The sequence below is a fragment of the Ananas comosus genome, linkage group 7, assembly GCF_001540865.1.
Source record: "Ananas comosus cultivar F153 linkage group 7, ASM154086v1, whole genome shotgun sequence".
NCBI lineage: Eukaryota > Viridiplantae > Streptophyta > Magnoliopsida > Poales > Bromeliaceae > Ananas > Ananas comosus.
Window position 1 is genome coordinate 302,252 of NC_033627.1, and position 67,548 is coordinate 369,799.

Sequence of the window (67,548 nt, forward strand, 5' to 3'; positions counted from 1 at the left end):
ATATAAATAAAAGAGTGGGAGAGAGTCCACGGGGTTCCCGTGGACTCTCTCTCACGCGGTCCACGAGGTGAGGATGCCTCGTGGACCGTGCATGCTCAAAGTCCTGAGTCGCGATTTGGAGCTTGCAGTTTTCGCTTTCCGCCGATGGCGAGCGAAAAACAAAAATATAATATTTTCCGAAAATCCGTAAAAAGATTTTTCTAAATTTTTTTTTTTTACAGCTAACCAAATATCGGAACAAGAGTTTTCAGCCGAAATTTTTTTTTCTGGAGCACTTTTAGGGGGAACCAAATACCCCCTAAGCTACGAGCGTGCTCTAGGTGTACCAGATGACAGCACGGCCGTAGCACAAGCTGCCGAGTTCTGTACAAGGGCAGCGTGGTCTTTTTCCTGACGGGTTGAGATAAGGTCACTGGGTAGTGTGAACGCATTTGTGCTATTTGAGCGGGATTCGGTTCGGTTACTTTGTAATTAGCCGAGCACTGCGGGAGGTGGACGCGGGTGAAGCGGAACCGACCCGACAACAGCGCGGCGCCAGCTAATCAGCCGTCGGCGGCAATCACAGTGGACGGGTGGGATGGGAACACGTGGCGAGATCCAATGGCTGGCAAAAGATTTGGCACGTGCGGTACAGTGGGGGCAGTTTGCGCTCCCCGAGGCCGAGAGTGCCCGCGGGCAGTTCCTGCGCCGCCCCCAGGCTGCCCGACACTTTCCCGCTTCCCGCCCCCCCCCCCCCCCCCCAACGATACTGCCCGAACACTCCACCACGTCATCTCGTGGGCCGCTCTTTAGCTACCCTTCCGTTTCACTATAACGCCGGCGAAAGTACTGTGAGCCAGGTCCAGGAGCTTCTCACGACAGAGTGTGCCCAATTTCCGAGACCTTTTAAGTGCGTAACGGTACGGATGGGAGTGAGTGACGGCTCGTCCGCTGGGGTAGGGTCGCGGGGGTGGGGCCCACATAGAGGAGGAGCGACGAGAACGCCGTACGATGCGGCGGCTTCTTTAATTATTCGGCCGTACCCGTCGCCTGTTTTGCGCCGTCAAAAGCAGCAGCAGTAGAGCACGCGGATCGTCGCCCGTTATTGTTCCGTTTACGGAGCGTGAAGAGATAACGGAGATTAACGGGACTAGTTGTAATTATGTAATCCACGTATTGATCAACATATATGTGTGCGTCAAGTATTAGAACTTAAGCTCTAAAATAAAATGATTTTAGGATGAAGAGTCTCTGGGCAACTCTAAATTAAAGAAAAGAAGATCAGCGTATACATACATACATACATACATACATACATTCACAAGGTACATACATACATATATACATACATACATTCACAAGGAATGCAGTGGACAAGATGCAAGCAATAAATTTTCCTTGAATTGCGAGGCCAAAGAACGTTGTCATGATGGTAGCGGTAGGATGGAGATGGCCAATTGTAAAGAATGGACCACGGACCACACCCTCATTTTCCCTTTCGTTTCTTTTTTCAAAAAAAAAAAAAATCTCTCTTTTTAGGGAATCCATTGGACCATATATATATTCATGGTCCAATTCAAACCGATGATATCAACAGTCGTCACTCAGGTTGGATCATCATGATGATCATATTTGCGGCCTTATATCAGAAAGTGATTGTGCAAACTTGTGCTGATTCTATGTAGTTTTCTTGTTCAAAATATGCTTTCATTTTTATTAGTTTGATCTATGCGCGCACTGGGTGTATAGATAATTACACTGGACCTAAAGTGGATTCTCATTAGTGGATCCTAATTTAAGTTGGAGTCCTAGTTGAACTAGGCTTGGTTTCTATACAAGACTCTATATTCAACGTTGATATTGAATTAGAGTAGGATTGGACTAATGCAACTTTATGTATGTATGTATGGGATTTGTAAAATTCTAAACCATAAACCCTAATGCAACTTTATATATGCATATGATGTGAACCGGGGGTTGCATAGAGACTTAATTAATTAGTATAAGCTGAGGCTAATTAATTAAGGTGGTAGGTCGTCTTCATATATGTCCCTATGGTAGCAAGAGAAGAAGTGACGGCTTCGCATGCGACGATGGGATAGGTGGGCAACGAAATGACGATTCTCAACCAATTATCTTAGTAGTTCAAATTCTTCGAAACAATAGCATAAAAAATTAAAATTATATATAGAGCCTGACTGGGAATACTATCGATAAGCATCAAGTCTTGTTGCTATCGATTTTTTGTCGCTAAATTTAACTCATTCAGTTATTTTTATCCGTTAGATTATACTATTCAAACCAATAACTCACTCAATCCTAAGAGCTCACATTATTCTAACCATATATATTTTTTATTCAAGAGTCGAAACCCTAAAACACCAAACGCTTCGGAACTATTGATAATATTTCAGCTACTTCATATATATATATATTATATAATAATACATATATATATATATATATATATAATATATATATAATATATATATATATATAATATATATAACATCGCCATGGCTACTTATACTATTATGAGTATTCGAGCTGTCGTATTCATAAGTTTTCGATCGATGAGCTTCCGAATCGATGATCACCCGGTTAAATATGATTTAAGTATTTTGAAACTTCTAAGAAAATAAATTTTGTAAATTTTCGAAATCATGAAAAAAGTCCATCAAGTGGGCAAAAATGAACGGTTAAAATCGAACGACGTTCTAAAAAAGGATGATCGGATCCTTCAATTCAAGATCGGAGTTATTGATATTTACTATATAGTGAATAGAATTCTATCAAAAATTCAACAAATTCCGATTCCTTTACACCGTTAAACTAGCAAGTATCCATACCGTCCTTAAAAATTGTCAATTTGTGACCTCTTGATCGTAAGGTAAATGAGTTGAAAAATTAATAAATTGATTTCTAGAAGTTTTAAATGCTGTAAAATAAGGTTTAACGGTGTGGATGTCGATTCAGAAGCTCTATACATCGAAAACACACTTATGATACGAGGCGATCGTACTCATAATAGTATAGTAGCCGGACCCATATATATATATATATATATAATAGAGTAGGGCTACTATACTCTTATGAGTAGTGACCCTTACTACTCATAAGTTGTTTTCGATAGATGGAGCTTCCGAATCGACGATCCACTCCGTAATATAATCTAGAGCATTTAAAACTTCTAGAAATTAAATTTCATAATTTTCAGACATCATTTACCTTATGATCAAAAGCTCACAAAATTGACAATTTTTAACGGTCGGTATGGGATACTTGCTAGTTTAACGGTTGAAAAGAATCGGAATAGGTTGAATTTTTGATACAAAATCTAATACATTACCTAGATAAAGATCAATAACTCCGATCTTAAATTGAGGATCCGATCATGCCATTTAGGACGTCGTTCGATTTTGACTCGTTCATTTTATGCCCGCTTGATGGACTTATATTATGATTTCGAAAAATTACGAATTATTTTCTAGAATTTCAAATCTCTAGATCATATTTAACGAGTGGATCGTTATCGAACTCTATCATCGAAAACAACTTATGAGTATAAGGTCCACTACTCATAAGATATAGTAGCCCTACTCTATATATATATATATATATATATATATATATATATAAATATAATAAAGGGATGGGGTTATGTATGGGACTCTTGAATGCGTGCAAACATAACAACCCTTTCCACGGGATTTTCTGAGTTTTGCTTCAATAGTTTGTAATCTGAATGGATTGAAAGTGTGGATGGATTCTAAATGCCAATGATGTCTTATGATGTTGTTAATGATTTTTATTTTTGAATCCATCTAGTTTCGGTTCTTTTTTTTTTTTTCTGATTTCTAATTCCTCGAAAGATTCTGTTACTCCACTGTATTTGATGGAAACAAAAGGTGCAGAAACTACAAAATGTAGTAAGCTGGTTTTCTACTTTTTCTTTCTTATGAATGCAAACTTGAATTAACGGGTTGGTGATATGCAGAAATTATTATCGACACAACTGGTGTATCAAACTAAAGATCTTGCATATATAGATTTGGTTAGATTTTAATGCATCTGCTTTGTGAATGCAGAGTATAAATAGAGGTGATACTAATATATCGAGCATCTTTGAGATTATTTGGCTCCGCTGTTTAGTAGAATGTTGTTTGATAAACTGCGCCTAATTATTATTAATATGAGCACCGCATTAAAATATAAGTAAATTAGAAGTAGCAAATTGAAGTTTCTGACTTTGAGACTCGAGATTTGCAGGAAGTTTCAGCCTTTCTTTTCTTTTCTTGCTCAAATGCTCTACAGGACGTTACAGCTGAAAATGAAAGCAAAAGTAGAGTCATTAAGGTCTCATTCAGAGCAAATGTTTACTCAGAAAAAATGACCTCACACCATGAACTATGAGGAGCATACATAAATTAACTCGTGTAGGAGACATGCAAGAAACTTACTTTAACCAACAAATTGAATTTTTATATATATATATATATATATATAGTGTGAGGCTATTATGCTTTTGGAAGCACAGAGCCTTCCGTGCTTCCACGTCGTTTTCGATGTTGCGATTTTCAAATCGTCGATCGGCTTCGTTAAACTTGATTTAGAGTATTTGAAGTACCTAGAAAATAAATTTTATGATTTTTCGATATCATTTGCCTAGTGATCGAAGGGGCTCAAAATCAATAATTTTAATGGCCGTAGTGAGCCGTTTGCAAGTTTAACGGTGTAAAAATATCCAAATGACGTAAAATTTTGATAGAAAATTTTTTATACTATATAAAACAAGAGCGATATCTTTGATCTAAAATTTTAATGTCATATTATCACGTTTTGTAAAATTTTTATTTTCAGGCGTTGATTTTGAACCCCTTCGTTCTTCGTTCACTAGGCAAATAATATCAAATAATCATATAATTTATTTTCTAGGTACTTCAAATACTCTAGATTAAGTTTAACGAAACCGATCGACGATTCGAAAGTCGCAACATGGAAAATGACCCGGAAGCATGGAAGGCTCCGTGCTTCCAGAAGCATAGTAGCCTCAATCTCTCTCTCTCTCTATATATATATATGGTATCAAAGGCATCTGATAAGGAGTTATTTGCTACTATATATCTCTTAAGTTACAATTAGTATCTTTCCTTAGCCAAGTTTAATTTATAATTGCTTAATTGCTTACATAGATAATTCTGTGTATCTTCTCTATGGGCTTGCTAAGTGTGCAGTTGATATATACAACCTGGCCTGCAACTTCTCTTTGTTGTTATGCAGCATGTGAACTTCCCCTCTATCTATTGCCATCCTGTAAATATAAATGCTATTTCTCTCCCTTTACCTTTTCTTGTCCTTATGAAAACACCCAATGCTTTTACCTCCTGCAATATGTTTTGGACCCATATGTTAACGTGATTTAACCCTGAAGCCCTATGAGCTATGTATATATAGCTTTACACAGGCCTAGCACTTAAGCCAACTTTGGCCTTGAGAAAGGACCTTCACGCTCCTCAGGCAAAATTGGATGCTAATGCTTTTCCGTCATGCTTTTGTTACCATCTTCATGGTTCCTTCCGGGGGCAATTCCTGCAATCCCTCGTGCGCAAGTGTCGCGTTGTAACCATGATGTGATCACACATCTCGAGCATTCTATATATGCGGTCAATGCGTGATCGTATATTGGCGCAGCAACAATTAAGGTTTGTCCAGTGAGCTTGTTTTCCTCTACCAGCTAACTCCTGCACGCTGGAATTTCAGACGACTACTTGATCAATCGATCATCAAACTTGCTCGATTGATTCAACTAATGAGCTCATTGAACTTACATGTTATATTATCTTATTCGTGTTTGACTTGATTAGGCTAGAAAATGCGCAAAATTAAGGAAGAATTATTTACATACAGTAAAAGTAAAATTTCCGCATGCACCGCAGTAAACTTCGAGTTGTAGATCATGACAAATTTGCCTAATAGTTGATTACTGTCTTGTGTTAATTACCTTAATTTCTACTGTAATGCGCCACCAGCTAGCTAGCTAGCTCTGATCAAATCTTTTTTTTTTCTTTTTCTTTTTTTTTTTTCTTTTTTTGGGAGAAGGAAAAGGAAAGTTATATTCTTAATTTGTCATCACAGTAGTCAACCTAAAGTGGGCGTCCATGATTGCAAGAATTTCGACCATACGCGTGGTTGCAGCCGTGGAGAATGTTGACAAATTAGAAGAACACGAAACATGCATGCTAACTTCTATATGTGGTATCAATTTGTACAGATTTTCTCTACCCAACTTATTTGGTCTTGTAGTTCAGTTTAGGCTTTATAGGAAAGTAGCTGCGTGCATGATAATTATTATTATTATATATCTTATTATGCATGCTTAGATGGCTTTCATGGCCTAATGGGGCCGCAATATTTTCTACAATTGGAACAGGATTCGATGATAATGGGCCAAAGGCCATGCGCCGAGACATGTTTGCTGTAATTAATAACTAATTGCTTGGTTTTTTTTATTTTCTTTTCTGGCAAAGAATGGTCAAAGTTGGAATATTATCCTTTTATGGAATATTCAAGGTCCCCTCTTTATGAACAAGGGCATGCAATGCGAACTAGTTTTAGCTTTGTTTATTTTGGTCAAAGAAGGGAATTATGTGAGGCCAATTAATTTGCTTCATTTTTTAGCTTTTTTTTTTCTTTTTTTTTAGAATAAGATAGTATGCTACTGCTTCATTCAAAAAGGAGATGAATTTAATTACAGAATGAGGTAGCCGGGCCTTGGGAAAAAAAAAAATGAAGCACTACTAAACATGGTAGGAGGCCCAAATGCTTTTGAGCTCGCGAATGTTGGCTAACAGTTGTCTTGTGGTGATTTTCTTTTTATCGAAAATACTCATGTTCCGCTCCAACCAAATGCTCCACCATGATGTAGCAGTGATGTTTTGTTTGATAACAAGTGCCCCAACAAAGTTCTGTTAGTTTCACAGCACACAAAAAGATGAACCATAGTCTTTTGTTTTCCAAGTTTTTTTTTTTTTTTTGTGAGAGAGAGATAAGTAGCACACTACCCACTTCGTTTATTTCATTAAAAAATAAACTTAGCTAGAAATGTGAATCAACTAAGATTCGAACTTGGGTCTCGGGTACCAACCACCAAACGCTTGGCCACTTGCTCTAGGAACGGTCAGTGTTTTCCAGGTTTCTCACTTGGTCTTTTGTTGACTTGTTATATATATAGAGGAAGAACTTGTTATTGATAGTAAGTAGTCTTCAATAGGTAATTGATCTGTGCTTAAATTTATTTCTTCTTTTTTTTTTTTTACTTATTTAGATGTGTGCTTCATCTTAGAGGACAGGATTCAAGGTCAAAAGGAACTCATTATACGACATAAACAATATTAGACTCATATCTAACAATTTTCAAGTATCACCGACTGTCCCTAGAGCAAAGCAAAGGACTTGATGGTTGGTACCCGAAACCCAAGTTCAAATTCTAGTTGATTCACATTTCGAGCTAAGTTTATTTCTAAATGAAATAAACGAAGCAGATAGCGTGCTACTATCTCCAAAAAAAAAAATAATTTTCAAGTATCATTGTGCTGCATGATAAACAGCTAATGGCAACAAGCATCTGCATAGGTTAAGAATTAGTATTTGTTGCAGAGCCACAACATTAACTGCTCGAATTAAAAAGGAAAATGAAAAAGAAAAATATATACTTTTTTTTTTCCTTTTCTTAATATATATTTTTTTGTGTAATCTATCGGGCTTCATAGCTGGTCCAAATGTCATAGCCCAACCCCAACATTGAGTGAATTGGGCTGATGAGCAATTTTAGCCCAATAAGGCCTAAAAAACAAAGCCCGCTATTTCCAACAAGAAATGGGCCGCATAAGGTGAAAACCAAATGGGCTTCCTAACACCGTACCATGGCCCAACCTGGGCCCTTACTTATAGGCCCGGGCCTATTATTGTTGTCGTCGCGCGTTACTATTATTATTATTATTATTATTATTATTATTATTATTATTTTTTATAATAGGGCCTGTGACTAAAATGGAAAGAGAAAAGAAAGATGCATTTGCATTTTACTCCCTTGTGCTTTCATTTATTTGCAAATAAGTTTTTATTTAGTGTTAATGAGAGGTCCTTATGGCATACTGAACCGGCTAGTAACAATTGTTAAAGTGTGGAAAATTAAATCATATGATAAGAGAACGTAATTAAATGTGCAAGACACGTGATGGGTATTTGAAGTTAAAGAAAATGAAATGAGCTGGAAGACCATTATCTTAAGGCAAGTGATGCTAGTAAATGTTGACTAATTAAATTTGCCACTTGGTAGGCCAAGAGGGGATCCATACAAGGGGGTAAAAAACATGTTGAATCAGTGTATCTGCTACATACTGTTAACAAGTCTCAATCCCTTCCAACCAGATCACATGAGATATCTCCTATTCTCTCTCTCTCTCTCCAATTTGGCCCCCACACCAAAAAAAAAAAAAAAAAAACAAAAACAGAAAAAGAGAAGAAAGAAAAACACATAATTCTCTATATATATTTCAGCATCAAACAGATCATAAACTATTGTTTGCTCTTGAACATCAGGATTTTATTATGAATACCATTTGGTTACCTCTCACTATATAAACTGAAGTTGAAATTCTTTTTGCCTGCTTTCTCTTCTTTAGACTAGTGTTTCAAAAGTAAACTTGTTCTTTTCATAATTCTTACACAAAAATCAAAGTTCTATCATAAAAGAAAGAACATAGATACTTGAATTCCCACCTGTAAATTTGCAACATCTACAACATTCCGAGTATGAAAAAAAAAATTTCTATAAAAATTGTTGCCCCCCACAAAAAGAAAGCCAAAAAAAATATTTAAAAAAAATCCATTTTATCGACATAGTATCGACGTGGTACGGCACGGAGCGGCACGCGCAATCCGTGCTACTAGGATTCCTTGCAGTTATTGGGGGCAATGAAAGCTATCCAGTGAAAAATTAATTAAGTGAATGAATGATTGGGGGGTTGATAAATAGAAGTCACATGATTCTTGAGGAGGGGTGAGAGGCTTAATTTGTGAATTGTGATTGAGCAACCCAAATGCACAAATACTTATGGGCCCACCATCACATGAAGTGGAGCCATTATTAGTTGGCACCTCAGATACATCACCTTATGAATGTTACTTCCTTTGACATATGCAGCAGATGAGGACTAAGTTGGGGAGAGTGATATGTGCTCTCCTCTGAACCAGGGGCAGATGCATTTCTTCTCAAGTTGTTGTTGTTGTTGTTGTTGTTGTTGTTGTTGTTGTTGTATTGAGCATCTCACATTAATTGTTTGTGAGTGCTATTTTTTTCCTTTGTATTCCATCTCTTTCATATTGCAGGTTTTGTAACATCACCAAAATCTTCGGTTCTTTCGGCCGTAATAATTGACTATTGGAGAAAATTATTGGCTACCTCCATGCTATTATTAAATTAAGGGATAATTAGATGCATGATTAGTGAAAATATTTCTATTTAAATAGAGAGACCCCTTAATTGGCATATTTATATAGACTCCAATTCCATAGGTGTATATATATGGAGAGAGAGAGAGAGAGAGTGAGAGAGAGAGAGGTGGCTGATGTTGTAGCCCAAGTCTAGCTAGGCAACAAATTGTTACACTTTAGTTGCATTATATATTATGCATTTGGGGTGTTAGGAATATTTGACCTATATACTTCAAATTGAGCATGAAAAGGAGGGGGATTCTCATCCACTCACTAAGCAAACACAAGAAAATGGCAAATCCCTATTTCCTTGGTAAGCACTATCAATGGGCAATATATATATATATATATATATATATATATATATATATATATATATATATATATATATAGAAAAAGGTAGCGCGTTACCCGCTTCATTCATATAAAAAATAAATTCAGCTACAGAAGTTGAGACAACTCGGCCTCGAGTAAGATACAAGCCACTATACCGAAAAATAAAATAAAATAAATGATAAAAAAGAAAACTTTAAAAAATAAAATAAAATAAAGTAAATAAAATTAAAAAGTAAAACTAAAAAGAGTTCACTTAGGGGCCGTTTGGTTGCATATAATTGCAACTGCATTGCAGTTGTAACTGTATGTAAATACAAATTTCGTGTTTTGTTTGATGTATTTAACTCCAACTGCTGCAGTAGGAACTGCAGGAGGAGGCCCAACTGCAGCAGTTCGAACTACGCCCAAATTGGCCGTAGTTCCAACTACAGCAGTTGGAGAGAGCAACTTTAAATAAAAGGTGTACTTACCTCCTCAATTTTTTCAAACAAAAATTATTATTTTTTTTTACATTGGAGGTAATCTCACCATCATATATATAAAATAATAAAATTTTAAAAATTATTTCTCAACTGCATGCAACCAAACAAATTATTTATACTTGCAACGCTTTCTACTACAGCCAACCAAACAAGATTCATATAATTATAACTGCTGTATTTCCAAGTGCATGCATCTCTAACTACACTATATTTATAATTACATTTAACCAAACAACCCCTTAGAGCTGCAAATGAGTATAATATATGGTAAGAATCATTTTTTTGAGACTTCTGATGCCCAATCACTTACCATGCATGGACCTCATCCAGAGCACATCAAAGCTTGACCAACAGAATAAATAAAGAATGGACCACTGAGGATCATATAAGATTTTAATTTCATTACAAAAAATGAAAACTTTTGATTGTGATAAAAGATTAGGTCTAAAGAGCTAGATAGATCCATGTCTAATTGTGAGACTCTGTTGAAGGAGGAAAAAGAGAACCTTACCTTCACACATGATCAATTGCTTCATCAAGAAAGCTAGGTATCTTGAAGCAGGAAAAATTAGATGTAAGCTAACTAATTAAAGTATCTAGGTCACAGATTGGCAATGGTATAGCTTGCTATCGAATAGTTAGGATTTCGTGCCTTATTTTACGGGGGGAAAAAAAAAACTAGAGCTTTCTAAGAGCTGATGAGGCTCCATAGTCAACATGTTCAAATAGAGATCACATAAAAATTATGTCATTAGTACGAATCAAATCTCAAGTCTTGATGTGAAAGAAAAGATAGTTCTTACGAACTGTCCTAACAGTCTGGTTGGAAACAAAAGGACTTAATTTACTAGTCATTTTAGCGGTTGATGCCCAAGAACCCTGCTTCATAATCACAGCTAGTACATGTTGCACAATTTATAAGAGAAAGTCAAAATTAAGTAATCCTAGTTAATTAATAATCGACCCACTGACCTACCTCTACATTTCACTACTTTATGATATAGGCTTTTGACTGATCCAGATTGGTGATCCCAAGGCCCCTGCAACCAATCTGACAAAACCCTAGGGCACATGGAGGTTCTGATTGGGGGAAGCTTCTAAAGAGAGAAAAAGTTTAGGGCCATCATGTGCCTGTCCTAGTTGTGCAAGATGGTGGTTGTTTCTTGGAACATGCTCGGCATGATTGGGTCTTTGAGTTAGCTGTTAGTTGTTGTTGTTGTTGTTGGTCTTTGCCTTGGCCTCCGCTCCATGTGATATCCTCCCTTCCTACTTTATGCATGTGGATGTGGGGGTCCATATATACCCCATACGGCCATACCCCACCCACACCCAGGCCCCACTTCTGATCCCACCTTAACAGTCGACATCATCTTCTCATTCTCACTGGAGGGGGATTTCATTTTCACCTACCATCAATCCAACCACTTCAAACTGACTACTGCATTCTTCACCTCACAAAGATTTTGGGAAAAAAATGTTATTTGAGCGAGTCATTTGTCCAAGTACCAACAAAGCAAAGAAATATCTGTAATGTTTCTTTGTTGCAGCAGAATCAGAAAGTAGAACTCGATTATCAAGCTCCCGCAATAGCGAAAGCTCGAACAAAATTTAGCAATGTGTTTTTATTTTTCTCGGGGTAAAAATCCAACTGATGTAAGCCAATGGCCACATAGCATTGCATGCAAATATAAAAGAATAAAATAGAAGAAAGAAAAGTGGGAGGGCCTATTTTTCGCAAATAATTAAGAAGCCTACTGATAACCTAGGAATAGATAATACAGAATTAACCATATCATTCTCAACTCGAATTTAAAGGGCACAAACAAGAGCCAGCAGGTGAGACAAAAAGCAGATCTTCTCAGTTCTCACACAGAGGAGTTACTTTTTTTTTAGATGCTATTATCTTTTTTTTTTTTTTTAACCTGCAGATCTAGGCTGCTTTCAGTAGCCTACCAACCTTTATAATACAACACTTAATTTCATATAAAAGAAAGTTTTGATGTCATGAAATCTTTCACATATCCTTCTGAGAGTGAGCCTGAGGCTACATCAGCTGGAAGAGCATGTGACTGGTGTCAGAAGATGATATGGAAGAGTGGGTTTCTGTTCTCTTCTTTCTGAACTAGACTGCTGCTTCAATCCTTTTCCCACTGTCATTTTCCACACCCCATCCATAGCTTGCTGGCTCTTCACCAAAATAGCCCTACAAAATAAAACAGTGACCATTAATTTTGTAGAGCTCTTCCTTTCATTGCTGCAAGGTTCCTCATTGAGTCTGTCTGGTACCCTGATGAATAATAGATTGCCAACTTGGTATTGTATTACTGACACCAACTCCTGCAGAATACCAACTAGTATTATTATTATTATTATTTCAATTGCCATCATTGTACAAAGGAAATCAATGCACCATCTCTGTAACCACCCATAATTGCGCAATGCAATCATTGTGAGTCGGATCAATTTCAACTCGATCAATAGCAAGCTTCGTAATTAAGACGTTAGTTAGTTAGACAAGAACATCATTCCTTACTTAAAAATAGAGGTCGGCAACTGGAGGATGGAAGTCGAGAGAGAAGCTATCAGATTCGAACCTGAATCGCAAGTCGACAAGAGTGGTGAGACATAAACTCGATTGGGTTCATATTTTGGATTAATCGGAAGCACGAACAAACGAACAAGCTCCACGTATTCTGAATTTGGATTTTACTCCCGAGGTAACTCTGATGTATAGATGAATTTTGATCGACTCAAGTTAGCTTAAAATAGCCAGAAAACTGGATCTATGTCAGTAGATGTGGCCCATAGCATAGAGTCCAACCCTCCATGTTAGCCTTGATCTAGTGGTTGGACAAGAGGACCTTCCCTTCAATGTGGTCCAACGAAGAAACATTGTGCAGAGTGTAACAACGCACATTCCCCATGATCCATCCTAATTGTCAGAAAACGAAATTAAGTACTTATTTCCTCTCAACAAAAATGCTAAAACTAGTACCGACAAAATGCTAAAACTAGGACCAAGCAATGAACAGTGCTTCATTCATCGTGCGTGGGGAACACGAAGGACTACATTCATACAGTGCTCCTCCGCATGCAATAACATTTAAGCATGTCCAATGCCTTGAGCATTTCTGAATTTGTCAGGAAAGGAATTCATGCTCTCCAGAATAGTTCTTTCATGCAAGCTTGCGCTCTCCGGATACGGTTGAAGAACACAGACATAACAGTATCGTTAATTCATAGGATAATTCATATCAACAAAATAAGAATTGCCACATTAATTCTAGTAAAATAGTGATTCTTACTGAAGCCAGGAGATAGAAATTGAGAAACCACAATAGAGGACCTATCTGTAATAGAAGCGTATTTTGGTCATTTCAGTAAGGCCAATTTCTTCTCACACTTCTTTTGCTATAAAAATAACAGGTTGTTGTTTTTGCACAGTGATATGGGTGAGGTTGTGAGAATCCTCTGCCGATATATGCCCAACAGTGCTGGCTTCTACAGGTCATTAGTCACACTGTACGCTCTGGTCGCACTGCTCTCTTCTTATTCTTCTAATTCTTCTTAAACACTGATTCTGCTGGCATTGTCAAAATTGGTTTATTGCCTATATTAACTCTTTCATGTTTTCTAGTAAAAAAATGAGAAGATGGTAACTTAAGAACTCTTTTTTTCTTTTTTTTTTTTTCTTTTTTAATTTCGGTGTGAAAACTCTTAAAAAGGAATATATAGCAAAACAATATTATTTGAGTAGAACTCCCTTAGTCAGAATGACATTTCAATTGAAGTGCGCTAAAACATTCAAAAATAGAGATCCGACCATCTCTTTTTCACTGACGGAGAGATTTCCGAATTAGTAGCGACGGTTAAGTGTTTGGCAAATAAAGAAACTGTTACTTGGGTTTTGGCCAGAGCAAAAGTACTGTTTTAAAGTTTTTGATGCGCGACCCCAAAAGCCATGCAGGAAATAAACAAACAGTGATAGAGAATAGATTTATCCGCGTCATTGTGAACTGTGAACTGAATACCATAATAATGTATATATGGTTATCAAAAGTATAATCAGATGTCCTGTGGACGAAGAAATCAGGAATTAATGAAGGGCTAACTTATTAACAATCAGGCACATGGCATGGCGTGTGAAAGACACCAAATCACTGCAGACCAACTCATATTCTCTTATTATTTTTTATCCTGAAAAAATCCACTTCCCATTGGCTCCTATCACCATCTTTGGGATCATGAAACACCTTTTTTCACCTTTCAACTCTATAATAATATAATAGTACTTTATAGGAAGCATTAAATTCATCAGAAGGATCTTACTCCCCTCTAACAAAAAAGAAAAGAAAAGAAAAGGAGGAACAGAGATTAGGGGGCAACAAAAAACAGAGAGGAAGAACAACATCCCCTCACCCTTTAGAAACATAAAGGTTGTTGGGTCTCTTTCCTTTTCCTCAGATGTCTATGCATTTTTGTGTGGTCACTGTACATCTCCTAACCGATGCATAATTCACCTCTCCTGCGCGCATAATGGGAGCTCTCGGTGGGGTTGCAGTAATGTGGTTTGGTTTTGGTAGCATATGAGTTGGAATAAGTCTGAAGTGGGCTGTCCCCTGGAGCTACAGGAGAGATGCTCTCTACGCATCTACTAGAGACATATGGCCCCAAACAGAGCTGTGCGATCCCTTTGTTTTCGCCAATAATAAGAGATTATACGTTGCTGGGTGGAGGTTTCTGGGGCAAGTGTTGGAAGGATGTCCCATTCATCATCACCCAAGGAGGCACTTCCGATGCTTGTTTTGAGCCTCAGCAGAGCTTGCGTTGTGTAGAAATACACATAACACTTCAACACACCACCATTCAACCCCTGAACTAATTAATAAGCCTCGGCAGAGCTCTGTTTTCCAACACTCAGTAGCTGTAGGTGCTAGTCTGAGAGGGTGAGCAATGTCGGCCAAGTTTCTACACGCATTCGGCGATGAGAACCGAGACTTGCAGAGGCAGATTGGGTGCATGACCGGCATCTTTCAGCTGTTCGACCGCCAATCTCTCCTCGCCGGAGGACGCCTTAACGGAAATCCCCATCCCCATCCCCATAGAAGACTAACTTCAGGTACCCCCCACTATTTACCTCTCTCAACTCCATTTCCATTGTTCTCTTGATAATGTTTCTCAGTTAATTTCTCGTAGGATTATTACCTCCTTTTTCTGACTGATTCGATTGTTGCCATATATCTCCAGGACGAATTCTCTTAAACAGCGCGAGTGTAGGGGCGCAGCGAGCCGCATGTTCTCCACAAATGCCTTTCGTAAGTTCTGCTGCAAATTCACAGGTTTTTTGTTTAACTTGCAAGGCGGAAGTCGCGAGTGATATTAACAAATTGAAAAATGTTCCTCTCAGGAGAAAACCCTCTGCAAGAGCTGGAATGAGAATCAAAGAGTTTCACTGGAGTCATTACGAACGACGTCTTTCTCGTCGTCGTCTTCCTCATCATCCTCGTCGCTTGAATACAAGTCGCCACAACAAGAGCTTACCTCCGTCGACCGAATCGTATTCCCAGACAAGCCCATAAAGAGTCTGCCGAAAGAGAAGAATTCCGAACCGAGTGTTGGACCAGCTCAATCTGTTCGACAGCCCGTCGGCCGCCGAGACGTTGATGTTGTAAGGGATTCGATGTATAAAGACGCCGTCCGTAGCTTATCTATTAAAACTTCAACCAGGGAGGAAGTGAAGAGCCATCTAAAGAACTACAAGGACTCCCCGAGGCCGATGCAGCTTTCTACCATGTCAGCAAATGACTATCACAGCGGAAAATCCCCGGCGGGCACGGATCTTGACGAATCCCTGCGAGTGTTGGTCAGGCTCAAAGAAGCGCCTTGGAACAATTTCTCTGAAGCCAGCCAACCAGCCAGACTGTCTTACGACGCAAGAGATACTTCCTCCCTATTACCGCAGGACCGCCCTCGCTTCTCATGCGATGGGAGGGAGGCTTCATCGAGGCTAAGAGAGCTCGCAAGATTATCATTAGATGGCAGAGATGGTTGCTTAAGGAATGCAAACTTAGAATCGAAACATAACCCGGTTCTGACGGATTTAGAGAGAAGCGGCATGAATCTGCAACAAGAACTGCAGAGTAACAAGCGGCCTCCTAGCATTGTGGCAAAACTCATGGGTTTGGAAGGAATGCCAAACTCAAATTTGGTTCAAGTCGGTGCTGATGAAAGTTCCGAGACACAAAGGGGAGACCAAAATATTGATATGACGACGAATACATCTCAAGTGAGTCAAGAAAGAAAGCAACATCAGACAAAACAGTCGGAAAAGACCTTCCCCAACAGGCCTATGTCTAACTCTCAACTCCCAATTGAAACAGCTCCCTGGAAGCAGCAAGACCGGGCCCGTATTTCCCAGAAAACACCATTTCGGTTGCGAGAAGCTCACATAAAGCAGCAGCAGCATGTGTCGGTTTACTCTGACATAGAGAACAGGCTCAAAGAGCTAGAATTCCAGCAGTCCAATAGAGATCTCAGGGCTCTTAAGCAGATTTTGGACTCCATGCAAGCAAAAGGGCTTCTGGAAACCAATAGAAACAAAGCTCCAGCTGCGGATGAAGAGAAATTGAGATCGACGAATGCCCAAAGTGCGCAAATTTCTCATTCATCCCCTGCATTAACAAAAAAAAACATCAGTCCAAGAACTTTCAACTCTCCTATTGTAATCATGAAGCCTGCAAAGTCCATCAACCTATCAAGTGCTTTTGCTGCTTCAATTATTCCAGGAGAAGCCTTGCCAGGTCTTCCACAGCTACGAACAAGAGATCAAATCAATAAGAGTCAAACCTCTATCAATAAGAAGAAGGTAAAAGATCTTACCCCAAAGGTCAGCCCACGAGTTTTTCCTCCTCACCCTGCTTCGTCAACAGATAAGAAGTGCATTGGTAAAAATGAAGAAAATGGTTCACAAAATTACCGTCTAAAAAGGATGCCGACCTCGTCTAGGCAACAGCAGTCGCCAAGAGAAAATAATGGAAATTTGGAGAAATATCCAAGTTCGACAAGCCCAAGGTTACAGCAGAAGAAACTTGATGCCGGTAGGAGATCACGATCTCCTATTCCTTCTTCTGAATCAAACAAGTCACAAAAGCAATCTAGTAATAGAAACACTACGGATTCCGTTTCTCCAAGAAACAAACTAAGAAGAAGACCAGCTCAAGCACAAGAGTGCGACGATGACCAATTGAGTGAGACAAGTGGAACGAGGAGCCTGAGATCAGACAGTAACATTAGCTTAGCCTCGCAGGTGGATGTAGAGGTAACAAGTGCTGACAAGTCTAAAGAAATGAACATCTCTTTTGTTCAACAAGGAAGTCGCAGTCCATCAGGTAGGAAGGCACGGAAAGCAGCTGCAGTCTTAAAAAATAAGGTACGAGCATTCACCTTTAGCCATTTGTTCCATGAAAGCTCACTGCCTATTAGATGAAAAAAAACGAGAGCAACATATGTGGACATTCATTTCCAGCTACATCTAGATTAGTCCTTAATTGGTTTGTCGATTGCGGGAAGGGTTAAGTGGTTTCTTTTCCATTTTTTGTTGCAGAAAGAAATCCACAGTAAATTTCCTAGTCTTACTTTCTTATTGTATAACTGATTATTAAACAATATGCCACATTGCTAATTAAATTCTCCCGCTCACTCTTTTGCTCAGAAATCAATGAGTTGTTCGAATGAGGATGCGTTAACGATAGAGCTTGCAACTGTTCCTGTGGAACAGCCAAGTCCAGTCCCTGTCCTAGATGTCGCGCATAACCAGGAAGACTCGACGTTTCCTTCCGAAGACAACACAGCAAATGCCAATATAGGTGAGAAGATGGTACCTACACTACTTCTTTCCATAATATTCAGTTTAATTGCTCAATTCCTTCTTCTTCTCTGTCCAAATTAAGCTATATTACCCTGAGTCTAAGTGGCAATTCTATCACCAAGGACGATATGTGAGTTAATTCAAAAAATTCTTAATATTTGCAAGAATATCTCTGAAATTCCAAGGTTATACAGATGTACAATATGTCTGCCAAATTAAAGATGACTTCATTTTAGAATGGAACAAACTTTTATATGGGACCTCCGTATATGAGCTACTAATGTGTGGTCATAATTACACTAGAGTGTCTCCGTAGATCATAACATAGTATTATCTCTTGCAATTAAATGTCCTAGATATGAAATTTATAACATAGTATTATCTCTTGCAATGAATAGGCATGTTTTGGAACAGTTCCATATATAGGCAGCACACTGATAGAGTTTTTAGCTGAGAGGTGCTTTGTTTCAAAATTAACTCGATGGATGCATTTTAATGTTCTGCTGAATCAAAACAGAAGGATGAAAGGACGTTTTGTCAAGTTACATGAGATGTCAAGTAATTAGGAGGTCCCACATATAATAGCTGCCACCCAAACATAAAGTTTGAAACAAGCAGATTGCCTACTGTCTTAACTCAGACCAGCTTCCGGATATTCATGTGATATGCTTGTTGGAGGAGTGACATGTGATTTACACTTTTTAAATATAAATATTGAAACGCAGTTCTTTGGTAGTTCAAGCTTTTTAAGAATAACAGCTGTTTAACATGGTATCCGAACAGGAATTCTAAGTTCGAGCCCCGCCGGACGCCTAGCGTTATATAATTTCTTTCCATTTAATTAAGTTCATGTCTTGGATCTATCAAGTAGTTTCAAATCCAGATATAAGGGATATTAAAAAACACCCATTCTCTAATAGCTTAGACTTTCGGAGAATAACGGTTGTTTAACAACACTACTAAGTATTAACCGCATTAGTATGTTAGGGTAGTAGATGCTTGCGAGGTAGGAGGCCCAGTATGTTGGATGTACCATTAATAATGACTGCTTACTCAAAACAAAGAATAATTAACTGGAACTCTCCCCACATTTCCCGATCAATAATTCATGTCTCAAGGATTAGGCATGCCAATTAATGGCAGAATTACTGATTTGGTTGTCGGCTTACAAAGAAATATCATGGAAACATACTTGCTTACAAAGATTAGCTATTTCATTATCTATTGTTTAGTAACTGATCGTGTTAAAAAGATTCTCCTAATGAATGAAACAGATGACAAGGTCAAAACTTCAGACAACAGGAAACTGGAGGACAAACCCGAGACTCCACTACAGAAGTCCAGACCCAGTTCTGAATTCACTGACAGAAAGCTAAAGAACATTGAGAACTTACTTCAAAAGCTCACACAACTGAGCTCGACTGACAATAAAGACCCCGCCACCGATCACATAGCCTCATTGTGTGAAACACAGAGCCCAGACCACCGCTACGTGTCAGAGATACTAATAGCTTCAGGTCTTCTGATGAAAGACCTAAGCTCTGCCCCAATTCAGCTCCACCCCTCAGGCTACCCAATAAACCCTGATCTCTTCCTTGTCTTGGAGCAAACAAAGTCAAGCTCGCTTTTCAAACCTGATAACATCCGCGAGAGCAGGAAACAAAGAAAGACTGATCTAGATAAACTGCGAAGAAAGCTCGTGTTTGACTCGGTGAATGAGCTTTTGATTCAGAAGTTACAATTAACAAGCCCCAGCCCTCTACCTGAAATATTCTATCGCACTAAAAGGATTAGCAACAAGTTTCCTAATGGACAACGCCTACTAAAAGAATTGTGTTCCGAGATTGAAGGGATTAAGACAGATGGCGGCAGCTGCAATGATGACAGTAATTTGATAGCAAATGAGGCCGTAATGATGCAGTCAGAAGGATGGACAGATTTTAGTAAAGAGGTTCCATGGGTAGTACTGGAGATTGAGAGATCAATATTTAAGGAGCTAATTGATGAGGTTGTTTGCAAAGAGGCTGTGTATGGTTCGCAAGGTAAGACGACCAGATCAAAGAAGCAGCTTTTCACTTGAATCCAACTATCTTCTATCTTTAATGTTTTCTTTCACACAACATGTAAGAGTGTTTCAATCTAAGTTGGAATAATACCATATATTTTGTGCAGATTTGTCCAAGAATTATAGATAATTAAAGCACTAAATATCATATACTAACAAACTATTAACCTTGAATTCTACTAAAGTTCTATTATTTCTGCACTCATGTTGTTTTATTTCCATGTGCCGAGGACAATCACATTCACTGAAAAAGCTTTGTTAGGGACTCTATTGACCTGCAAGAAATTTCTGCAAGAAATTCCCAAGCCTCACATCATATGTTGGCTGGGCAAGAATTTGCTATGAAAGCATAAAAATATGATCTGATAGAACAGATACTGGTCCCCTAATAATTTTCAGATCCAGAGCAGCCTTTGTCGAGTAGAAATACAAAAAATCATCCAAGCACTTCGATTAAAGGGGATTAAAATCTTCCACCGAACAGCTTTATTGCGTGATCATCTTCTATTATCCACTTGTATTACAACAACTTGTATGTTATGATCCATTTTTCGGATGAATCCATGCAACTTCTTAGCTGCTACTTGCAGTTTCAATCCACTGGCATTCTGAGAAAACATAGGAATTAAATTTCCAACCATTATGCAATTGTGAAGCTAATTAGCCTCCGTAGTTGAACGCTTGATCATAAGCACAGAAACAACACTAAATTTAAGCACAGAAATGACACCAAGTATAAACAGTAGAAGGGGGAAAAAACTAACGTATAATTACACAAATGAAGACGAAATTATACAATAGACAGTCAGATACAGCATTGAGCTATGGAACCTATTACATGTGCAACCTCTTAAGCTTTTATCAGCTAGTTACACAATATTTCAGAACAAGTCTGAAAAACCACCTAAAACTAGAGATTATACAAAATGGAAGTTGTATACATTGCATAATAGGATTCATACAGCAGCGACTGACATTAATGTAATTAAATTCCAGAGGTCCAGAACCTCGAAGCAAATAATATTGATGGCTATATCACGAGAATCAACAAATTCAGTATGTTTGGTGCCTCTCCCCGAAAAATTCTTGTTAGGATATCATATTCATGAAAATATCCCTCGTACATTTCTCCCTGTATAAGAAGATACTACAAAAAGAATGATGAAGCACCAACTGAAAGAGACACTTCATAATATGCCAAAAGCTGCACCCCTACCAATGGCCTCTTTCTCACCATGATTGAACATTGAACTAAGTATGCAAGTAAAAAACTAAGAAGCGCCCTGCGCTGTCAACACATAGATAGTACGAGCTGGATAAAACCTGTCTGATGTCTCAATCAGGCAGAACAAATGGAAATTAAATACTTCCACAGCTAACATAAAAATTCAGCCCCACTGAAGAATGACAAGCTCCTTAGATGACTTTACGGGTTAAACTAAATATGCCACCTTGCTGTACCTAAGTAATAGAAGCCCTGGCAATTTGTAAATGTTTACATAGGGCTATGACAACAAACAATATGCAGTTAAATACCCATCATCAACTCGCAGCGGCAGCGCTGTGGGTGGAGAAATTGAACTATTCTCCATCGGAGTAATAAAAGACTGAAATGCCACACTCCTTCATGTCCATAAAAAACAACCCCTTTTTCTATGCATGCTATGAATTAATGAATCTTTCCATTCGAATGTTCTACCCAAGAGTTGTCAGCACCTTATTGTCTGTACAGCCAGATTATAAATGCCAATTATCAAGAGGCTGAAATTTCTGAGGATGAAAGAACTGTAGATGATTCAAAAAGGAAACCACTGATCTGACTGTGGTGAGAGAAGGTCCAATGCCAATTAGCCCATCAACATTTCAGTTGTAATATGCTGCGTCAGACATTCATGGTGTAACTGGTATGACCTATAGTCATCACAAGCAAGATGGAAAAATAATTTAGTAGCACAGAAATGGCTTCAAAAGAATTGTGTTATCAGGTTGAGAAATTTTCTTTGCTAGCAATCCTAAAAGTTAAACAAGACCTAAGTTTGTGCTAAGCATTGCTTATGTTACTTGTTTGTCTTTTGTCAAGTTCTATGTGATTGAAGAGATAGAGAGATGAATGTATCCGAATGTATCTATTCTTGTTGCTGCCGGTTATTATGCAAATACGTCTTTCAACAAAATAAGGCGGGTGAAAAAATATATATGTATGTTACTGCTGCAAATGACAATATAAGGACAAAAATCCTGGAGCCAATGTAAGCCATCTAAAAGACAAAAAACCAACCTATCATTTTGTGGCAGCCTTTCAGCCAAACCATCTATTCAGAAAGTTCAGCCTCCTCATTACAAAGGAGGGGGAGATGATAGCCAACATTATACTTAGGATCTTCCCAACAAATTGAAATAAGCTGGCTAAGGTTGTATGGAATAAGTGGCAAACTGAGTTTGAGCAAAGGAGGCTAAAGATAGCTTTTGACGTGGAGACTACTCTAAAAACATCAAAAAGTAGGCCAAGAAGGTTGGTAGAATTTCTGTCAAATCCATGTACCCATTTCATTTATACTCGTAGGACAAGACGTTTCTATTATCAAATAGGCACTTAATTTTCACAGACAGCCTAATCTTACTTGGGATCGCAAGAGTGCTATAGACCACAAAAGATCAGACAATGTGGAACTTTTGTGAGGACTGAAGCAAAACCTATAAGAGATCTACAACATGTTTCTCATCACCTATGCTTACAGTTTTACATGTTACAAAGGGAAAAGCATAGAGACTGAGACTTAATATTATGTTGATTGCCCTTTGCGTTTTTTTTTTTTCTCTCTCCCCTTCTCAGGCTAATAAGTTATAACATCTAGTTAGTTTACATCCAAACACCATTAGGTACAACTGCCCTTCTACATCAGTCTAATCTATAAGGTACACATTAGAGATGTCAAACATGTTGAACTCCTATTGTTTTTACAAAAAGAAACACGAAAGCATCGACAAGGCAAAGCAGTAAATGAACTAATTTTGACCAGTACAGCTCTCTACAAACTCTTAGCTGAAAACTAGCAAAAAACAAGTTTTTTTAATCACTGGCTAGTATAATCCATTATAATCCATATGATTTCAACCTAATATTTGATACTATTGACTTGCATATTGTCCAACAGTGGGATCTTGTGTTTACTTCTCACCAAAAAAACTATCAGCAAATAGACAAAATGCTGTTACTCTCAGCAAATTTCATGAATCTCTAACTAAATAAGGGACTTGCTTCATGATAAATATTAATTGCATCACCACAGTCAACTATAAAAAGATTCTTCACCCTCAAGACAAAGAAAATGAAACAAAACTAGACAGACATAATTGCATAATAAAAATGTTCTACATACCTGACGTTACTTACATGAATAAATCCAACAGGAAACTGAGGTCAGGAGTACAACCAGTCTTGATACACTTCCAACAACATTGTTACAACACATGAAAGAAAGCCCATCAACAAACTACTTCACAGCTGAGCTAGTTCTTGTGGGTTCTCCATGGCTTGCTTGAGAATCATCTCTGCTCTCCGCTTCTTGTCGTCCTTCTCATCATCCCTCAACCAGGAACCCTTCTTGCCATCAGAAATATCCAAAGACAATGACGCTGCCATAGATTTCTTGGCAATTCCAAACTTGAAGGTCACTACGGGCCTGTTGTTAGGAAGAGCTCTCCTTTCATCTCCTCCAGCATCAAGCATCCCACTTTTTGCAGCTTCAAATGCAGGCGCAAAAGTCCCAAGCACTGAAAACCTTTTAGTAGAGGCTGTTTCACTAGGAATAACAATCTCCGACACTTCTCTCTCTCCATTCAACAAAGGTGGAGCAAGAAATGGATTGCTCTCAACCACCTGCTTCCCTTTCTTAGAATCAACATCAACCGTCGGCAAAACCCCAGAAGTGCTATTGCAAGCAAGACGCTGCTGTAAATTCAACAATGACCTCTCAGCCTTCCTCCGCTGCCTCACTTGTTCGAGCTTATCTGCGCGAAGGTCGGTGCTTCTCTCATTCCATACTGGCGTGTAAATATATGTGTGCGTATCAGGAAAAGAAGGAAGCCATTCAGGTATGTGTTTTCCACCTGCGGCCCTCCCAACCTCAGCAAAGCTAGGCATCAGTTTCGGGCTTCGAGCAATTGGAAACCTAGGCAAGGATGCAGCAAAGGGTCTTTCTTCCTCCGTCTTCACAAAAGTAGCAATCTCTCGAACAACACCAGAACTCACTGCGCAACAGTGGAAATCCGATGCACCAGAAGACCCCTGCGACAAACCGAATTCCTCCAACCCCTGTAAGACATCAAACACATTGCAGCTCGTTCTACCCGATACATTAGCATGAAAAGTTGCAGCTCTCCCCAGATCAGCTATATATCGGATCAAGACCTCCACGAGAGCATCGGTAGACGAACGATGAGAGCTGTGGAAACCAGTGGACTCCAAAATCTGTGCAATAGCGATCGTCGCAATGGCACGGACAAACTCATCGCCACCGGAGGTGTTGCTTATCTTTTGTTCTTTATGATTGAGACCTCTACTTTCCCTACCACCATTGCTCATATCTAATTAATCATATTATTATTGGCCCTCAAATTCAGTATCTCCCCACCTTCAACCGCAGTATAACCATCCGAGAGATCTCGAACGAGGGTTTCGAACTAAGTTCGGTTGGAAAACCTTAGATTCAATAGCATTCGAAACAAGAACGAGAGAAGGAACCAAAGATGAGTTCGGAGATGCTCAAGAACTCACCGAATGATCCACTGGCCACAAATCCATCTCTCCGTGAACCTTGCTAGAGAGCGCCACGGATCACGACTGCGAGATCGATTGAGCTCTAGAAGATGAAAAATCTAGGGTTAATGAAACAGGGGAATTCACCGATCGAGTGGAGAAGGTGAGAAGGGAACTAGAATTCGGTCGACCGTTGAGGATTTGAAACGGGAGGAGCTAAAACCCGCCGTTAAATCCTAGAGAGAGAGAGAGAGAGAGAGAGAGAGAGAGAGAGAGAGAGAGGGAGCGACCGAGAGGAGAGAGAAGCGGATCGAGTCGGGATGGGAAGAGGTGGCGAGAGGACTTTTTATAAAGACCGAGTAGCGGATTGGGCGAGATGGGAATAGGATGGGAGCGAGGTTTGTTTTCTCGAATAGCATTACATATTAAATTGATGTCTACACGTGGCGCCATTTTATTGGTAGAAACACGTGTCGATCGATCTGGATTGCTCAGCCTAGTCGGCTTTGTCGAGCTCCGGCGGAACATCATACGCGGTCTGGCTTCCTTACGGTACACGGAGAGGGGACGGCTGACAGGTGGACACGTGTCAAGATGGTGAATTTGCAATTGTGCAGCAAAGCACAAAATATGATATCAAATGAATTGGTAGCCTTCAATCTTCACGAGGAGACCTAGTATATCAGATCCAGGCTCATTGTTTAGAGATGCAAATGGCCTTTCTTTCATTATTATTATTATTATTATATATTGATTAAATTTGTAGAATTATTTTTTGCCGCATGAATTAGATGGCATATGATTATATTAAAATAGGAGCTATTTGGTTAAAGATTTGAAATATTCAAAAAATATTATTATTCATTTTATATATGGTATGGCAAATTTGTTACTAATTTATCAAGTAACTTGGATCGGTAAGTTATTAAGAGCTAGTATATTTTTATTAACGGACTACTGGAAATTTTTATCAAGTATGAAAATAAAAATACCTACTAATTCATAATAATTTAGTATTTCTACCATCTAAAAATCTACAATAATTTCACTGTTTTACTAACATGTTTTATAATTATCCAATTTAAGTTGCTCAATAACGATTAAAATGTTTTCAATAAAAAAAAATATAGAGGCTTACCAAATATTGCAAAAAATGAACCAAACGGACTATATAAATATAATAATATGAATTGGGCTGAAATACTATTAATAGTGTTTCAGTATTTTGGCTATCAAGTTTTTAACTCTTCGATAAAAAATTGTGGGGTTATGATTATAGTGGTTTTCTAGGATTTAGTGGTAGTTCTTCAAGAGTTAAGTGGATGATTGGTTGAATAGTATGATCTAAAGGGTATAATTAACTAAAATAATAGATCTAACGGTAAATATTTGATAGCAAAACAGTTTAAATACTATTAATAATATTCCAGCTCAACTAATAATAATACAGCAAGTCAGATTGCATAACATTTTTTCTGGGCCGGGCCGGATCCGATCCGATCCGACTAATATTTGTGGGCTGAAATAATGTATGGTCCCGGGTTTGCCCAGGTTTAAGGGTGGTAGTACCAGAAAGTTGATATTTGTGATTAGTACTGTTTAAAACTTTGAGTTTAGTAGTCCAAAATGAATATATATAACTTTATTAGTGGAGTTTGGTATTGATCCGGTACATTAAGGCGTTCTCTATATGTACATATATATAAAAAAAACCCACACTACTTCCCTCCCTCCCTATGAACTGCCTCGCCCGCGCCCACCGCTCCCTCCTCCAAACCCACAACTTGGTCCGCTGCCGCCGCTTCCGCTTCGTCGGCGAGGTCCACTGGTGGTCGGCGACGCCCAGGCTCACGCCGTGGGGGCTCAGGGGAGACATGTGGAAGAAGGTGTTAAGGAGGTAGAGAGAGAGAGAGAGAGAGCAGAGGGAGAAGGAAGTCGTGGCGCTGGGAAGGTCTGTCTGGTAAAAAAAAAAAAAAAAGGAGAGAGAGAAAAAGCGGGCAAAAAAGAGAGAAACTTCCGCACCACCCCGTCCCCTGCCCCCCAAAGACCAGCCAGCCAACCCTAACTTTCATCGCTCCTTAAAGAACGCCTTCCCCATTCCCATGGGCCCTCTATATATATATATANGATTTGAGTTTCAAAATTTGTCATGATTAGTGTTTTATACGTATGAAACCAAAAAAAAAGAGTATATATATATATATATATATATATATACTATGCACAAACGTCCCTAGTAATTTCTTCATAAGCCATGTGGCTGAGCATAAAATAAAATAGAAAAAGTATATAGATAGATAACGGAATTCGATGCAATTCCAAAATCAATTCATGAAATCATAATTCACTTCAGTTCCATTCTATTGTGGTTTTGTATGTTAGGGTAGTCTGTTGCTTAACACCCTGCAACTTCACCGCTTGTCGATTACCCTCTCCGTCTTTCACGTTTATTACTTCTACTCCAGCCCCACATTTTACCAGTGTCTCAAACGCGCTAACAATTTACTAAACCTACTATAATTTGGCTGCAAAACTTCACAATAGCAAGCTGGCATATAATGTTGTTTCTATATTAGAACATTTACATAACTTGCAGTTCATGTAGTATTTTTAGAATGCGCATATTCTACATTCATATGCCCTACGAAGCATATATGCCTCCTGATCGATGGTTTTGTCGGAACACCATAACTTCTTTTTTTATTATATCTTTCTAAGAATCCATGAATTCTTTTAATTTACGGCGCTCGAAGCTAGCCATACATTTAATGTTGTTTATGCTCTGTAATGTGCTCTGTTGTCGCCAATTCCTATTGGTGTTCAAAGTTCAGCGTCCATTCACTTAGGATCAACCGACTTTCTGTTTCTTAATTAATTTTGTTTTCCAGAATTCAAGTGTGATAAATGCTTCTTTCATGTTGCTCGTGAAAGTAATTTTAGTTATCGGTGAGCATGCAGTAGATAGGGAAGTGCGAGTTTGGAGATTGTTTATCCTTCTGAAGATTTGGATTCTTGGCAAATTTTGTGTCCCGAGAAGACATAATGATGCTTTATTTAGATCAACAATGTCCTTTATGTGGGTACGCCAACCGTCCAACAGTCCCTCCCCAAAATACGTCTAAATTGTTGGGTCAGTGATAACGGTCGTACCAAGTACAGTTTTCTCAGAACTGAAAATTACGGTCGTTTCTTTGCCCGCCTTGTGAGACTCCGTGCTTGTAAGAACATGGTTCTGTTATTCGAAGTTATATTGGCCTTTCCTTGTTCCATGATTCCATCATCATGGCAAAAAAGTTTGTCCTGTTGTTAAATAGTAATACGAGTAGTATCATTACAAGTATTGAGAGGATGTTGTGACCTTTGCAGTGTGTCTATTGAATTATTCCAAGCAGGTAGATTTCACGCCTCTTCTCTATAGCGGAAAATCTTCGAGGGTGATATTTCAGCTGCATCAGAGTCATCCATTTTGTCTGCCAACTGCTGTCACCTGTTCTCTTGCACGTTACTTCCCCCGAAAAGGCTACCCTAGCCAGAAATTCGGTACCTATTGAAGCAATGTTCTATCATCTTTTCGCGTCTTCACTGGAATTTCTACTTGTTGGATGCATTAATTTGATACTGGAAGCTAATTTCTTGATTCCTGCCATTTTTCTTGCGTGACTTTGATGTTTTTTTTTTGCAGCAAGCTATAGTATTTCAGCTTTTTTTCTTTTATGGTTGCTTACATTTTTTTTTTTCAGCTTGCAAGACAAGGCTATGATGTTCGAGCACCAGCAATGGAAGAAATTATTGGAGAAGAAGAAAATATTGGAGAACAAGAAGTTGTATAAGAGTTTAAGGTCAGTTCTCGACCTGTGTCTTTGCTTGGTTTTGTACTTTCAGTGTACTTCGTCAAGCCACCGTTTACCTCGCTTAGCTCATTACTTTGTTTTAATTTTGTATTTGTTGCCACTTCTCACTTTGTTCTGATACACTTTGTTTTTCTTTTTTCTTTTTTCTTTTTTTTCAGTGAAAAGAGGGTGTGAGGAAGTTGTGTAGTGCCATTAGTCTATCAGTTGAAAGTTTTCTTGGAGTTTTGCCCATGTACCGGGGCAGTTATATTTTAGTTGGTACAAGGAAACTTGGGATGAAAATAGTTATGGGAATAGAGAATTTTTCTCTTCACTTCTTTCTTGTTTCTATACGTGGCTGCTATATCATCATCTAGATGTTATGAAATGCCCTGAAGAGATGATTATTTGTAACCAATTATGTAATTAATCGTGCTAGCTTTCTGTTATTTACTAGCTACTTTTTGTGCTCTTATCAACACACACACAACTCCTATTTATTGAGAAAGAGGAAGAATAGTCAAAGCATTTTTTCAGCAGAAATAACGTTATCTTCTTCTATATAATGAAGAGGAATACAATACCACTGCAAAGGATAGAACTTCCCTGTTAAGCTGCAATTATAGTGACAACAACAAGTAGCTCGATATTAACTCGATCTCTGCAATTTGGAGACAAAATTCGATGCGGCAAACGCCGCTGATCCGCCGACCACACTGATTAAAGCCACAAGAATCTGAAGGGCAATCTCCCAGGGGTATTGCTCAGGCACAATATATACACAAGCTGGGCCTAAGATTAGCAAGAAAAGGCTCAGAGTGGAGAGTGTTCCTGGGGTCCCAGGGTCTGTGGCTGCTGATAGAAGTCCGAGATCTTCTGCTTTCGAGAGAAGCCCCAACCTCTCCACCGTGGAGAGCGAGAATCCAAACTTCTCGGCTGCGGAAAGCAGTCCCGCCTTCTCTGCCTTGCTTAGGAGCCGAAGCTTCTCGACATTCGTTAAAAGTTTTATAGGCGGCTTACTGTTGTTGTTTATCTCTCGCGGACCTGGTTCACCGAGAGGAAAAACTGTTGTTCCCTGCTTCATATATACATATGTATAAAACTAGTATGCATGAGTCAATCAGTGGGCTTCTGCCCCACATCAAGAAAAGGAACTAATAATGTCATTTAAGTAAAACATGGAGTGACAGAGGAAAGAGTAATTGATTATTATTTCGCCACCGATTAAATCTACAAAGAAATTCAGGCCACATTTATAATCGACGTGAGCCCTGATACAGCATTACAGCCACCATGATGCCTGAGGTTTTAGCAAGATTACGGTGAATGCGTGTGAACTCAATAACATAATCCTTTTTTTTCTTTTTGTTAATGTCTGATAGTAGACCGACTTATTCGAACTAGTTACGAAATCGAAGGCATAGGTAACAATAAATTATTACTCAGAATTCAGGCTGAAAAGAAGCAATTTTGTCGAGCGCGTGGTTGTAAACAAGATTTTGGAAGGAACTATTTCACTGGAATCGAGATTGGTACTGAAATTTCTCACCTTCCTGATAGCACCAGCCCTGGCTCCAGGTTTTTGGGTGGCCATGGATTTGACAGGGAGAGGGCATGCGGCTCCTGGCCTAGAGAGAGAGGAAGGGAGTGAGAATATTACCCTGGCGCTGTGAACTCCCACACCCTCCATGAATAAACACAGCTACAAGTCCTGAAGTCCCTCCCTCTCTCTCTCTAACCCTCCTTTCTTTCTCCCCTCCTGCAGTCCTGCTCCACTGGTGAGTGGATTGATGGATTTGGGTGCCAAGTGTGGCTATTGGTCGGCAGATGATTACCACCAGATCATTGCGCGGACACGCGTCAGCTGATAAATGGGCAATCTACCACAGCGGATTTGGCTGAGCCTATATAAATAAATAACTTTTACATATTTAATTCAGCTGTACCTTGTCTAACGAAGACTCCATGGCCCAATGGATAAGGCGCTGGTCTACGGAACCAGAGATTCTGGGTTCGATCCCCAGTGGAGTCGTCGTGTTTCTTATTAGAAAACAAACACCCCTTTCTTTTTTAAAATTTTTTTTGTTTCTTAGATATGGGCTAGGCGGCCCGAGTGGGCCGATTGTGACCATTCCTACGCTTCTCTTCCTCGATCAGACGATCACCCGAGAGAAACGGTAAAGGCCGTGGATCTGGATACAAAAACCGTCGCCCCGGGCCTAAACCCTTCGGAGTGATCGCCATGGCGAATTCGCCGGTGGAGAAACTCGGGAAAGAAGTTTTGGATCTCCCAGATCAACGACGAGGTAAAGTGAATCTATTTGAATTGAATTTTTAGTTTAAATACTTATCGACGAAATATATGTGATTCCGAGGCTCTATTATCTGCGCACTCATGGATTGTTGTATATTGTTACCTACCTCGCTAGTTTTCTACATTAGGTATTTTGATGAATTCCTGAAGAGTATGATTAGCAGTGCTATGTTAGGCCTCTCCTTGTAGCTGTGATGATTTAAGCCTTTTGATTCAACTCACTCATAAAGAATGAATCTGGATATTGATGCGTAACAAGTATTAACCGTGTGATAAATATGGTAGAGGTGGGGAAAGTAGCTATAATGGGAAAGATGCTCTATGATTTTCCAGTATGCATGTACAAGGCATCTGTAGAGGTTCTGATATTTTCTGCTCAGGGAATATACAGTATTATAGGAAATGTGCTCTGAATAGCATCTCTAATATGCGAAAGGTGAGCTTTTGGTTTGATTGGGAGGATATTTGTGTACGATAGCTACATAAGCGATGCAATTCTCCATTCTCAGTAAAAACCACGGATATATATTTGTGGTTCAACTATTGCACTAAAGGTAAAAAAATTAATTCGTGAAAGTTCCCTATACTGTGTGTTGCTAGTTCTAGCTTTGCAAATTTGTTGGAGTCCATGTACTACTGCAAACAATTCTTCCACTGTACTTGCACAAACACCTGTCAGCTTATCGAAGAGCGCTACATCTTATTTTTCCTAATGTCTCCGCTGTAAGAAGTATGCGTAAGTAGGCAGCTAAGTTGCCCTATAGCTTGCACTAATTGAATAATGAGTTTGCGAGTATTTCGTTCACTTTTTTTTTTTTTTTCACTATATAATCTTCTTTTACCACTATATTATGCATTTGGTCGACAGGTATCATAAATGATATCCAATCTAATATGCGATTCTTTAAACCTTGTGTTACAGAAGCTGTCGCGTTCTCTTGGGCTCTTCGTGGTTCCATCTTTCTAATGCGTAACTTTGGCGAACTAATGGCCATCTGAAAGTGATGAGAAGCATTGTCAAATCATCGCTTTCCGTTGGTAACATGCAAGAAATGGCAATGCATCATATCAGTCTACAGTTCACTCTCTCTCTCTCTCCCGCCGCAAACCTTGATCAGGCTCTTTTTGCTAAGATATGCTCAAACTTTGTTCTGTTTCGAGCTACAATGTGATTGATGAACCTATTTTATTTTGTTTGTTTTGAAGTGAGGTATGCATATTTCATGTTTGGTTTGCTATCTGAGCCTAGTTAAACTGCTGTGACCGGTTCATATGAACTGCTTTGTTCACTACTGGTTCACTTGATTGGATTTTGATGAAATGTTCCGGGAGAGAGAGAGAGAGAGAGAGAGAGAGAGAGAGAGAGAGAGGAGGGGTTCCTGTTGAGTTTTTTGACCTGTGGTTGGTTCATTTAGTATCATCATACCACATGGTTTAAACATAACATAACATTCGATGTGTGGATCATTCTTGGACCTTTTTTTTTTTTTATTTCACAAGTCCTATTTATGCATACATCGTTTATTGTATATTTAGTCTGCATATTTCTAAACTATTCCTTCCATTTTCTAGGCTATCCTTCAAGTGTACTAAGAAATCCTTTGGTAGTATTGACTGATTGGCGGCATCCCACCAATGATGTGCCGGATAAATGCGGAGCTTAGGGCATGCTTGTTTTACTGGGGTCGCAAGAGGTGAGGGGTTTCAAGTTCTGGCTGTAGGGACGAAACCACGACTTGGCGCGCTACCCCAACTGTGGACTGGTTCTCACAGCTTGGGGAACTTGTTGGACAAATACGCCCCGTTGTTTGGTTTGGAGGGTTCGACAAAATTCAAGAACAATTTAAAGCTTCCAAGCTTAGACACACTGAAATGATGATAGGTATTTCATATTTTAGGAAAATGGATTTTTTGTTGAAACGCATGATCTTACATAAATAGGCCTTTAGGTGTAGTAAACAGGATTTGCGGGATTGAAATTTTAATTTCAAATATTCTGACGACCGAATATCTCTAAAATTAAAGTTTGATTTAGCCCGGCCCAGTGTTGGAGATCGTCTGAGAGGGGACTTGGGCGCGGACATAGTTAGCCGCTCTCGGTAAATTTTCAGTCTATACTTGGACCAACAAACTTGGCCCAATAACTCGTTGGCGAAAGCGCAGCGAGCGACCCAATCAGCTCCAATACGACCTGGGCATGGGCAAGGGAGCAGCATGGCCCAGTGGGCCTAGAAACATGTTTGGCGTGCTCCCCGAGCCCAGCTCTCCGGGTTGACAAGCCCATTCATCTGCCATGCATAACAGCTTTAAGATCCGTGCGTAGGTCTTTAGTTAGACGCATGAATATCTTACTTGGTACTTAAACAGTTTGTTCTATTTACTCAAATATATTGTTCTATTATTATTATTATTATTATTATTATTATTATTAAACTATTCATGTCAAGAAGATCCCATGCTAGAAATTAGAAGAAAAGAAAAAAATCCACAATTATTAATTTCAATCATAGAAGAAAATCGTCACCTGCTGTTCCCACCGAGATTTCCCTTCCCTCTCGAGAGGTGTGTTGAGCCGTCCTATGTTTTTGCCCCGTGGACACCTTACCTACCGCGCGTGTAGACAGTAGATAGTAGATACCCGCTTTAGTTTAGCCCACTCCCCGTCAGGGCCCCACGTCCGTCCGAGGGCCGACACGTGGCATAAAAAATTGGCCCTTTTTTCCCGCATCCCCAGGACCGGCTCGTGCTGAGGTGTTCCAAGGGCCAACCCTCCGTAGATCTTAGCGTGCTGCGATGACGTCACCTCCTTGGACGCGTCCCCACTCACCCACCTCGGTGGGCCCCAGCCCCCGGCCCGTCGCTGTCATCCCGCTACCCGTCCACCCCTCGCATCGCCCTCCACGTGGCGCGAGATGAGGGCGCTTTTAAATTTTAATCACCGAAGAGTAAAAGCCTGTGTTGTGGGCCCCATTCTTGTCGGGATTACGTGTCGCCCGTGAGAGCCGGCGTCTTCATTGGCTTCTTCGCTAGGCGTTGAACTCGGTCAAATATTACTTTAATAAAGAGAATTTTTTTGAGGGCATGCATCCACTTTATAAACAAAACACATTTCTCTCGTATACCCCAAAACATCCATACCGTATGCAAGTATACTAGAGACCATCTACTTTGTAGTTCTTGTGAATTCTTAAAATTTAGTGGCCATAGATAAAATAATTTTTCATCCAAAGCCTAATAAAGCTAATAGTAAATATTACTTATTTACTGTTGATAATAGCTCAGATAGAGTTTAGAATAATATTCGAAAAATATAACTATACATTAATTTAAGTATAATTACTATGTGACAAGTGTATTAAGTATAAAAAAAATTTATATAATATTTTTATTGTATTGATAAATATATATATATAATATTTTTAGCTACGTACATATCTCTATTAAAAATCTCTACTATTTATAACATGCAATGCTAATATATTAATAAAAAAATTTGTTACTCTGGGAGCCCTACAACAGTACTCTCTTAATTTGCTCCATAGATTCCTTTATAAAGCATACTAGATTTTTCCAAACCAGCTTTTAAAAAATGAAAACAAATTCTAACCCAATCATAGACCAACACCGATAAAATATTGTCTAGCGTTAAAGATGAAAATTACATTTGGGCCGATAGATAGATATATACCTATCGTATAGTAACTTTTGCAAACTTAATCTGAAAAAAAAATAGAGATAAAGATAATAAGGTAACCAAAAATTCAAACGCAAAAAAAAAAAAATCAATTTCCCCTGAAGAATTGAGGCTTATTTTGATATTAAGATCTATCTAATAATATTATTAGGTAAAATAGAGTTGAAAAAAAATATATAAAAATATATTTTTATATTTTTTGATGAAACGATAAAAAATATATACTAATCATAATATTACGTACGGAAATAAAGCAGCTTTTTTTTCATGATAGTTTCTCATCGTAGCAAAATATATATGGGATCACGTCATCGCCTCTGCCTTGATCCACTCATCATCGTGTGACACGTCGTCCAACAGCTTGTTGGCTTCGCTCGCCGTTTCAAATATTCTCGGTCGGAGTCGTCGCGGCGTCCGACGCGTGGAGAGAGGAGAACCGGCTCCAGCCCGTAGCTTCCGAGGGGATAGCTTGTAGCGCGCCCCGGTAAAACAGGTGCGTGTTCGCACCCCCTCGGCGGGGCCACCGACACGTGTCGCGAGCGGGCACGGAGTCTCATTCCTTGGACACGCGTCGTCGAAGGCCCAAGGAGGGTCAGAGCCAGCTACTCGCGATTTGAGGCGCAGACGCAAGTTTGGTTTCGGCTCCATGGTACGGAAACATGCCGCGTGTCTACACGTGGTGGACCAGCAGGGTTTTGGGAATTGCCAAAAATAAAAGAAAAAAAAAAACCACTATAAACAAAAAAAGAAGAAGAAGATGAAGGAAAACTGAGAAAAATGGAAGCGCCTCTTCCTCTCTCTCTCTTTCTCCCTCCATTCTTGTTCTCATCTCTAATGGCTTCTCCTCGCCTCTCTATTCCTCGTTATCAATCAAGCAACCTATATTTCTCTCTCTCCCTACTTTCTCAGAATTATTATAAGTAAGAATATATATGTTATGTTAAAATCGGTGCTTCAGTTTTTCGTTCCAGCTCTGTTCCAGGCGTTGCATGTTTCTGTGGAACTAGCCTCAGAACCTCAAACAATGCCCAATTTTCCGACGATAAATGGGGAAGAGGGAGTAAAAGGATTACATGTTTATGCTTAGTGCGCGTTCGGATGGAGGATCTCTCTGCGAGGATCGCGAGGAGGTACCCGCGGGATCTTTTGAGGGCCTTCGGCGGAGCCACGCACAGCAAGGAGCCGATTCCGATTCCGATTCCGATTCCGATTCTGGCTCCGGTGGGGGAGGGAGAAATGGGGGGGATCGAGCTCAATCTGGGGCTGTCCTTGGGCGGGTGCTTGGGAGTCGAGCCGGGTAGCGGCGGTGCGGACAAGCGGCTGGTCCGGTCGTCGTCGCTCGCGGCGTTCTCGATCTTCCCCTTGGGCGAGTGCGAGGTCCCGGCCGTCAACGGCGCGTTGTTGGCGAGAACGTGCTCGCTCCCGACGGAGGCCGGCGAGGAGCAGCGGAAGCGGAAGGCGATGCAGAGCCTGAAGAGGCTGGAGGCCAAAAGAAAGAGACTGGAGAGGAGGAATTCGAGAGTCGGCTCGGACGACGACGTGGTNCTCTCTCTTAATCCAATCTTATGATAATTATCGTGGTTCAGTAACCACGATAATTCAAAAGTTGGACACCTATTTCGCTACATGCCAATCCTAGTATTACCAGGGGATCCCAACTCACCCACCAAACAATTTATCATACTAAATTACCTATCTTTACTAGTCTCCCTATCTAGATTGCCATCTTTTAAACCATCGTGGTTCACGAATCACGATAGCTATTGTAACATCGGCCTGAGTATATATATATATATATATATATATATATTAAATTTTTATTTTTTAATTTTGTTTTTTATCACGTGGTACACGTGGTTTTTTTTAGGGGACCGAGGGACCACGGTGCGCCGCGGGTATCCCCGTAGGGGTTTAACAAAAGATTCCTGTGTCACTGGTATTTTAAAAACGGGGATGGTCTTCCATAGTTGAGGACTAAATAAATAAACTGTTCTGGTTCATGTTTAGGGTGGCTATTGGAAACTACACACAGAGGGGACAGGTATTTTCACACAAACAAACCGGTATTTTAGTGTAACTTTCTTGCCGCCTTTTCATTCTGAAGTTCCAAACGAATGTACATTTTTTAATAAAAATTTTTTAATGAAAATACTTAACACTCCTTTTACACACGAAAGCAAAAGGCAGGCTTTGGTCGTCTTTTGCTTTCTTTTTTAGTGTTGCAAACCCTCTTCTCCCCCGTCCTACGCACGTTAGATGCTCCACATGAGGTAGAGCAGTTGGCACTCTCTCTCCAGGTGCCAGGTGCAGGTGCCAGCTGGAGAGAGAGAGGATAAAAGAGAAAAGAAAATATATATACAATTTTTATCGTTAAATAAAATATCATATATTATGTATAATAATACACACACACACACACACATATATATATATATATATATATATATATATATATATATATATATATATATTTATATATAAAAGTTCAGTATGATTCTATTGAGTTTATTGATGGTTGGGTTAATTCAGATTTGGACGCCATGTTTCCGGATCTTCCAAATTCCAAATGTTGTCACAACACCAACTGCCATTTATTGTTAAATTTTCATTCGTAGAATTTCTGCAATTCTATGCCAGTTGGCTTTCTAACCTTTAGGTAGGTTTTTTTTTTTAAAAAAAAAAAAAAAACTTGTTGTTAATACTCTATTGTCATGTGTTTGATTGGATTTGGTAGGTACTAGGACAACTTGATTTCTTTCTTCTCCCTCAATATAATTTTTTTTAAAAAAATAATGTTAGTTGAAATATGCTGATATCTGCCCTTCCTTTTATTTATTTAATTTTTTTGTCTGATGTTATTTTTTTCTTGTCCTCTCTGTTCAGTGTATTAATGATTGTTCTGTGTTAACTGTCGAGATAATTGGAGAATATAATAGTAGATGAATGAACAGATAAACATGTTAGGAAATTCTGTTCCACAACATATATATGATTGCTGTCATCGTTATTGTGAAAATGCCCATGTCCTTCGCGAACACATACTTTCATCACCAGAAGTGTCGATATTGTTGCGATTGTTTACGTGAGAAGCCTGTATAGATTGTAACCATTCTTTTGCATGTGATAGAATTTTAGTTGCAATGTGTTTGTTATATAGCAGGATAGCACTATGACTTGCGAAAGAATTCAAAACGAATTATGCTGGGCAGGGAGATAGTAGATCAATACAACACTAACTTCACGATAGAAGAAGTTTAAATCAAAACATTCAGATCGACTAATTGAGCACTTGCTTATCTATAGGGTTTCTTCGTGCCGTGTTTGTTGGTTCTGTGCATTTCTTATGAGCTTTTGTGCAAGACTGCTGAATTATTTACGCACATTAAAATCTTATTTCGGTCGAACATGTTCTTCACCTTCATCACTTGTGCGCCCCATTTTATTGACTACAAGTTCAGTACCATAAATCCTTTACTGCCATAGAAGTTACTCAAACTAGTAGTAAAAAGAAAATTATCTGGCTCCAAAATTTCAGGGTTGAGAGTTTTTCTTTCATCTGATTTTCGATTCAAAATTTTCAGGGCTAACCATTACTACAGATTCCAAGGGACCCTCAATCAAACCGCCTTTGCCCGAACATGACAATCATAAAGCTGACACCAATCCCACCGCTGCGACGATGCCAAGAACTCTTAATTATGCTGCCGAAGAAAATGGCTTAACACTAAAGGCTGATCAGAAAGCCAACATGTTTGTGGGAGAAGCCGACCGGGATATGATGGAAGAGATGCCATCTGTGTCGACAAGGGGTGATGGCCCAAACGGCAAGAAGATTGAAGGGTTTCTTTACAAGTACAAGAAGGGGGAGGCGGTGAGGATTGTGTGTATATGCCATGGGAAGTTCCACACCCCGGCTGAGTTCGTTAAGCACGCCGGAGGCAGTGATGTGGCTCATCCTCTCAAACACATTGTCGTTAATCCCTTGCTGTCTCCTGGAAATCAGTGATGAGAATCTGTCAAGTTGTTTCAGATCAGGGGAAAAATCTGTTGGAGATGATCAAGAAAAAAATGTCAACTTTGAAAGCAAAAATGCTAGTACAGAAAAAAGAAAAAGGGGAAAAGTCTTCGTTCTCTTTACGTGTTTTTTTTTTAAAAAAAAGTTGAGCTTCTTCTACAATGTGTTACGTTATTGGGCTTCTGAAAGGTTTTTAATTGGGTTGCTCTCAGCCTTTTCGTTATCCTGAATTGGCAAGTTATTCTACAGAAAAAAGTTTTCGTAGAGTTAAGATCTTGGTTCTCTCTTGCGAAGCAACGTATTTGGTGTCTAAACCGTTCTCAACTTTTTTCCTGTGCTAACATTGGTTAATTATATATGCCTGTGAACTAAGTGGTGCGACTTGTTTTATGTGGTGCTGGAGATTATGATCGAATTGCAAATCTAATGCATCTACTGGTTGGAGCTGCACACGGCGGATGCCGCTCACCAGTAGGGTTCACCACGAGACTAATTAATGAGAGATTGTAAATGATATTATGTTTTGCAATCCATTTACGTCTCATTTCAGCTTTCTACTGATCTTGAATATATATAAAGCTATTCTTCAAGTTTGATGGCTTCTGATGAACTTTTGAATGGTTGGAACCAATGTGTTGATCAAATTCGTCAAATTTCAACAGGTCTGTGCTGCGACTATTATTCTTTTCCCTCTTCTTTCTTATGTAGTAGTTGTGTTTGATGGTGGTGTCTATTCTAACTTACTCTCGGAGATCAGGCCAATCCTAGTTCCTCTTCAGATCCCGTGTATTAACAGTTGATTACTCTGCCTTCTTCATTTAAGCACTGAGACAGTCGTATTGCTGGGGAGATTTGTGTTAGGAATGTTTGTATGTTTAGCCATTACTATATATTATATGCTTATAGGTTTAGTGCAGTGCAGTCTTAAGTGTAATTTATTTCAGTTGCTAGTGTTCTAGTAGTTTTTCCTTCTATGGAGGATAGTTAGTGGGGTATGGGTAGTTACTAGCAGTATGAAACTGTTTTTAAGTTGTATTTATTGGAACCTTATGATAGTAAAATATTATCTATGTTCTCTTATCCAACAAATACTATTGTATCTTGTTAACAATGGAGGAAGGTTCTCCCTCGAAGAAGACCATCAACTTGCAAGAGTTGATTAAAGCTTGAATCTCTCAACTTATCTTGCAATTCTTTCAAATAACAACCACGGGAAAGAACAAGAAGAAGTCGTCAGATTTTTGGCTAGTTAAGCCATCATCGGACTTGCCGGAGTCAATTCCATCAGAAGCTACTCGAAGGGTTACAAGATCCCAATCCGTTCGTAACAATTTGATATACCGTTAACCAATTTTCCACCTTAATTTTTGATGACTTAATTTGTAAATTATCGCTAAACGAACCGAATAATAATACTGAATTTGTCATGAATCTGTGTTTTTATTGCTTACTGTTATTCAGAACATGTACATTAAATGAATTATAAATAATTTAAAGCTCCTTAGCTTATTGATTGTCTGTGCCAAAGAATGGGCAATGTAAATAAAGTTTAAAACTGAAAATTGTTAACATATTTATGCCCCGAAAGTTTCACAGTTCCGTGACTATACGGACTAGTAATCAGGGGGTTTTGCATGAATCAAAACTGTATGCTCTTGTCATACATTTTCCAAAACTTAGATCCATTAATTGTGTACTTTGCAACACTGACAAATTATTGGCTGTGAATTTCAAAAGTATTACAAATAATAAAAATAAAAAATAATAATAATAATAATAATGCAATGAGTGTTGTTCAATCAATATATGAAGTTTTTTCTCAACTTTCTAATTGAATGTTGCCTCCTAAATTTCGACACTTACGTATATGTTGAGAACGAAGAATGTGTTGAAAGTTAACTTTATATTCACAGATTCTAAAAATGAGATATTGACCTCCAAAAACAGGCCTCTCCGAAGGGAAAAAAAATAAAAAAAAAAATCAAAAAGAAGGAAGAGTTGATAAGAAAAATAAGGTATTATTATAAGTCTGGAGGATGGTAGCTTTTTATATTTAAGTATGAGCATATGCTAAAGTTCCCTAACTTATAAACTCCTAATTAATATGCTCTGTGCTTTTGGTTTAATTCCCATGCGTATTCTTCTATAAAAATATTATAATGCATGCTTCAAGTCAACTGAAAGGGTTCAAAGTGAAGAAAAAGAAAATGTATAGTAAGAGGAAATGAAATTGACTTATGAGGGATTGGCATTACATAAGGCAGTACTATCTATAATCGATTAATAAAAATGATAAATAATTCATTATCTATATTTTCTGAATGTTCTTAGCATATGCTAAAATTGATGTAAGTACTTCCCCAACTATCCTGGATTCCTTTTGATCAATCCCCAGATAACTTATATAAAATCTTTCATTTAAATTTCAAAAATTAAAAAAGAAAGAAACATTTGGAATATTCAGTAGGTATTGTTTCATATGTTGCGTATGATCACGTACGACTCAATATTTTCAAATCGAAGCTGATTAGAATCACGACTAAATCGTCGAAATAATTTGAATCAACACGCTAAAGTGGAGACCACTCAAAGTCGACGACGATACCTTGGGAGCAAACAAAGGTAAAAAAGAAAAAAAGAAAAAAAGAAAGAAAGAAGAGGTGCACTCTTCTTTCTTGAGGCCTCTTTGTCCGGCGTTGACTTTGGCACAAATAAAGATCTCTAGCTCTCAGTCGATTCCCTGCCCAACTCTCCTTACGTGTGCTCTCAAATGCTATATATATATATATATATATATATATATATATATATATTCCCATTCTTCACGGCAATGATGTGATCGGACGGCTGGAGATCGTTCTCCCGTACAATCAGAATGGGCCCGCCATGTTGACCACAGCCCACGGCCGTGACTCTGACGCCACAGCATTATTGAGAGCCCAACTTGGCGTGCCAACTCCTCCTTTTCCCCTTCTCTTTCAAGTATTATATATATAAATATATGCAGTTAAATTTGTTAAATTGATTTTAAGCTCTTACTCTGATTTCCTATAGAATAAAACTATTTTTGTTTTCTAAATTTTGGGTCAAAACAAACACACTCTAATCTTTTAATAAGTAGTAGATGAGAGCGTTATGTATGGTAAATCTATTGGTTCCATTGGCCTGAGTGCAGAACTGTCATTCTTCCATTTAAGTAAATTTTTTCGGTTCAGATGTTGCTGTCACCATTTTTTTTTTTTTTTTTTCTGCACGTGAATACAACAAGCAATACTATTTGTTGAACTGCGATCTAATTAAAATTTCAGTGAGATCACAATTATGGCGTGACTTATTCCGATGACTTTATCCTGGCTTATCATTATTCTCGATCTCAGCCAACAGCAAAATTTATACAAGTTTTGTAGGTGTGAGTAGCGGCATCGGTGACTCAATGCCGCCGCCTCCGTATGATGCTGTGCCACCGTGTTTGAATGATCTGCTGCAGGATATTTCGTTCTCACATGGCTCATTTAACTTTTTTTATGATGTGTTCGTACAATTTATTTGCACGAACAATACAATCTGACACACCTATAATAACGTAAATGTATTAAAACTCATTCACTAATCTTATCAATAATATTTTTTATTTTTTATTTTTTTTTTTTGTTTACGTGCACAACAAATTTGTGGCCAGTGAAATTGATCACGATGGGTTCAACTCTACCGTGTCAATTAATCATAAATTCTTTCTTTTTGAATAGGATTTTACCCAAACATTTTTTGAAAAGATATTCATATTGTACAGGAAAATTGTATAATAATAATGTGCTAATTGTCACTAAGGGGGAATAAGTAACCAATGGGAACAAATATTTAGAATAGCTCGTTATTCCCGCCGAATATTCCAATCCGAGACACCCTTTCTCTCTCTCTCTATACATATTAACAAACACCATTATAAATAGTGAATAATCAAAGCGGGAGATCGAAACAGACCCTTTTAGGGGCGAAGAGAGATCGCGCGGAATAGGAGCGAATTTGGTGAGAAAAGGAGAGCGAGGAGGCTCGGGCAATGGCTTCTCCCTGTAAGCATTAGTCCCTTTCCCTTCTCAAAATTCTCCAATTCGATCTACGTTTTGAGGGTTTGATGTCTTATTTCGACGCATTAGCTCAATTCTTATGTTGGGGTTTTTTCTCCCACTCTTTTTTGGGGTAAATTTGAGATGGCCATTGGGTTTTATATATGAATCGTTGCATTTACCTGGAAGAAAACAAAGATTTGATTTTTATGAGATTCTCACTGTTTTTTTTCTTCTAACATGCTTATGAATCACTAAAGCCTGCTTATAAATTTGATTAGATTCACTATATTATTCTTAGGGAATAGGGAAAAAAGGCAACTTTGTGGGTTTGGTTGAGTAATTTAATTCGTTGTTCTTCCTATAGTTTTAGTATCGGGTGATTTATGTGGATTTTGGTATCTTGGGCAGGGTATATACCTATGATTCTTCTGTTACTGTGTGATGGAATAAGAGGGAGAACATTGTACCCACTTCCGAGTAAGCTGGAGAATAAAGAGAAGAGGCCCTTGCAAACATACAGGCCATACAACATTGCTCACAGGGGTTCAAATGGAGAAATCCCTGAAGAAACTGCTGCCGCTTACTTGGTAAATTGAGCCCTTTTCTTTTTTCACTGCCTTATTATGTATATATCATCTATAATTTGGAGATATGTTGAGTTTGTCATAAAGCCGAAGGATGTTGGTTTGATGTACTCGATCCTTTTTTGTTCAAAATAATCTTTTCTTCTTCTTCTTCTTTTTGAGAAAGGCAATAAGCTGGCTTTGCTGTTATCTAAGAAAGTAAACTTTTGAAAGTACAAACCGGATTGTCGATCTCCACCAATGCTTTATTGAGTTGAACTATAGCTGAAGAGAGAATTCATAAACTCAGAAGCTGATAGTTTGTTGAGTAGATCATGCTTTGAGTGGATACAGAACCCACGTAAACGTAACAAGCTCTCTCGGTTTGCTTTCTTCTTTTACTTAGTCTGAGCTTTTCAAAGACTCTTAAGTGTCGCAACATGAAAATTTACTGTTGCAACTCATCAATGGGTGGCTGCGCTGCTAGGATTATTTGTCCACATTGAAACCAAATTCATCTTGCAACATTTCACTATCTTGTGGTATTTCATCTCGCATTAAGTTTTGGCAAATTTTAAATTCAAGTAATACTTTATTTTGGCTCTTGCAGAGGGCTATTAAAGAAGGTGCCGACTTTATAGAAACTGATATCCTTGCGACCAAGGATGGTAAATTGATATGCTTTCATGATGTAACACTTGATGATACAACAGACATTGCTAATCATACTGAGTTTGCTGATCGTAAAAGAACCTACGAAGTCCAAGGGGAAAATATTACTGGATGGTTTGTAGGTGTGAACACCCTCATTTTGTCTTTCTTGTCAGAATATGCATGCTACCTCAGTTAATAATGTAAAAGGTTAACCCAGTAAGTTGTTCTGCAGATTATTTATGTTTTACATTCTAGGTCAGATGATTTCTATTATTTTTAGTTCAGAATATGAGTGATGTGGCTTAGTAGCAAGCTTGGATATTGGTTTTTAGTGAGGTAGCTTTTTATTTTTATTTTTTTTATTTAACTTAGAAGTGCCAATTCAAAGTACTATAGTTTGTTAATCATTTAAGGAAGCATGAGAGTCCACTCCAGTATGCATGGCAGCTGATACTTCGTCATAAATCATTCCAGAAGTTGCTGATAATTACATTGTTATATAGCTATGTTGGTCTTATTTCAAATTTTGCTCTACCAATTATAGGAGCTTATTGTGAATTACTTGTCAATATCATGATTCCGAGCTTTGGAAGGAGAAGAAGCATTAAGTGTTGAAGCCTTTTCCCTTGATTATACAAAATAGTGATATTCTGAATTTTATTTGTGTACAGTGGACTTCACTCTTAAAGAACTTCTGACATTGAGGGTGAAGCAACGATATAGCTTCAGAGATCAACAGTACAATTGTATGTTTCTTGTTTTGGTGAATTTTGAACCTATTTGATTCTTTCATAATTATTTTTCATATAATTTAGTGAAATTCTTTATTTTCCTAAGATTTATTGGTGTTATTTTAACACGATGTATGTATATGTTGAAGGCTCTCGTTTTTTGTGTAAAAGATAACTTATTTGATGTATCAGCCATGTAATGGCTTAAAGTTTGTGGTTGTCTTCCCGATGGAAGTTGCCTTTTATTTTATTGTTGTGCTAGAAGCATAAACTTTTGCTATTGACAAACATATAACTCAATTTTGTTTTTGTTACATGAGCTAAAATATGACAACATTCTAACCTGCAGGGAAGTTCACAATTATCACATTTGAGGAGTATATTTCAATTGCCCTAGATGCGGACAGAATTGTTGGAATATACCCTGAGATAAAAAATCCAGTTTTTATCAATCAGCATGTAAGTCTTTTTGTCTGAGTATGAGTCCATCATTCTGAATACTTATCTAAGATACAATCTGGATTATTCTATTGCAATGGGGCTATAGGTAAATAAGGAGATATGTTGCCATATCTTGATTTGATTAAGTAATCATTCTTTTATGAATTATGCTGGCACTTGTAAGAAAGTAATTCAACTTTGGTGCCCTTGTCTTGTAACTATAATTTTCAGTTCCTTTTTTCTCTTTTCAGTTCAGTATCATATACAATTTTCTTTCATTCCTCAAATTCTGAGGATGAATATTCTACTTGTGGCAGGTCAAGTGGGCTGATGGAAAGAAGTTTGAGGACAAGTTTGTGGCGATGTTGCTGAAATACGGGTATAAAGGTGAATATTTGTCAAAGGATTGGTTAAAGCAACCAGTATTCATACAGTCCTTTGCTCCAACTTCCCTGATATATGCATCGAACATGACAAATTCCCCAAAGATTTTTCTGATTGATGATGTCACAATTCCAACTCAAGACACCAATCAGGTCCAGCTTTTTTTCTTTCTTCCTTTCTTACTCATAATATAAGTCTGATATCCGTTTCTTTTCTTCTGTATGAATAGCCATTGAATGTACTATCCTTGTTGTAAGAGAATCTGTTCACTAAAATGCACTTATGGTTCATTTGTTTGATGTGCAGTCATACTGGGAAATTACTTCAAATAGTTATCTTCAATATATAAGAAACTATGTGCTTGGAATTGGACCATGGAAGGACACCATTGTTCCGCCGGTGAACAATTACTTGACTACTCCCACTGATCTTGTTGCAAAAGCACATGCTCATGATCTTCAGGTGTGCTCATCTTGAGCATAAACTCGGTCGATACTTGTAATTCTCAAGGGTTGATACTCACCTTATCATAAAATGGTGATCGCAGGTACATCCATATACATACAGGAACGAGAACCAATTCTTGCACTTCAACTTTAGTCAGGACCCGTATGCTGAATATGACTACTGGATAACCAAGATGGGGGTTGATGGCTTATTCACCGATTTCACTGGGAGCCTGCATCATTATCAGGAGTGGACAGATGCTACAAAGAACCAAAAACGCGCAGAGGGAGTATTGCGTAAGATCGCCCACTTGGTCTCCTCTTATGAGAGAGACTTGAGTTTTTTTTAGTTGATTGAATTGTCTGTGCTCCTCAATTGCATAATGACATTGTATAAACTTCCAATAAAGTTATATGCTGCTGAGTCATTAGTTTGTCGTGTCTATGTGTATGTGCTATTTTCACTTCAATATAATAAATTTTGTGGTTGTGGTGTTCTTAGTTTCTTCATCATCTTTCGTTGTACGAGGCTGGCATTGATTGGTTTGGTTTAGTTGTGTGTTCGAAGGGCTTGCTGCACATGCAGTTGGAGAACAACGAGTACAAGGATTAGAGGGCCGTAAATATTGGGCAGGCTTAGCTTTTGGAAGGGCATATTGAGAGAAGGAATGCATTTGTTGGGTTCTTTACAAAACATTCGACCTTGGTACCTTTATGGTTGCTTATTTTTTCACTTACATGAGAGAGAACAGTAGAATTATATGTAGAACATGAGCTCCAGACCTGAGGATGTCCCCTTCAAATTCTCTACTAAAAGTGTATGTAGAATAGATTCTATACAAAGGCCTGTGCGTATTCAACAGCTTGCTTTTGTGGGACCAGCAAACCTTTTCTTGAAGAATTTAAGAAAATATACTTCTGCATTCTCCAATCTCCATTCACAAACCAAAAATTTGACTTGTCAAACACATTGATGCGAACAGAGACAAACCTACAATGAACCCAGCACACGATCTACCCTTGCACGACACGAGCAGTTCTCTCCCCGCCAACAGTGGGGGGATAGGATGAAGGCGTGGAGCTCAGCCATGAGGAAAGAGAAACAGGTATACCTCGAGTTACTAGCCATAACAGATAGAAATGGCCATTTAGATGCTTCAATGATAGATTGGAGTGATGGTGAACATGGTTGCATGGTATTTTGAATTGAGCAAAACTACTATTGGTGGTACTATCAACTTACTAATCCTTAGATCAAAACTAAAACATCCACCAAATAGTAAAACCTAAGCCTCTGAGGGATAAAAAAATAGATAGTAAATATTTTTCCTCAACTACAAGTAGTATTCTCGCCCCACCAGTATTTATGCATACTCAAGTTTCTTGATTGTGCACGACAACACGGCAAGCAGAGTTGGCATGAGCCGCTCAGGAACAAGAGGGTCTAAATCTTACATTTCAACACATGGGAATAGGGAATTGACAAAATACATTTTTATCTTTTTTTCTCTAGGTGATTCAAACTGGATGAACAGCTGATGGTATCAGGTAACAGCCACAGCACGAATTGCGTGCAACAAATGTCCATCTCTAACCGTGAAATGGCTGTTATGAAGAGATGTGGGTCGACATTGGGTTATTTTGCTGAGATTTGTTATTATTCAGAGTTTCCGACTCCATAGCAGCAACACAGATCAACCGCCAGTAAATGGTTGATGAATTTTACCCTTAAATATTCCACGTTCGCCAAGGAAGAGGATAGAAATCCATATATTCCTTAGAGCAATCTTCTGCTCGTCCCATCACACCATCAATTTGTCAACAAAAACAGCACCTCCAACACATAAATCTCTTGACTCCCAGTGCTAATCTTCTGCCCGTTCCATGCACTCCATGGTGATCTAAGACCAGCCTGAAAGAGAAGGAAAACAGCTATTAATCAAAAATAAACCCAGCACAATATTCCTGTGATTGCTAAAATAGGAAAAATCATACTTACTATTGTCCATGGCAGCTCCCAATTTCCTTGGATAAACTTTCCCTGCTTTCTCAAGCCGCAGATGCTTACTTTGTAATTAAAACTAATCGAGCAAGTTTCAAACCCCAAATCTAGCAAGGAATATGGGCAGCGCATCAGTGAAAAATTGGAGATTGCCAGCTGTAGAGATCTCTGTTCCTTTCTCAATGAAAAGAGAAATCCTCCAATAAAAAAGGGAAAGCTTGCGCTCTATCTTCAGCAGATATTCCTGCCACCCTTTCTAGAGACGGTATTTCATGTCGATTGTTTTAACATTGTCAAGAAGATTCTGTAGCTTACCTACGGTAGACAAACAAAGTTCTCAGAACATTATAGCCATAGAGATTTATGCATATGCAGAATGTCAACAAGCAAACAGAGCAGGTATTCCCAAGGTGTTCATTTAGTACTCATGACATCTTTATGCAATGATTGATGGGGTCCGCAATACAGTTTCAGAAGCATAGAGACATGCAAGAATGAGGCAACATACAGAAATAATATGAGAAAAAAAACTGAACTCAAGCCTGACTTGAGAAACTGATCGACAATACATCATATTAAACTCATTTTCCTAACCTTCTTGAATTAAGAAATGTTCAAGGAATGCTCACATTGCTGGTTCTAATAAGGTGGAGGTTGAAGTTCCTTTAGCCGCCGGACAACCTGCTTCATTGTGGGCCTAATAGCAAGCGAATCAACAGTACACTTGACCCCCAAATGTAAGGTCTCTACCAAGTCATCATGTGGGGCCACATCCCACAGCCCCTCTGTGAAGAACTCACGAGCCCGGCCTTTCTGCAGCAGCATACAGGCCCAAGTTACAATATTAAAACCATTTCCATATGGAGAGAAAGAGGGATCCAAGGCTTTCTTGTCTGAAAGCAATTCTAATAATACCACACCATAGCTATATACATCTGCTTTATCAGAAACACGGCATGTCATTGCATATTCTGGGGCTACATACCCAAAAGTCCCAGCAACACCAGTGGTTGCATGAGTTTCAGAATTTCCAAGAAGTCTTGCTAATCCAAAATCAGAGAGAAAAGCGTTGCATTCATTGTCCAACAAAATATTACTTGGCTTAACGTCACGATGAAGAATGCGGGGTACGCATTGGTCGTGCAAATAGGCGAGTGCGCATGCAATGTCTAATGCTATTTTATGAAGCATCCTCCAATCAACAGGCCTCTTCGACCTTTCTTGTATAAACCTTTCCAAATTACCCCCGGAAAGATAATTGTATATGAGAAACATCTCCGAATCACTCACATGATATCCTATTAGGGTCACTAGATTGGGATGCCGCCACCTTCCAAGAGTCTTGATCTCAGCATGGAACTGCTGAACACCTTGGAATCTTCCAACAGCAAGTCTCTTGATAGCGACTAGGACACCTGGCGAAATCTCAGCCTTGTATGTTGCTCCAAAGCCCCCACTTCCGATGCAATTACTCGCATTAAAATTGCCTGTGGCATGAACAACACTCTCGTAAGTCAGTGGGACCCCTATATCATGAAAGACTATGACTTCCCTCCTTCCTGAAGGACGATTTGAAGACCTTGGCGCACATTTTTTTGTGTAAATGTAGAGACAAATAAGTGCTAAGAGGACTGAGACAATGGCTGATGCCGAAGTAATGGAGGCAATTTCAATAGAACTAAAACCACCGCCGCTGCTGTTGCTAGGTGAATTTTCGGGTGGTGGTGAATCAGTGTATCCTTGTGAATTTGCAGTACGACCTTGCAGGTCTGTTGGTGGAATAGTAAGAGAAAAGGCCTGACAAGACTGGAGAAAAGGATTTCCAAGAACACTATCACATGTCATCGTGCCGGAATTCAATGGCAACGACCCAGATAAGTTATTGAAGGACACATTAAACACAGAAAGTGAAGTTGCATTAGCAAAAGCGGAAGGAATCTTTCCAGAGAGCATATTGTTGTTAAGTAGGAGGACAGCGAGGCTTCTTAATTTAACAAGATCGCTGGGAATCTCACCTGAGAGAGAATTTGATGAAAGATCTAAAACCTCTAGTGACCTCAACCGGTCAAATCCAGAAGGAATGGGACCAGTAAGATTATTTCTGGCCAACGAGAGAAACTTTAAACTCTTTAACTGGTTAAAACTCTCAGGTATGTGATCGCGAAGATGGTTCCTACTAAAATCCAGAATAACAAGACTGTCCAACAAACCAACACTCGAAGGAATCAATCCCGAAATTTGATTGCCAGCTATATCCAGAACTCTGAGGGATCTGCAATTAACACCAATTTCCGCCATAATTTCACCGGATATCTTATTGCTACTGAAGTTAGCAATCAACTTCTTCAATTTGCTGCATTTTTCTGAGAGAATAGCATCTAAGGAACCCATAAGATTATTTCCATCGACTAAAAATGCATAAACGGTCTGGTTCCCATATCTGTCAATAGCAACCGGTAAAGATGACAACAAACCTGTAAACTTATTCTTTCCAAAATTATGGTACACGACAAAATCATCTCCAGAATCAAAAGAAGTTAAGGGTAGCGCTGTAATAGTCCTGTATGCAAAGAATGAAGAATAAGCCAATGAGAAGCGATCAGAGGGGAGCAGAGATGAATAGCACTGCTTGTAACTAAACCTAGGAATGGAACCAAATAACTGATTCCCACTGACATCAAACACATTCATACAAGGCACAGCAAGCTCTGCAGTGAGCTGACCAGACAACTTATTAGAGCTGAGATTTAGAAATTTAAGGTTCTTGCACCGTGAAAACCCTCTTGGAATTTCTCCAGTAAAAAGATTGTTGCCAAAATTAACAATTTCCAAGCTCTCACAAGTACCCCAGTTGCTAGGGATCTCTCCTTCCAATGTTGCCCTTGGGGCCCAAAGAACCCTAAGCTTCGGCAGAGCTGTGATATTCTCTGAAATCCCCCCTTGAAAAGCATTGAATTCATCACCATTGACATAGCCTGAAGGTTCTTTGCCAGAAATAGGATCAAACTCATTCACGAGAACGACAACAGACAAATCTACGCAGTCTCCAAGCTCCGAAGGTACAGGGCCACTCAAGCTATTTCTCGAAACATCTAAAACTTGAAGCTTTCTCAACCGTCCGAGGTCAGAGGGAATGAAGCCATCCAAAAGATTCGAAAACAGCAGGAGAGAACGGAGCTCACTACAATTCCCCAAATTAGAAGGAATGCTACCGACCAATTGATTTCCCGACATGTCCATATGCTCGAGACTGTGGCAACCAGCTCCAATCTCGTCGGGGATCGGCCTCTCGAAGTGATTGAAGGAGAGGTACAACTCCTTCAGCTTAGGAAGGCTACCAAGAAACCCCGGAACGGAGCCGTTGAGCTGGTTTCCGGCAAAGTCTAGGGTTTCTAAATCGGTACAGCTCGAGAGGGAGGACGGGATCTCACCTTTGATCAGATTCGATGCAAGGTTCAGAACTCGCAGCCCACGTGGAAATCGAGACGGAAGGGTCCCCCACAGCGAGCTACCCTCGAGATCGAGCACCTCCAGCTTCTCCAACCTCCAGATCTTAGCGGGGATCTCTCCATGGAAGCTATGGAATGGTAAGAAGAGGACTCTGAGCTCGGAGAGGTCCCCAATGGCGGCGTTGAGCTTTCCGGCGAGCCGTCGACTAGGATCGGGGCATCGCCGGCCAAAAGGACCGGATCTGGAGCAGGAAAACGGCGGCGAGGGGAGCCCCTGTGCGGATATATTGAGGGCGACGACCCTGGATCTCGAGTCGCAGGCGACGCCGGGCCACGCGCAGTGGTCGCCGCCGGGGGCGTCGGACCACCGGCGGAGGAGCCCGGCGGGGTCGGAGACGGAGCTCTTGAACTGGACGAGAGCCGATCTCTCCACCGCGGGGCCGGGCCCCAGTTCCGCCGAGGTAGACGAGATCAAGAGGAGGAGCAACGGGAAGGAGACCACCAAGGCTAGGGTTCCGGCGTCGAATCTCCGGCGAGCCGCCATTGACGACGGCCCCGGATGGATGAAGAAGCCCTAACCCTAAGGGAGAGCTGAGGACAACGATGAAGGTCGCGGAAGGGGAAACCCAAATCCTTCCTCAAAATCAACAAGCATGGAGAAGAAGAAACGAGAAGTATGAGGAGACCTGGAGATCAATTTTTGAGAAATAACAGGTGGCAAAGACAAAAAAAAGAAGAAGAAGAAGGGTTGGCGCTAATTTGAGCTCTTTCGCTTCTGCTGCTTCTCTCTCTCCGTTTCTTCGTCGTCGTCCTCGTCGTCGTTCCTATTCTTCTTCTCCTTCTGATACTTTTCTTTTCTAATTTTTTAGATTTTTAAAATCTGAGAAAACTTAATTTTAAGTTCGATTAATTTCTACTGCCACCGCTCGTGCTTCTTCCACCATCTTTCGCTTGGCGCACCGACTGTGGGCCCCACTGTAGACCGCGTGACTGGATCAGCTGTTTCCTACGTAACAACAATTCACGAAAGCTGGCGAATAAAATGCTTGCACGTGTAAAACGGTGGACCCGCATACGTGGAGGGGGAGTGACAAGGGTATCGAACGGTGTTTGGCGTTTGAAGTGGCGCATCGGGGGTGGAGATCGGGAAAATTATGGGGCGGGTGGTGGGCCCGACCTGGGTCAACCGTGCGTCGGATGAGTCAAGAGAGAGAGCCCTTCGATGTAACCGTGATATGCGAGCACGAAAAGCTGAGGGCCCCGCACGTGAGACATGTACACGTGGATACGGACGAGTGGGACCACGTGGGTGCACTCGACGCTACGTGTTTCCTGAACATCTTCTTCCACGTCACAGTGGAACGAATCAGTTAGGACGCAACACGTGTCCTTCAGTCCAAATGGTGTTTTTTTTTTTAAGATTTTTTGTGAGAGATTAAACCGGAAAATTTACGTATTAGTTGTGAGAAACCATTAATACAATATGCAATCTGTGTGCGCATGCATTTGAATGTATGCTTGCATGGTGCTCAAATTAGTAAGTTTTTGACAAGTTTTACATTCAAACCCAACAAATAATTAATTAGAGCAGTTATGTTAATCTCTATATTTGGGAGAACTAATTTGATGTGATATGATTCTCAGTCTGAAAAATTAAGACCGTTACTTTTTCAACTGGAATGCTTTTTAGCTACATGCAACAAATAACAAATTTTTGGTTAAATAATTGAATAAATAAAGATTGAAGAGAGAGCCTGGAATGCGCTACTCATCAACCAAAAAGTACGGCATCTATAAGAGGTGGTTGGATAGGGTTAATTGCAGTGGAAGATAGATAGATATTAAGCTTTAGCAGGTCTAATAAATTAAAGATACCAAATAAGAAGATGGATTTTGTCAACATGGTCCCCCCTGTAGAATTCCAGTGCTCATTATTTACACAAAATAATAATACTAATGGTGCATTAATGTACCAACCATGGAATCATTAGGTAGATTGCAAAGATTTCTTTTATTATTAAATTACTTTTTAATTTTAAAGAGATGACTTTACTGTTATTCAATCATTCAACTATTAGGATGATGCATCTAATCGTCATCCTAAACTTCTCTGCATCATGTGAGACACTTCTTTGATAGTCCACTTGTGAGATTCATGACCACTTCTTATGAGGGGAGTGCTCTCACTTACTAATTACTATGCAGAGAAAGTGATGAAGGAGAAACTCATGCCTGCACCCGATGCATCTGTGCATCCATGGACCGCCCCTTCACCTCAAAATTTCATCTCGGTTTTAAACCAAACCATCTATCTTTCAAATAGAGATTAGAACGATGACGTTGATTGAAATGTAAAGCATAATATGCTTTTGATAGGTGAGTTGTGCACAGATAAAAGGATGCACTGGGTGAGGGCTGTAGTTTCGCGCGAGTAGGGAAATGGAGTGATGAACTGGGGGCTGTTGGTGGAAGGATTCATCCCAAAGAATGCAAGCTGAATGAGACTTTGGAGGCATCTCTACAGATCGGATTCTCGTCGACATGAAGAATTCTATGATCACACAGATGTTGGGGCTTTAGGGTTAGCTGTGCCTACTGCCTAGCTTGGACGTCGGTTTAGGACCGACGAGTTTACCATCGTAACATGCCTAAAGATTTTGCTACAGCAGAAAACTAAAATAAACTTCTTGACTTCAAATATAAACATTCTATTTCAGATTCTAACTTTGCAATACTCCCTATATAAGAACCTGCCGATCTTAATAGTGGTAGCAGTTAGACATCACCTGCATTAAATTACAGAGAGCAATTGAACTTTGTGCTGGAAATAAGCTAGAAACGGATGAGACATTGTTGAACCGAAAGATCAAGTTCCAGTAGCTTATGAAAATTACTGCTCACAACATGTAGTTAGAATTCCTCTAGTTTGAGAACAATTGCATGCTGACGAATTGTCAACCACTTCCACAGACAAATTTTGCAGTAGTTCATAAGAGCTGCAGAACAAACAGTTACTCTCTTTAAATACAAAGATATCATATATTACAACTAGCAAAACAATGCAGTTACCATCAAAATGAAATTATTTACAGCTTACTCTCTCCACTAATGAAAAATGAATAGCTAATCAGCTATTTAACACCTGTAAGTATTTTCCTCAAAAAACTGATCGCTTTATAAAAACTGATCGCTTTACAGACAATTCGAAAGCCCTGCTTGATAAGAAAGGGTCGGTTGTTCCGAGATAACAACAACAAAGAAAACAGTCTGCTTCAAGTGGCATCAAACAGGAAAAAGGAGGTCAATGTTTCGAAGCTTCTAACGTCCCACATGTTCTTCTATTATGCCCAATTTGGTTACACTGTGTACAGTGCAGCGGCCTTACTTCCTTGGATCGACACTGCCCATAATCCTGCTTCTTTCTTGGGGGATCATCTATCTCACCCCATGCGTGAACATCCTCATCATGGCTATCAACATTGCACTCATAACCATCATCATCAGCAATTACATCCTTCTCTGGCTGAGCTCGTAGCTCTTCCAATGCCTTCTCCCTCCCAAGGAAAGCCCTTTTGTATGTAATAAGCACCCCATACTCTTGATGAATGTCATTGACGATCTCTCTTGGCTTGTAATTCCAGTTATGCCGAAGCTTGTCTTTTATGCAATTGGCTATCCACTTTGCCGTTGCTTGGCGATGGCCAGCTTCCTCTGTCCTAACACAAGTGTGTTCTGGTGTTAGGGTTCGTATTCTAAAAGTAGTGACTTGTGGGAGTTTCGATGCGTGTACTCGCCATGTGCAGTCTTCTGCAGCACATCTGCAATTCATAATCTCAAAAAATGTAAGATTAGGCAACATAACAGATATCGTGACCTATTAGGCATGTCTGGAGTTTCTACATAACTATTGTCTAAGCAGAGCTGTTCAAATAAGGGCTGATAGCCTTCTCATCCAAATCTTTTCAGCAGCTTTCCGCAGCAGCAGAAGTAGAAGCATGAAATTGGAGATTTTGTTATGGTGCAAAAGCTCAATTTAGATTCCTATCACAGCAAAAGCTCCACAATTTTTTGTTTACCAAAGACTAGTTTCTAGAAGACATNTATATATATATATATATATATATATATATATATATATATATATATATATATATATATATATATATATCAATTTCAAACGTCAAAGATTGTTATTTAGAAAAATAAAGAATTAATCAATGACCTGGCTGTGACGCGGCGCTGATCCGATCTGATCATATGGAGCTCAAAATTCGCAGCGATGGCGGCGCTTGTTAGCGCATTGCGGAACGCCTGTACATCCTCATATTCCTGACCGACAACTAGCGACTGAGAGTCTCTTCGGAATGTTTCCCCTGACATGCCTGGGCCTACCTTTTGATGCCTTACATAGCCTCTTTTCAAGGATGATGCTGAAGTGCTTGGATAGATTTGGCTATTGAGTGGCTCTTCTGCTGTCACTATTTCCATCTCTCTGCAATTTTCCATCCTCATTCTAAGTTCTTAATTTGCAACACAAACCCAGTTCGTGGAACATAAGGCACAATAGTATGACATTCCAAATGCAACTCAAGGAAGACAACAGTGAGTACTCTGAAAGTTGAGTCAAGTTCACTCTGTTTGATACCAAATTGTACAGAGAATGAATTAATTTGTAATTTCACGAAATTCAAATGAATCGCATTTGGGGTTTACCAAAGTACTATTGGATTAATTTCCATTATCCACGGTCTTGTTCTACCATGTGTAATTCAAATTTTCTAAACTAAAATCACGGCAAATCAGACCTTAAATCAATCAACTTGCTAATACACATTGTAATCGACCGAAATCAATGGAAACCAGTGCAAATCATAATAAATAACAATCCAGAAAAGGGAATTAAGCAATTAACTATCCAGAATTAACTTATCCAATTATTACTGTAAGAAAACAATTAATGATTGTGGATTCAGAAATTTTAGTTTTGACCAATACCTCACCGTTTCCACAGCAGTGGCAGCTCCAAAGGCGGCACCTTCGTCTGCGGCAATCTCATCATCGGTATTTTGAGCATTGGCGGTGAAGAGAAAGATTGGGATCTTCTGACCCGAATCAAACTCCTCCATCATGCTCCTAACATCATCGTCGCTCTCGACGGAGACGAGGGGGGTATCGACGCCGATGGTGACGTCAGGAAGCCGGAACCTGACGTCGAGCGAGCTCGGCTCGGCGCCGCAGAGCTCCGACATTTTGGCGAGGAGCGATCGGAAGCTCGCCGCGATCGAGACCAGGCGCGTCTTCCCCCCTACGTACGACGCCCTCCCCTGCTCTCTCACCAACTCACCCCCGAAGCTGCAGAGGAGCTTCGCCTTCGTCCCCCCCGCCATTTCCACACAAAGCCCTAACCCTAACCCTAACCCTAACCCTTACCCTAGCTTATCCCGAAGCCTAATCCCTAGGATTGTGATCCGCCATCGCGATCAAGCACAAAATAACCAAAAATTCCACAAAAATTGAAGGAAAAAAAAAACCCCCTGACCCTGACCCTAGATATCAAAGCCTGAACCATAAAATTGTGATCGACCATCGAAATCGAGTAAAACAAATACCGGAAATTCTATAAATAAAAATCGAAGAAAAATTACGGAAATTACATCATTTCGACGGCGATTTATTGGAGATGAGATCGGTGGTCGCCATGGATGAACGGAGGTAGCCGGAGAGAAGGGTAGAAAGGGAAAGGGGCATTTGGGGAAAGGGCATCATGCGGAGAGGGGAGGAGGAGCACAAGGGGAGCATAGTTTGGAAACTTTACGGGGGCATTTTGGTAACTTGGACACGTGGAGGGTTAGAATGGGGATAGGGTATTCGGGGCCTTCGTTTCGTCCGTTCGATCCCCAGCGTCAGAGATGATAAGATAAGGCTGTAAAATGGAAGAGATAGAGAGAGAAAGAGAGAGAGCATCAATGGAGGGATTTGTGAGCAAGGGTTATTCCTGTGCGGGAGTTCCATGCTTCGATGGTAAGTAGAGTTCCTCATTTTCCCGATGAAAACATTTATTACTTAAAAAAGAGTATTTTGTGCTAAAGCTTCATGAAGTGGTGGTGCTGCTGCTTATCTTGTAGATCATGAAAATAGTAATCACAGGAATATAAGAGCTTGAATGCATTAGTATTTGTATGGTGCTGCGTTAAATGGGCTAATGCTAGAAGCTTATGAACTATGTTATGCAATTGAAGTGGCTCTTGAGCCATTTTTGTGAGAAAATTGAGCTTAGTCTCTGTAGCATACTGGCTTGTATTGATTTCAGAAAAAACAATATCAGAAAGGTACAAAACATATTAATTTCAGAAAAAGATAGGTATGAAACATATTAATTCGACGGCGCGTGTAGCCAAACAGGGTGTGAGCGTACGAACTGGCGTGTTTGAATGCATGTTGAATTCTACATACAAGACATTCTAGGTAGATTGGTTGAACTTCTGCTTACCGAGACTCGGGAAGCGAAGCTAAATTTCAGTTAGTGAATCTGCATGAATATCAAACCATGACTAGGCTGGACAGCACAGACAAGAACCAAAAACAAGTTCTCATATATCAGTAGGCTTGGGAGAATTCAACTAATAAGTTCACATATAGATGGGAAGATCAGAAGATGAGAATAGATAGTTTCAAGAATATGTAGTTTACATACCCATTCTTGTCCTTGATAATAGCACAATAATTCTCTCTCTCAAAAAAAAGAGAAGATAATAGCACAATAACCCTTTTTTTCTGTAGGTAAACAGTTTCCAAAAATATGTTGGCCAACTTCATATTTCATGCGGAAACCGTTATCCACTGCTAGTATCGCATGGTCAAATGCATTTTTGGAACCGCAATCGGTGCTGAACAAGCACCATGCGAAGGTATGATTGTATGAATCCTGTATGACTCTGACTTGATTCGCTTAATTAAAGCTGTCAATTCTTGTTTGACGTAATAAACTCCTATTCCAATAGAGGGCTAAATTTATGAAAGGGAGGCGACATTGCTTTTTCACCTCCCACCGAATTCTCCAGTAAAACTCCAAGGACCGACTTTCCTTCCTAATCCACAAAACTCGTGTCCTTGATATTTTTATAGTTTTGAGTAATCCTTCAATAAGAAATTCCCTTTCCTATTTACTCATAGCTGTTTCAGTCTAATCAATTCGCCAGTTTCGTTTAATCAAAAACTCCCGCCATCCTCGCAGAAAGTTCTCTAACTGTACAAATTGGCATTTCCACATGAATGGAACCGAAGAGTATTTTGATGCTAACAATGCCTTTTCTAATCTAATGTAGGTTTATGCAGTTAGGAGGAGAAGAGCATATATGCAGTCCGATACTTATGTTCTTTTAGAACCAGGCAGAGGTGAAGAGTTTGTTTCGGAGGACGAACTCAGAATTAGATTGAAAGGCTGGTTGGAAAACTGGCCTGGAAATGTGTTGCCTCCTGATCTCGCGAGATTCGGCACAATCGATGATGCTGTTTCGCACCTTGTCAGGTCTGTATGTGAGCTCGAGATCGACGGTGAGGTTGGTTCGGTACAATGGTACCAAGTTCAACTGGAATGAGACGATCTCTTCAACATATGCCAATCAATCTTAGTGTAATGTCGACGTGAATAAGTTTTTCTTAATGCCCATTTTTTTTGGTTTCTTTTTTTAAGAAAACTTCGAAGCTACATTAAACTGTAACTAGTAACTAAGAGATTCTTCTCTGCTTATATCTTCTTCGCTTGTACAGAGCTAGGTTTGCTGTTTTGTGATTCTCAGTTCTATGCAGGAATACCATCAAATAATCTACTCTTGAATATATTCTTCTCTTTCATATTATATTTTTCGCTGCTTCATGCATGAAGTTATGCATTTGTTACTTCCATCTGTATGAACAAATTTTTTTTTTTCTTTTCTTTACTGATTGTACAGATCATAGAAATTTCTTGCAAACTTGGATACATGAGTAATATAAATCGATTGGTCAAATGTATGAATAAGTTGACTTCTCTGCTCACGCGGATGATTCAGTCTTTGACTCCAAGAAAAAAAGAAAAAAGGAAAGCGAATGTGAAAAGCAAGAAATATTCATAGCACTCCACACATGAGACAATATTTTCTTTTAATTTAAAAAATCAATAAGAGATTGATTAGATAAGGTGTGGACACAATTGCTGTACTAAAGAGTACGGTCCACCGTTGGCGTAGTGAACATGGTCCAGGAAAATTAGTTTCCTACACTATGCCGCCATAACCGTTCGTTGAACATCCAACGGCCGGCGATTTCCCGACACCGTGGAGTCGCGAGCACGGTACGGTTGAGATTGGCCAAAAAGACTCTAGTGCCCCTGACTCCGAGCAAAGAATTAGCGGTCAATATTCTCTACTTAAAAAGGAATAATTTCATAGATGCCCTTCTAGAAACTATTAATTTTATCAATACCCTTCTAAAATTGATAATATCACAAATACCCTACAATAGGTTAAAAATTATCATAAATGCCCTCTATTAGTTTAGATCCGTTAGGTCCCATTTGAAACGGAGTTAAATTTTTAAAATACCATTTTGGTTTTGTTTTTAGTTTCGGATTTCGGTTCAAGTTCAGTTTAAATATAGACCAAACGCATAATTGAATTTACATAAGATGGGATTTTATTTTTCGATATCTATAACTGAAACTATTCCTATTCAGCATTGATTAAGCTTACCTCATTTTAAATCGAGTTCAGATAAAATTGCGTATCTTTATCAATTTATATTCCTAATTAGTAATAGTAATTTTGAAATAAATTATAGATTTTATTTTTTTCCTATTTAAGCAAAAGTAAATCACATAACTATATGCATGAATTATTCTGTCGATTGAAACAAAAAGAGAGTTTTGTTCGAAAGCTAAAATATATTATGTTTCAGTTTTTTAATGCATTTAATGCAGATAAAATTATCGAGAATAATTTTGATTAAAAAAAATTTTAACTTTCAAAATTAAAGAAAGATCAGATAATTTTTTAACATTATTTTCATTTAAATTTTTATATATAATTATTTATTCGATAAAATATAAATAGAGCGACTAGATTTGGTGAAATTATCAAAAAAACTAAAAAATTCTCATTTTTTTCATACACTGAAATGGATATCAACTAAAAAAATAAAGTTGAGGGAGCAGTTTCAAAATGGCATAAGTTGAGGGGATCTCCATACATTTTTACTTAAGAGAACCTTGAGGGTAAATAAGTCATTTTAAAAGTTAACCCATCTCTAACCCTTTAATAACTATGGTAAAGCTAACGTAACTAACAGTAAGGGTATTAATGATAATTTTCTGTATTTACAGAGGCATAGATGATATTTTAAATTTTATAGGGGCATCTATAATATTTTAAACTTTGAGAAGGGTATTCATGAAATTGCCCCACTTAAAAAATCACAAAAGTCACAAAATCAAAATGACTCGAGAGGAAACAACGCGGTAGAGATGGACCGCGACTGCGACCGCGACCGCGAAATGAAACAAACAAAGGAAAAATCGTTAAGTAGATTTTTGCAGGAATCATTAACAACTGTATATATCCTCAGAAAAATGGTAACATTACAGATTTATCTCTTTTTTTTTTTTTAAATATATACGTAGTCATTTGATATATTTAACATGCCAATTTGAACTTATGTTCGTGTGTTCGTGAATTTTAAACTAAAATTCTATATTATAAATAAGAAATAAGATAGTCGGATGAATTTACTAGCACGTCATTCGCATACAGAGAAATTAAAGACTCTTCACCAACCATCCAATTATTTTCTATCTAGAAAAGAGAAAAATAAGACATCTGGTGAAAAGATCTTTAAAATTGGTAATTTCAAATTTAACCGGGAGCGGGAGTACATTATGCGCATCTGACCCTGTTTAGAGGTCAACGCACAGGTGTTTCGTTAGATTTGGGATTTCCTCTCCACCTCTCATTTCTCTGTACTGTGGCAGAAAGGAAAGTCAGTCTTCCTTGTTGCTTTGTTGGGATTGGAAGATCGCAGCAGATCGCGCAATCCCATCGACAGAGGCTTTCTCCCTTCTTTCCTCTTTCTTGTTTTGATATCACAGAATAAGTAAAAAAAAAAAAAAAATCCTTGGACTTAACTAATTTGCTCTTCTAAGCCCAAGTGGTCTCTCTCTCTCTCTCTCTCTCGACCTCCAGGTACGAAGTTAGTTCTTAATTTGTTTTTCCCATTTAGTTTTTCTGTAATTTTGTTGATTTCTAGAGGAAAAGGTTGAAGTGTTTTGCTCCCTTCAATTGCAGTTGCTTCCCTAATTGATCAATTTTCACCGTTATTCTTTTTTATAGGCTGCTTGTATTGGTTAGTAGTATTCATAACTTTTTTTTTTTTGTCCTTTAAAATTCTTTTGAAGAAAAAGTAGTAAGTTCTGATTCTAGATTAATTGTGGTGAAGGAAATGTCTGCTTAATCAGGTCATAGTTCCCTTTCCAAGCCATACTCGTTGTATCATGAACTTGATATATCTATTCATCCAGGTTGGTTGCTGAACCAAACATATTTGTGATGTTATTGTGTTGTTTGAGATAACATGGACTGACCTTTATTCTGCTATGGCCGAACACACGCCGTCGACAGCTATTGAGATGGGTGGAGAAGAGATTGCGGTAGGGAGGACTGGTGTTGAATCTGTTGAAGAATCTGAGGTTCTTACTGACAAGATGATCAGAATCGTTGCCGACTTGAACGCGCGCTACTCAAACATGACACTTCGAGAAGAACGATGTATTCATGATGCGGAGAAACAGCTTAGGATGTTGGAGGAGAAGATCCGCACTATGGAATCCAATCCGTCCATAATATGCGACAACGATCTGCAAGAAGCATCCAAGTATTTGCGGCTTGCAAACAAAATCCGACAGCTTGTTGAGGATTTGAGGAGCTCCAACTTCACCAATGTAGACAAAGAGTGGGACAATCTCTTAATCCGTGCTTATGACCTTCTTCAAATGGCAATGGCAAGGCTCGAGGAGGAGTTTGTTCATCTCCTTGCACACTATCGGCAGCCGATGGACCCAGGAAGGCTATCCTTCCGCTCAACCGAAGACGACAGTATGGAAGATTTCTCAAGCAGCTCTTTTGGCGAGGAGCCGATTGAAGGTAAAATTCAGGGAGATAGTAGTTCGAGCCCAGAAGAGTATATAGTCGACTTGATAAATTCTCATGCGATTGCGACCATTAAATCCATCGCGGAGGTGATGTTTTTATCAGATTATGACAAAGAATGTTGTCAAGCATACATTACTGCTAGAAAAGATGCGCTTGAGGAGTGCCTCTTGGTTCTAAAAATTGAGAAATTCACCATCGAAGAACTTCTTAGCATTGAGTGGAGTGCCTTGAGCAGCTTAATTAGGAGGTGGAATCGGGGATTAAAGGTTTTAGTTCGAGTCTATCTCGCCAGTGAAAGGCGCCTCTCTCATCTTATATTTGGAGAACTCTCAAAATCGGTGGCCGATTCGTGCTTTGTGGAGATCTCGAGGGGCTCATTTGTTCAATTCCTTAGTTTCGGTGAAGCAGTAGCAATGGGGCCTCGCAAACCTGAGAAGCTGTTTCGGATTCTTGATATGTACGAGGTTCTGTGCGATCTTCTCACTGACATAAGTTCTTTATTCCCCAATGAATCAGGCTTTAGTGTCTTAACAGAGTGTAATGAAGTTTTGCTCAGATTGGGCGAGGCAGTAAAAAACACTTTCATGAATTTTAAGTATGCGATTCAGACAAACACTTCAACCACTCCATTTTCTGGAGGAGGAGTTCACCCTCTCACGAAGTACGTCATGAACTATATCAAAGCCCTCGTAGATTATAGCAAGACTCTTAATTCACTCTTTGGGTCCCAAACCAGCGAAAACCAAAATCTCTCATCCGAATCCACCACAATGGCTTTGCATCTACAATCGATAACTGCTGCTCTTGAATTAAACCTCGAAGGAAGATCTAAGCTATATAAGGATGACTCATTGCAGAACATCTTTATGACGAACAACATATGCTACATGGTTCAAAAGGTCAAGGATTCCGAACTTCGGAAATTCATTGGTGACGACTGGATTAGGGTGCATAATAGGAAATTCCAGCAGCATGCATTGAGTTATGAGAGGGCCTCGTGGGGCCCGGTCCTCTCTTTCTTGAGAGAAGAAGGGATCTTGAGCCCTAACTCTAGCATGCCTTCGAGAACAGTACTTAAGGAGAGATTTCGAGGGTTCAACTCTGCCTTTGAAGAGGTTTATCGGATTCAGACTGCGTGGTCAGTCCCGAATTCCCAACTTAGAGATGATCTTAAAATCTCGATATCATTAAGGGTCGTACAAGCTTACCGCACTTTCATGGGGAGGTATGCTGCCTATTTGGATGGTGCAAGGCATCGAGAGAGGTACATCAAATACTGTGCAGAAGATGTGGAAAAATATCTACTGGATCTTTTTGAAAGGTCACCAAAGTCACTGCCATACGCACATCGTTGGTGAGATCATTAGGATGCTCAGGAAAAAAAAAGTCTATGTAGATTGTTTGTGCTTATTCTTGTTAGCGTTTATATGTTTTCTATTGAGTCTCACTTTGCGAGGAAGTTTTGAATGAACGATGTTTGTCATTATGTTGATAGTTTCACAATCTTGAAAATATTGATGATTTCATGGCTTACAACAGGTTCATCTCCACAAAGCGACCTACATGGTTGTTTTAGGTCCCTGAAATAGTCTGATATAAAATGTGTGAAATATCAAAGTGCTAAACATGTATGGCTTACATTACCAGTTTGAGTTTGATTGTACAATCAAAACAATTGCTGCAAAAATGCACTGCATTGTCCCAGAAACCTATGACATCTTCTTTGCTGGGTTAAGTATGCTTGTTGCCAAGTGCTATCAATCTGTACTATTATGAAGTTGTAATGAGTGGTGGCCGATGTGGAGGTTTGATCACTTGATGTAATGAAAGAGAGACAAACAAAATTCATGAACCAACTTGTTAGCTCTCTCTTATTTTTTTTGTTTTTAAATTCACTGTCTATAATCTTGCATTTGCAATGAGGACTAATACCTGGTTTTGATGAGAACAGATAATGAGATCACTGAACTTGTGGGCATATATATGCTAGTCTTATTGGATGGGACAAAAATATATATATATATATGGATACGCAAGGACCGAGCATTTTAGCTCTAGTAATGTAGGTTAAATATTTTGAGTCGATGGTATAAGCCTAGTAAGTTGCCAGTACTATTGGGTGAGATTGTTATATTTGGTATCATCAGCATGCCATTTGTAAGCGTGGGTTTGTAAAACATTATCCGATGATCTTAAACTATATATATGGGTGAGTTTGACTAGAATATTAATGATGATCTAATTGCCCCATATTTAATAGAAAATGATTGTATATTGATAGGGTATATATAAGGACTAAGCACTTTAATTCTAATAACTTATACTAAAATATTTTTAAACCACTACTTTGGGCTCAAGAAGGTTCTTGTGTTATTGGCTAAGCTCCTCAATACGCCCACATTATAATTGGAAGGGAGAAAGATTGTAGAGTATATATATAAGAATTTAGCATTAACTTAAATTTAAGTATGTTGGATCAATATTTGTTGGCTCAACAAGTTGCTAAGGACTAAGATAGCGGTGATTTTCAATAAATTTTCAATCATAGAGGAGTAAGGTGCAAACTACAATATATTGAAGGGGTTTATCCACATTTTGGCTTTTTTTCAATTATTTTCGTCCGGTTAAAATAAAATTTATAGTAAATTTAATAATTTTATTAGCTATTTTAATTGTTCCACTATTGTTTGTCAAAAGTATAGATTTATTTAGTTTTATTGAATAATTAATAGGTTCAGAGAAATTTCTAGTTTAATTAAAGTCTGTCAAAAAAAAAAAAAATCTTAGGAGTATGAATGAGAAACTGTAAAATATATGGATGGTCTATGACTCCATGTACCGTCTTCATATGACAATTTGATTTTCTACTTGATGCGAATATTTTAGTCCAATAACATGAAAAAAAAAATCTAATTTTTCCAACAAAATAATTATATTTTCCTTCTAATATTTTAGTTTATTCTAAATATAGTTAATTACTTAAATATTATAAATTGCAGTCAGATTCTTGTTTCTTTTTTAAAAAATGGTCATGGATATAAAGGTGTCCCTGGTCTGAGTCGGGTCTGGATAGTTAATATACTGCATCCGTACCCTAAAAAAATAGATAGAAAAAAAAAATATAAACCCTACCCATTTAAATTCGGATTGGGTTCGGGTCTAGGTACTTAAGTTAATAATATATCTATTGGGTCTATTTGAGCGGATCTGGATAATGACTACCCGTATACTACTCACATAAGATCAGATATGGATCTAGTATGGATTGGGTTGTATATATTTTTTTATAAACTTTATTAAACAATTTATGGACAAGTCATAAATCTCTCATTATAAAAAAATCGTGTTCTAATTAGATGCACCCAGTCCAAAAAAATTCATTTAAAAAAAAAATTAAGCAATAAATAGATAGAATTAAAAAAACGAGTAAAATAAAAAAATAAAAAATGAGTAAATAGAACAACTAAGATTTTTACTAGGATGAAAATATACAAAGACTCTTCATATATATGTACTATTGAAATTTATACCTCAACTTTAAATTTTTTTTTAATTTACTATTGGTTATTTTATCGGGTCCAGATTTGAAAATTTTCATTACTAACATAATTATACAAAACATAATTTTTATACAAGACATTGTTTTTTAAATATTTGAATGTATGTATCTATTATTTATGCGAATAGTGATCGGCCCAAATAAATTTTACTATTTGGTAATAGTGACTAACCCGAATAAAGGTTGCAGTGACCACGATCATGGTGGCCTATGGAGACATTCTTCCTCGTGACGATGCTACTAAACTGCCATATTATTTTTTCGTATTTCTCGGTATTCCAAGCATAGCAAGCCTAAGGTAAGACAATAGATTATATTACAAAGATTACATAACAACTATGGAAAAGTTATTAACAATCCTAACATGAACGAGTCTAGAGACACATAGTTGAAAATATGAATCCATAGCATATATATCAATTTCTAATTTTTTTTTCAGACTATAGTCGTATATGAATCAGTCTATATAAAGTAAACGTCCGCAGTGATCTCTTTACAGAGCAAATCTATGTTCAGGGAAGAATCTCAGCCAATTGAATATTCATCAAATGGGCTAATCGAAAGTATACATTGCCTTAAACAGTCTTGCTTCGAAACTGTAACAACATATATATTCTCTGTCCACCACAACATTGAGAATTTTTTTTTGCCGAAAGTGATGGATAGAAAATTTCATAGTATCCATGAGGCCTGCTTGTATAGTAACATAATTTCAAATTATAGGCTAAAGCAATAGATTGTTGGTTTCTTTGGAATAATATCACTAATGCTTCGAAAATCAATGACTCGTATAGGCCTATATTAGTTAATTCGTAAATTATTTGCGAATTATTCATAAATTATTGAGTCAAAACCAAACCCAACAAAAAACAAAAGCAATTATTCATTTGTTAGTTGATTATTGATTTGTTGGGTTTGGTCTTAAGAAGATAAAAAAATAAAAACAAATTATTCAGAGGTAATGTTCTAATAGTAGGTATGAGAACATAACGCTCTGGTAGAAGAAATCTCTATCACGACACGGTGTCTCTATACCCGTCTAAAATTCCTATAAAACTAATTTTCAAAAAAAAAAGGTTTGTAAATTAGTTAGTTGACTAATATCGTAAAACTTAAAATAGAAACTAGAAAAAACATTCTGCAATAGTATAGAACTTTTTGAACCTCGGCATGCTTCTCGAAGATAGAGTTGCTAACCAGTGGTTCCTGCAATATACAAAATTCTCTCATTTCTTC

At 38.7% G+C, this 67,548-nt stretch overlaps 9 protein-coding genes, 2 long non-coding RNA genes and 1 other non-coding gene across 23 annotated transcripts; 8 read left to right on the forward strand and 4 right to left on the reverse strand.

Moving 5' to 3' along the window:
• On the forward strand, positions 14,615 to 20,330 carry LOC109712443 (protein LONGIFOLIA 1-like). The gene is made up of 5 exons (XM_020236003.1): positions 14,615 to 15,411; positions 15,540 to 15,607; positions 15,700 to 17,721; positions 18,004 to 18,157; positions 19,434 to 20,330. Exons 1-5 carry the CDS (start codon positions 15,246 to 15,248, stop codon positions 20,237 to 20,239), a joined length of 3,216 nt encoding a protein of 1,071 aa, XP_020091592.1. The 5' UTR covers positions 14,615 to 15,245; the 3' UTR covers positions 20,240 to 20,330.
• On the reverse strand, positions 20,961 to 25,327 carry LOC109712444 (transcription initiation factor TFIID subunit 8-like). 2 transcript variants are annotated; one of them, XM_020236005.1, is made up of 2 exons: positions 23,619 to 25,327; positions 20,961 to 22,135 (listed from the first exon to the last, which is right to left on the reverse strand). In XM_020236005.1, the coding sequence occupies exon 1, from the start codon at positions 24,807 to 24,809 to the stop codon at positions 23,724 to 23,726; it is 1,086 nt and encodes a 361-aa protein (XP_020091594.1). In that variant the 5' UTR covers positions 24,810 to 25,327; the 3' UTR covers positions 20,961 to 22,135; positions 23,619 to 23,723. The 2 variants fall into 2 exon arrangements, with proteins under 2 accessions (XP_020091594.1, XP_020091593.1); XM_020236004.1 differs by having other exon boundaries at positions 23,605 to 25,327.
• On the forward strand, positions 27,279 to 29,262 carry LOC109712801. The gene is made up of 3 exons (XR_002216973.1): positions 27,279 to 28,523; positions 28,724 to 28,822; positions 28,993 to 29,262. It is a non-coding gene; the product is annotated as an uncharacterized LOC109712801 (long non-coding RNA).
• Positions 29,328 to 30,622, reverse strand: LOC109712800. 3 transcript variants are annotated; one of them, XM_020236565.1, is made up of 2 exons: positions 30,363 to 30,622; positions 29,328 to 29,857 (listed from the first exon to the last, which is right to left on the reverse strand). In XM_020236565.1, exons 1-2 carry the CDS (start codon positions 30,427 to 30,429, stop codon positions 29,463 to 29,465), a joined length of 462 nt encoding a protein of 153 aa, XP_020092154.1. In that variant the 5' UTR covers positions 30,430 to 30,622; the 3' UTR covers positions 29,328 to 29,462. The 3 variants fall into 3 exon arrangements, with proteins under 3 accessions (XP_020092154.1, XP_020092152.1, XP_020092153.1); XM_020236563.1 differs by having other exon boundaries at positions 29,328 to 29,891; XM_020236564.1 differs by having other exon boundaries at positions 29,328 to 29,888; positions 30,363 to 30,620.
• Positions 30,773 to 30,845, forward strand: TRNAR-ACG. Its single transcript has one exon. It is a non-coding gene; the product is annotated as a tRNA-Arg (tRNA).
• LOC109712802 lies at positions 30,845 to 33,127 on the forward strand. 2 transcript variants are annotated; one of them, XR_002216975.1, is made up of 3 exons: positions 30,875 to 31,119; positions 32,050 to 32,337; positions 32,700 to 33,127. It is a non-coding gene; the product is annotated as an uncharacterized LOC109712802 (long non-coding RNA). The 2 variants fall into 2 exon arrangements; XR_002216974.1 differs by lacking the exon at positions 32,700 to 33,127 and having other exon boundaries at positions 30,845 to 31,119; positions 32,050 to 32,365.
• On the forward strand, positions 35,549 to 39,426 carry LOC109713076 (ninja-family protein AFP3-like; the record flags this gene model as incomplete). The annotated part of the gene is given in 2 exon segments (XM_020237034.1): positions 35,549 to 36,365; positions 38,401 to 39,426. Coding segments are annotated over 2 exon segments (873 nt in total), but the record flags the coding sequence as incomplete, so codon positions are not given.
• On the forward strand, positions 42,701 to 46,632 carry LOC109712676 (glycerophosphodiester phosphodiesterase GDPD6). Its single transcript, XM_020236398.1, has 8 exons — positions 42,701 to 42,906; positions 43,312 to 43,490; positions 44,077 to 44,260; positions 44,792 to 44,866; positions 45,201 to 45,310; positions 45,610 to 45,828; positions 45,983 to 46,138; positions 46,224 to 46,632. Exons 1-8 carry the CDS (start codon positions 42,894 to 42,896, stop codon positions 46,470 to 46,472), a joined length of 1,185 nt encoding a protein of 394 aa, XP_020091987.1. The 5' UTR covers positions 42,701 to 42,893; the 3' UTR covers positions 46,473 to 46,632.
• On the reverse strand, positions 47,300 to 52,413 carry LOC109712675 (LRR receptor-like serine/threonine-protein kinase RPK2). Of its 3 annotated transcripts, XM_020236397.1 has the most exons (4): positions 50,140 to 52,413; positions 48,754 to 49,611; positions 48,122 to 48,439; positions 47,300 to 48,034 (listed from the first exon to the last, which is right to left on the reverse strand). In XM_020236397.1, the coding sequence occupies exons 1-2, from the start codon at positions 52,115 to 52,117 to the stop codon at positions 48,764 to 48,766; spliced, it is 2,826 nt and encodes a 941-aa protein (XP_020091986.1). In that variant the 5' UTR covers positions 52,118 to 52,413; the 3' UTR covers positions 47,300 to 48,034; positions 48,122 to 48,439; positions 48,754 to 48,763. The 3 variants fall into 3 exon arrangements, with proteins under 3 accessions (XP_020091986.1, XP_020091984.1, XP_020091985.1); XM_020236395.1 differs by having other exon boundaries at positions 48,754 to 52,412; XM_020236396.1 differs by having other exon boundaries at positions 48,719 to 52,412.
• LOC109712677 lies at positions 54,481 to 57,376 on the reverse strand. Its single transcript, XM_020236399.1, has 3 exons — positions 56,569 to 57,376; positions 55,796 to 56,065; positions 54,481 to 55,391 (listed from the first exon to the last, which is right to left on the reverse strand). Exons 1-3 carry the CDS (start codon positions 56,958 to 56,960, stop codon positions 54,875 to 54,877), a joined length of 1,179 nt encoding a protein of 392 aa, XP_020091988.1. The 5' UTR covers positions 56,961 to 57,376; the 3' UTR covers positions 54,481 to 54,874.
• Positions 57,440 to 59,432, forward strand: LOC109712678 (protein CHLORORESPIRATORY REDUCTION 7, chloroplastic). Its single transcript, XM_020236400.1, has 3 exons — positions 57,440 to 57,594; positions 58,354 to 58,481; positions 58,899 to 59,432. Exons 1-3 carry the CDS (start codon positions 57,504 to 57,506, stop codon positions 59,169 to 59,171), a joined length of 492 nt encoding a protein of 163 aa, XP_020091989.1. The 5' UTR covers positions 57,440 to 57,503; the 3' UTR covers positions 59,172 to 59,432.
• Positions 61,513 to 64,488, forward strand: LOC109712944 (exocyst complex component EXO70A1-like). 6 transcript variants are annotated; one of them, XM_020236769.1, is made up of 3 exons: positions 61,513 to 61,787; positions 61,890 to 61,947; positions 62,041 to 64,488. In XM_020236769.1, the coding sequence occupies exon 3, from the start codon at positions 62,198 to 62,200 to the stop codon at positions 64,109 to 64,111; it is 1,914 nt and encodes a 637-aa protein (XP_020092358.1). In that variant the 5' UTR covers positions 61,513 to 61,787; positions 61,890 to 61,947; positions 62,041 to 62,197; the 3' UTR covers positions 64,112 to 64,488. The 6 variants fall into 6 exon arrangements, with proteins under 6 accessions (XP_020092358.1, XP_020092362.1, XP_020092359.1 ...); XM_020236773.1 differs by lacking the exon at positions 61,890 to 61,947 and having other exon boundaries at positions 62,041 to 62,122; positions 62,223 to 64,488; XM_020236772.1 differs by lacking the exon at positions 61,513 to 61,787 and having other exon boundaries at positions 61,794 to 61,947; positions 62,041 to 62,122; positions 62,223 to 64,488.

What these genes read in the sequence shown, in the direction of transcription:
- LOC109712443 (XM_020236003.1), top strand. Translation starts at nt 15,246, where the DNA reads ATGTCGGCCAAGTTTCTACACGCATTCGGCGATGAGAACCGAGACTTG. An exon ending in CTGCAGTCTTAAAAAATAAG is followed by an intron (nt 17,722 to 18,003) that starts GTACGAGCATTC and finishes TCTTTTGCTCAG; the next exon opens with AAATCAATGAGTTGTTCGAA. An exon ending in CACAGCAAATGCCAATATAG is followed by an intron (nt 18,158 to 19,433) that starts GTGAGAAGATGG and finishes TGAATGAAACAG; the next exon opens with ATGACAAGGTCAAAACTTCA.
- LOC109712444 (XM_020236005.1), bottom strand. Translation starts at nt 24,809, where the DNA reads ATGAGCAATGGTGGTAGGGAAAGTAGAGGTCTCAATCATAAAGAACAA.
- LOC109712800 (XM_020236563.1), bottom strand. Translation starts at nt 30,503, where the DNA reads ATGGAGGGTGTGGGAGTTCACAGCGCCAGGGTAATATTCTCACTCCCT. An exon ending in GGGCTGGTGCTATCAGGAAG is followed by an intron (nt 29,892 to 30,362) that starts GTGAGAAATTTC and finishes GTATATATGAAG; the next exon opens with CAGGGAACAACAGTTTTTCC.
- LOC109712676 (XM_020236398.1), top strand. An exon ending in CAGTTTTTATCAATCAGCAT is followed by an intron (nt 45,311 to 45,609) that starts GTAAGTCTTTTT and finishes TACTTGTGGCAG; the next exon opens with GTCAAGTGGGCTGATGGAAA. An exon ending in CAACTCAAGACACCAATCAG is followed by an intron (nt 45,829 to 45,982) that starts GTCCAGCTTTTT and finishes TTTGATGTGCAG; the next exon opens with TCATACTGGGAAATTACTTC.
- LOC109712675 (XM_020236395.1), bottom strand. Translation starts at nt 52,117, where the DNA reads ATGGCGGCTCGCCGGAGATTCGACGCCGGAACCCTAGCCTTGGTGGTC.
- LOC109712677 (XM_020236399.1), bottom strand. Translation starts at nt 56,960, where the DNA reads ATGGCGGGGGGGACGAAGGCGAAGCTCCTCTGCAGCTTCGGGGGTGAG. An exon ending in ACTGCTGTGGAAACGGTGAG is followed by an intron (nt 56,066 to 56,568) that starts GTATTGGTCAAA and finishes GGAAAATTGCAG; the next exon opens with AGAGATGGAAATAGTGACAG. An exon ending in CAGCGCCGCGTCACAGCCAG is followed by an intron (nt 55,392 to 55,795) that starts GTCATTGATTAA and finishes TATGAATTGCAG; the next exon opens with ATGTGCTGCAGAAGACTGCA.
- LOC109712678 (XM_020236400.1), top strand. Translation starts at nt 57,504, where the DNA reads ATGGAAGAGATAGAGAGAGAAAGAGAGAGAGCATCAATGGAGGGATTT. An exon ending in GGGAGTTCCATGCTTCGATG is followed by an intron (nt 57,595 to 58,353) that starts GTAAGTAGAGTT and finishes TTTTTTCTGTAG; the next exon opens with GTAAACAGTTTCCAAAAATA. An exon ending in TGAACAAGCACCATGCGAAG is followed by an intron (nt 58,482 to 58,898) that starts GTATGATTGTAT and finishes AATCTAATGTAG; the next exon opens with GTTTATGCAGTTAGGAGGAG.
- LOC109712944 (XM_020236769.1), top strand. Translation starts at nt 62,198, where the DNA reads ATGGCCGAACACACGCCGTCGACAGCTATTGAGATGGGTGGAGAAGAG.